General features: G+C 34.6%; 4 protein-coding genes, 1 long non-coding RNA gene and 1 pseudogene across 6 annotated transcripts in view; 4 read left to right on the plus strand and 2 right to left on the minus strand.

Annotated features, from left to right (window-relative positions):
• Positions 1–10,847: 10,847 nt before the first annotated feature.
• Positions 10,848–11,571, minus strand: LOC125580935. The gene is made up of 3 exons (XR_007318653.1): positions 11,445–11,571; positions 11,252–11,346; positions 10,848–11,159 (listed from the first exon to the last, which is right to left on the minus strand). It is a non-coding gene; the product is annotated as an uncharacterized LOC125580935 (long non-coding RNA).
• A 21,745-nt stretch (positions 11,572–33,316) lies between these two features.
• On the plus strand, positions 33,317–37,210 carry LOC106394242 (annotated as a pseudogene).
• A 1,919-nt stretch (positions 37,211–39,129) lies between these two features.
• On the plus strand, positions 39,130–41,122 carry LOC106395742. The gene is made up of 7 exons (XM_013836114.2): positions 39,130–39,300; positions 39,368–39,454; positions 39,561–39,807; positions 39,867–40,024; positions 40,116–40,175; positions 40,254–40,397; positions 40,475–41,122. Exons 1-7 carry the CDS (start codon positions 39,151–39,153, stop codon positions 40,850–40,852), a joined length of 1,224 nt encoding a protein of 407 aa, XP_013691568.2. The 5' UTR covers positions 39,130–39,150; the 3' UTR covers positions 40,853–41,122.
• A 4,504-nt stretch (positions 41,123–45,626) lies between these two features.
• Positions 45,627–46,964, plus strand: LOC106394538 (CASP-like protein 2B1). The gene is made up of 3 exons (XM_013835108.3): positions 45,627–46,014; positions 46,102–46,234; positions 46,520–46,964. Exons 1-3 carry the CDS (start codon positions 45,791–45,793, stop codon positions 46,778–46,780), a joined length of 618 nt encoding a protein of 205 aa, XP_013690562.1. The 5' UTR covers positions 45,627–45,790; the 3' UTR covers positions 46,781–46,964.
• Positions 46,965–55,747: 8,783 nt separating this feature from the next.
• Positions 55,748–58,364, plus strand: LOC106391982 (protein NAR1-like). Of its 2 annotated transcripts, none has more exons than XM_022694865.2 (10): positions 55,748–56,089; positions 56,205–56,272; positions 56,350–56,690; positions 56,765–56,891; positions 56,971–57,112; positions 57,207–57,256; positions 57,346–57,517; positions 57,665–57,743; positions 57,839–57,933; positions 58,012–58,364. In XM_022694865.2, exons 1-10 carry the CDS (start codon positions 55,961–55,963, stop codon positions 58,162–58,164), a joined length of 1,356 nt encoding a protein of 451 aa, XP_022550586.1. In that variant the 5' UTR covers positions 55,748–55,960; the 3' UTR covers positions 58,165–58,364. The 2 variants fall into 2 exon arrangements, with proteins under 2 accessions (XP_022550586.1, XP_022550585.1); XM_022694864.2 differs by having other exon boundaries at positions 55,750–56,089; positions 57,617–57,743.
• Positions 58,308–58,581, minus strand: part of LOC106391981 (transcription factor bHLH3-like) — a 1,861-nt gene continuing 1,587 nt past the window's right edge. The window contains exon 2 of the mRNA XM_013832741.2: positions 58,308–58,581. This exon is cut by the window's right edge and continues 1,385 nt beyond it. Within this exon, the coding sequence (XP_013688195.2) occupies positions 58,444–58,581 (138 nt within the window). The 3' untranslated portion in view covers positions 58,308–58,443.

Consider the following 58,581-nt stretch of genomic DNA (forward strand, 5'->3'; position numbering starts at 1 on the left):
CCTAGTTTTCTAATTTAAATGTAAATTGACAGTGCGAATTTTGGTTCCCACAGTTTGGCGCTAGAAGGAGGGGGGGTACGGATTACTCTAACTTATAGCCGCAAAACGCTTGATCAAAACAATGTCTGGAAATACGAAAGAGAAAATCGTTGTTCGTAACAACGCTGGTAAGAAAAATCCAGCCGCCACTGCACCTATGGCCAACGCCTATGCAAACGCCACAGTTCTTGAGAAAATCGAAAACCTTGCTGCAACTTTTCGCCAGAGGAAGTGCAATGAAACGAGCTCGCGATTTCTCTTTTTAAACATGAAGGGAAACGATAAATCTTATCAAACCCGTAAGTTTGGCTCATTACCGAACAAAATAAATCTCAATGCGTAAGGGTAAAACTTTTTCTCCCTAAAACTGCAGAAACTTCAGAATGAAAGTCGATGATTTGCTGAAGTCATAAAGATCTTTTCCGATTTGATAAAACGAGTTTCGTATAAGAATCATTATACGAGAAATCTTCAGGTATCAAAGCATCACTCTCATTTTCCGTTGAACCAACCGACTCACGGAAAAACATCAAAAACATTTGCTACAAAGTAAAATCAAGAACAAAAGTAACAGAAAATACGACAAAGAGAACACGTCCTCCCCGCTCGTCGACTAAGTCTATCGCTGTTTAACTGATTCATTCAAGAAACCTGCAAAAACGTTTCGCGACTAGATCTCGGTGAAATAACCTTTGGTAAAACTCCATGAGTGACTCAGAGAAACTTTCACCGAAGAATAAAAACAAAAGCTAAAACGTTTCTCAAAAATCTGCGGAAACATCGTTATTTTGACATCTCCATATGTCGCGTTAATTTAATAAATTCGTAAAAACCGGTCGCCCGTTACTTACGCAAAAAATCCTTCGTATAATCAGATCATGTCATACGAAGTAACTTTCGAAAGTAAACGTAACAGGTTTTACGAAAAAGTACTTTCCTTATAGTAAAAAACCAAGCTGTATGATACGACATTGGACGACCAATATAAACTTTACTTCCTCGCACCAAGATCTGAAAGGTCTCATTCTTTAGCCCCGCGACTCACTGGCATCCGCTCTCATTCCGCTTGGGCACGTCCGAGCAGGAAATCACCCCGCAACTGACTCCGCACGGGCTCTGTATCGAGCTTCTTAGGCTTTATCTCCCTCGGAAACAAAGGAAACAACTTCCATACGAATAAAGGAAACATTATACGAAACTTTCATCGTATAAATTCACCCTAAAGTGGAAAAACGTTTTTTACCACCATGGGCATACTCGGACTATCAATCTCGATAAACGCCATTCGTCACTCGCCCAATTACGCCTTTCCTTTGAAGCCAAACTAGGTTACAGCATCCCCTTTAAGGACGATTCTAACCGACTTGACCTTATTGACAGCACGAAAGTGTCATGGTCTAATCCTTTGGCAACAACGTCCTTGGCTATAAAGCTGAGCACAGCCTTCATACAAAGCCAAAACAATTGAGCAACCACCGCTCCAATAACTTGACGGCTAAACGGTAATCCGGAATTTGTCTTGAAACGCCAAGTAACGATTACACAAACAATTATCGTACCACCCAAAAACGGGAATCATACGGTAAATTCGTCATAACATCCTCAAATAGACACGAAAGAAATCTCGGAAGGCCAACACCACACAAAGCACGGTATAGGAGGATGCCTCTTTCCGGGGACAAATTTACGCGACCCCTTGGTCCTAACTCCTCGATCGTAAATCAAATCCAAACAGGAACAACAATTCTGGCTGCGAACATCCGTAGTCAAACCAGAATGTTTCCCAAACGCAGGGCTAAGACTAATACCTTGCAACATCGAGAAACATCTTCAAGCCTGCGAACATTTCAAGCACGAAACACTGCATACGAAAGAATAACAAATCTTCAGCATCGCGAGACGTCGCAGACGCCTGAAGATTCGTTCTTCGACGAAATTTCCTTCCTCGATAAAAATAATTTCTTGGAAGACCAGACAGTCATACGAACTAACATCTTCTCAAAACATATCCTTCACGAAGACTCGAAACGGTAATTTTAACCATTAAGTTTGTTGCTGCTCACAACAAACTCTTAACGTCCTAAACAGACTTAGCCATCTCGTAGAGATGACTCTCGTACATCCGACACAAGGATAATAGCGCTTAAAAAGAAACCCAAAATTTTTGGTCAGCACTTCCAGGAGGCTTAAAAATTGTCCTTGAAGAGATGCTCGGTTCCAACCATACAAGTCGTATAAGCCGAGAACCTATCGCGGACTTTAAATTGGTATGGAATCAGGATGAAATTGAAACGGGATACGTAAGTCGAATTAGTCATCGCACCCTCTAAAACCAGGAGTAAACCTAGGTCTTGCCCTAAACCCAGCGCACTGGTCTCTAACATTTCTATGCATAGTATCAAAAACCTTGATACGGGATCCCAAAATTTGTCTCTTTGCCAATATTCGAGCGTCTTCGGAAATACCGCAAGTTTACACACTGCGGAAAACTCTTGAAACAGATCACGGATATAGCAGTTCACACAGAGTTAGATTACGAGATGACAACTCATAGTCTTCCTTCTACACCTATATAAAATGCCATCGGCAGCAACACGCCTGATAACCTCTACATAAAAACTAGACCGTAAAGGTCTCGCTGGAAAACTAGTCATACGAACCTTAACTTCAAGACGAACTACGAAAGGCTTGATCCCTTCAACAAGGGTACGTAGGCAGCTGTCATAAGGCGCAGCCCCAATCTTATCGCGTTCTACTTTTAGAAGAGCGAGAAGACCACTTACCACGGACCTTTTCAACCATTAATTCCTCCTAACTCACCTAACTTGCCAAGCCACTCGCTAAAACATCACGCTAGAAGCTCATGGTTCTACCGAGCTGGGGGGCTAACTATTAGGGTCAAAATCGGTCACGACGGAATCAATGTTTGAAAGTCCGAAAAAACCGGCATGAACATTTTTACGAAAATAAATCTTAGAAAAAGATTTATTTTTACGAAAAATCTTGCGGAGAAAACACATTCACGAAAAATTGGAGAAAGACGCGAACAAGGTTGCCGCGTAGCAATCAGCGCAAAAACTGGTCGCTGCGTAGCAACCAGCGCAAAAGCTGGTCGCTACGTAGCGACCGAGCACGTACACGGCTCGGTCGCTACGTAGCGATCGAGCTCTCACCGAAGCTCGGTCGCTATGTAGCGACCGAGCACGTACATGGCTCGGTCGCTACGAAGCGACTGAGCACGTACACGGTTCGGTCGCTACGAAGCGGCCGAGCTCTCCCTGAAGCTCGGTCGCTACGTAGCGACCGAGCACATACACGGCTTGATCGCTAAGTAGCAACCGAGCTCTCCTCGAAGGTTGGTTGCTACGTAGCGACCGAGCACGTACATGGCTCGGTCGCTACGTAGCGACTGAGCACGCACACGACTCGGTCGCTACGTCGCGACCGTGCTTTCTTAAAAATCGATACGACACGAATCCATGCATTCTCGTCTACTCTTTAATGCTATCTCCTGAAGACCATAGCCAACCCATTTCATGTTTCTCGTCATTTGAAGTCATCAATCGAACTTTACGATAAAAACCGCGGAAAGTTCGTTTTTATCGAAAGAAGCCGTAATAAACGTTTCGAATCAAACAACGGCCCAAAGAGACCTAAAACGTGACTCGAAACCCACTTACGATTTCTTAACCAAAAGCCCATAAACCGTAGGACGGTTTATGCTTGGTTCGCAAGGAAAGATAAATGTCAAGTTTGCGCGGAAAAATACGAAGTAAGATAATTAGAAAGATCGGGAAAACGGAATATCTTCATTTTTAAGTTATGACGGCTTAAGGGCAGAAGAGGAAAAATCGTAAACCGACCTAGGAGCGAGTATATAAGGGGTCTTAGGCGAGAGGCACGGGGGACAACTTTTTAGACTCAGAACTCTCGGCACTTAGAAACTCTGAGGCATTATTCTCGACATGCTCTGCTTCCATGACTGGCACCCGATTATCAGACGAACGTGCACAAGCAGTTCGATCTCTTGGTTCACTCTTGAACTACGTTCGGCTTGATCCTCGAAAGGGGTACGTAGGCAGCCTTTCAAAAGGTTCAGTCCGAAATCAATCAAAAACCTTTTATGTATTTTCTTCGTCTTTTGTTATCGAGCTGCTAGTCAACTAGGTTTGAGCTTTTAGGCCGCTAGAACTAGGTAACTCACTGACAGCCTTTGCGGCCAAAGCTTTTATGATCTCTTGTAATGATCGCAACGCTCTCACGCAGACTCGAAATAAGATCTACTGTTTTCTCTAAACTCGTTTGTTATCTTTTCATGATTTCCGCATATATTTGGTCACTTGCCGTTGGCTCTCGCAGAGATCCGGGACCTCTGGGAAATTATGGTTTTCCTAGTTTCCTAATTTAAACGTAAATTGACAGTGCGAATTTTGGTTCCCACAACAGGGTGTGTCTCTATCTGCAAATTGAGTTGACAAAGAGTCCCAAAAGGCTGATCGCAATGTTATATCTGGTTCACCATAGATAAATGAGGCCAAAAACGTTGTCCTTTAAAGGAGATGACAGTGTCGATAACATTTTGTGAAGCAGAAACAATTGAAACATCCATATTACTCTTCCAAAACAAAGGTAGACCTCCTCCACCAGGAGAGTGAGGGGGAACAAGGAAATGAGAATCATAATCCATAAACTGGAGTTCACTGAGAACAAAATCATCCGGATTCTTAGTCTCCATGAGGAACAGAAGGTCGGCGAAGATACGTCGCCGAATATTCTTCAGCCTCGGAATTGTTGTGTGGTTTCCGAGCCCACAACAATTCCAACTCAGTATTGCTAAGGAAGAGGATGATGGCGGTGGTGAAAATCCACCTGTGCCTCATCCTGTTGAGAAGATTGGGATAGACTAGAAGAGCGAGCTTGTCTATCAGATTGATGCGGCGTCGTCTGACGTCCCGATGAGCCCGCCCTATGAGTTGAGTTACCTCCTGGAGACGCATGAGCCTTCGCTAGGTTGTGTTTGCGTGAACTTGTGCCAGCAAGCAATCTCGGGCTTGGATTCTGTTTCCTTGCCTTAGGAGGACGGCCTCTACGTTTTGTAGTAGGTGCTGCCGATGAAGCAGGAAGGAGGATGACATTAGGATCTGGCATAACAGATTGACAGTTCGCTGCATTAACAACTCGATCCGTTGCTGCGGGGGAGATTTGTGGGATTGAAACGTTTTGGTTGTGTTGCTGAGCCTCAACCGCCGCAGCAATTATTCTTGCTGCTGTTTCCTCCATCAAACCGTGCACTTCTCCATCCAGTACTTGTTGTCTCCTTGATGCGCTTTCTACTGGATCCGGGCAGTTCGTGTACTGGTATGTTACTTCTCTGAGTTCTTCCATTACTGCTTCCATGGAAGGGGCATTCGGGAGAGACTGAGAATCGGGCGCCGTCGGCATGAGGGGTGTTCTAGGCGGGCCACGCTCCCTATTATGGCTGTTGTTTGTGCCTTCCATGCGAGTACTGTCACCTTCGTGTACCTGGCGTTGGTTTTCCGATGAGTTAGGCGGGAAGATTTGTCGACGTCGTTTTTCGTGAGAGGCAGAGTTTCTGGTTCGCACCGTTGAGTATGGAGGAGAGTGTTGAACAGGGAGAGGACATCCCTCGAGTCTAGGTTCAATCCGATCATTTGTTCTATTGATTGGCGATGTCTGGCGCTGTGCGGGGAAGCGTATGTTGTCCTCTGTCTCCACTTCAGTATCAATAGGACGCTTCCGATATTGTTCAGTCTTCCCAAGCGAAGGAGTCAGTTTGTTTTTTGGCCCTCTAGTACTAACTAGCGACGCCGAGATTCGTTCACCAGAAGGCTTGCCGTGTCTATCAAGTCTCTGGTGGAATTCTGGCTCACGGTTAGGGCGTTTTGATGACGCAGTTTTCGTTGAGTAGTCTCGAGTAGCATGGAGATCATTTGACTGTGAGTTACCATGGGGAGGGGCCATCGGGGCTGTAGGCAAGTCCATAGGCCTGTCGGGACATTGGAAGCGGAGGTGAGACAACCGGTTACAAATGGAGCAATGGTTCCCGAGTTTTTCATATTCCATAGTTATAATGCTTTCTTCTCCCGAATCAAAATCTAACACCGATGACTTGATTAGAGGTTTCAGACCATCTATTGTAACATGGACACGGGCCGCTGATCTGGTGACTTCATAAGTATCCAGTTGGCCAAGTTCCATGCCAATGTTCTTGACAACTTTTTCATGCCAATAGTGGAGAGGGATACCCTTCAAGGTGATCCAGAATGGTATCTGCGATGGGAAGGAGGCTGAGATGATTGGTTCCCAGCGCTGGAAAAGAATCATCCAACGGCCGAATTGGTAGGGACGGTTCTGCAAAACCGTGCGCAAGTCTGCTTCGTTTTCTAAACAAAACTGGAAGCAGCCATTACCCAGATCCGAACCTGAGGTGCGACCCACCAGGTCCCATCGTTTTGGAAGGTACGGCAAGACCGCAGCCATCTGTTGCTCTCGGGGGTTCGTTAGTCGACCAACTAGGGTTAGGGCGTTATCCTTGATGAGCTCTGAAGGGTCGAAATCAGGGGCTCTGATACGGATACGCGGTTGTTCAGAATACTGGCGGGAGATAGATTTACCCTTCTCTTCTGCTGTGAAGCGAGGCATCGTTGTTGAAGAGTAGAAACAGAGGGAGGATGAGGTCGTAAGGCAGCAGAGGTGTAACTTGACGAAAGGACCAGCGGGGTAAAGAAAACGAAGCGAGTCTCTGTATCGAGTTGAAGAAGCGAAAACGGAAGACGTAACAGTAGCGTGGGTGGTGATAACAGAGGAGAAGATTCACAGATAACCACTAAGAGGAGTTTTAGTCGACTCTATCCTTGGTTTTCAGAAGGTAGCAAGAGACATTGCCGCCCCGAGCCGAACGACCACGTGTTGCAGACCGAGGTTACTGTGTTCCATAGCCGGAGAAGACATCGTCGCCGGCGGGAGACCGCCGAAAAGACACTACGAAGTCTCTTTTCAGATTTTGAAAACTAAAAGAAGAAAGAAAAACAAGGTTGGTGCGATTGCAGAGCTGGGATCAGAAGTCAACTTTCCTAAACAGGCAAATAACCGGCGGACAAAGGGGAGTTAGACTGCAATATCCAGCGTGCAAAGATTGCATTGGGTTCCTGGGCAGCGAGCGTTTTTTCTAAATCTCATATATATATATATATATATTTGTTTATATTTCAGCAATATTTTATACAAGAATGATTATCTTAAACATTATTTTTACAATTTTATTATATATAAAAATTTATAAATTTACATAAAAAGAATGCTTTATTGTTATTGTTTAAAGAAATCTAAAATATTTCTTTAAGTTACATTTTATACTTTAATATTATTAATTTACATAGTATATTGTTGGTATTTTATATTAATATAAATGAATAATCACTTTATACGTATTATTTACGTATCTTATATAGTATATAAGACGCCTAAACCCTAAACCGTAAACCATGATCCTAAAAAAAACTCGAAGCCCTTACCCCTAACTCATATATTCAAGACCCTAAACTCAAAACCTAATGTAATTCAAAGTAAATCCTAAATCTTAAACCCTAAACTCAAAACCGTAAACCCTAAATCAAAAGAATAATTAAAAAATATGAGAAAAAAATTAAAGAAGAATAGCTACGACCCTTTACATAATGTATAGGACTCTTACCGATTTATATGCTGGTCTTAATATATTATGTCTACAATCATTATATACCTTGTGATACGATATTTTTCAGGGTTAGTATTAATTTATTGTACTGCTACACTCTTCTTGCTCGCTGCGAACCGGACGACTCCGGAGCTTCAAGACGCTCTATCTATGAGATTGCTACGAGGATTGGAGCTTGATGAGACAGTGATTTCGTGGAGAAAGGAAGGTCACAACGAGGAGATGGAGACCTGAGGCCACGGAAGAAGCTTGGTCGTGGTGTATACATATTGTACAATTGACTTAAATAAGCTTAATTACGTAAAAATATGTATACATATTGTACAATTGACTTAAACATAATTACGTAAGTAGGGTTTAGTGTTTCATTTAAGCTTAAATAAAATTAGATTTAAATTAATTGAGATAAATTCTTCGGTGTACGTTATTTATATTAATTGAGATAAGCTTATCGATTTATAGGCTGGTCTTAATTAGATTTAAATTAATTGAGATAAGCTTATCGATTTATAGGCTGGTCTTAATATATTACGTCTACGATCAATATACACCTTGTGATACGATATTTTTCAAGGTTAGTATTAATTTATTGTACTGCCACACTCTTATTGTTATTCAGTACACAATATTATTGTTATTCAGTCACCTTTATTGTCTTATTACTCTCCAAAGTCCTAAATTAAATATTTTATATTCTGACCCCTATACAATAAACTCTATATCTTAAAATCAAAGTGACACTTTGAGACTATCGTAACTCCAAAAATGTAAACCCAAAATTCAAAAACTAAACCAAACACTAAAACCTAAACCCTACACCTTGAAAACTATATACTAACTCTAAACCAGACATTAGACCACAAACCCTAAAATTCAAACCATTTAGTAAATAAATATAATCAGACAACTAAACAAATGCTTGAAAACGTATTTAAATTCCTTATACTGAAAATGCATTGAACAATAAAAATTATTAATAAAGTTACAAAAATAAAATAATAATAATAGAATTTATTTACAACTATAAATGTACATAGGAGTGCGACAACGTGCTTCCTCCTCGGCGTCCTCAGCTCTCGTGGCCGTGCCTCATATCGAAGTGTACACCTAGAAGTGTACACCTACAAGTGTACACCGGAAGTGTACATGCGAGTGATGCATATCGGAGCGTGCATTGGTGTAGACACTCAGCTCTCGTCGTCGTGCCTCATATCAAGGGCAACAACAACAATGGCCAAGTTTCTCATAATTGCATATTTGGTGATTATTTGTTTTGCTTCTTTTCATTTTGGCCCTAGAATCTTATAACATACATATTTCTTTAGATTTGTGATCCAAGCTCTTAAAATGTGTCATCTAACCCATATTAATGAACATACATATACAATAAAAATATTTAAGTGCATCCAAAGAGATTAAAATGAAATAAAATGCAATATTAAATATCAATCATATATTCAACCTTATAATATATAATTTATAGACCCTAAACACTATATACTATATCATAATTCCTAAGCTAAACATTAAATTGTGTAAACATAAATATAACTTTTATTTCAATTGCAATAGAAAATTCTTATAAAAATCATAAGCTGTTAAATAAAATATATAATATTGGTTATTTTGTTTTATGGGAACATCTGAACTTGTTTGTCGTGAGGAGTCATCTTGAAAATCTCTTGCGCATCCCTTCTCATGTCTGATAAAGAAGTGTTAGATATGTTAAAACAGGCAAGTGAGATATTTTTACACACGAGGATGTTAGAGATTAGCATACCGAGTGATTCTAGCAATTTATCACACTCGTCAAGAATAAAAATGCCTCACATTCAAAAAATAAATGCCTCAATTTGAAAATAATATGGGATATAATGCACAATTAGAAATTTGGGACAGAGAAATGTACACCGAGAAGTGTACACCGAGAAATGTACACTGGGAAGTGTACATACCGAGAAATGTACACTGGGAAGTGTACACCGGAAGTGTACACCGAGAAGTGTACACCGAGAAGTGTACACCGAGAAGTGTACACCGAAAAATGTACATCGGGAAGTATCCACCGGGAAATGTACACCGAGAAGTGTACACCGGAAACGTACACTGGAGGTGTACATACGAGTGTGTACATTGGGATGTGTACACGGTACCGTACACTCTACTGTACACTGTAACTTTAATTTTGTTTGATTTATCTCAGTTAAATTCTAAAGCTTAAACAATATATTTTTTTGATCAAACAATATATATGTTTTGTAAATTTTGGGAAAAAAATAACATAAAACTTGACAATATATTAGAAAATGTTCATAACACACAAAGTAAAGTGACATCTAAGAGTCCCCATATTCTCAAAACCCCAATATACTACCTAAGGGATTATTGGACTGAGACACTGCGTCCTAGGATCAAATGTCCGGTTTGCCAGGCAAGAAGTTCCTCAAAATAAACTACAGTCCCCCAAAGATAGCTACAAATAATTGAAAATTACAGGACTTGTAAACCCAGATAGTATTGGACGTGGGACATTACACCTTGCATAAACTTCTTGCAGACTGAGCGTATCTCTTTGCTGAGAGTTTCTGGGAAAATCATAACTTGTTTGTCGTTAGGAGTCATCTTGAAAATCTCTTGCATATCTCTTTTCATGTCTGATAAAGAAGTGTTAAATATGTTAAAACATGCAAATGAGATATTTTTATACACGAGGATGTTAGAGATCAGCATACCGAGTGATTCTAGCATTTTATCGCACTCGTCAAGAGTAAAAATGCCTCACATTAAAAAAAAAATGCCTCAATTTGAAAATAATATGCGCTATAATGCACACAAAGAAGTGTACACCGAAAAGTGTACCGGAAAGTATACACCGAAAAGTGTACCGGGAAGTGTACACCGAGAAATGTACACCGGAAGCGTACACCAGAGGTATACATATGAATGCGTACATGAGGACGTGTACACCGTACCGTACACTCCACTGTACATTGTAACTTTAGTTTTGTTTGATTTATCTCGGTTAAATTAATTAATTTTAAATTTTAAATTTTAAATTAATTAACAATATTCTTCTATATCTTAAATTTAGTTTTGAATATAAATTTCCTTTCAATTGCAAAAGGAAAATTCTTATACAAATCCTAAGCTTTATAATTAAATATATAATGTGCCTAAAAATAGATAATATTCATTATTTTGTTTTATGTTATTTAGAACTAAACCGGTGGAATGTACGCTACAATGTGCCTAAATAGATAATATCCATAATAATCAAACAAAATTAAAGTTATCAGGTGTAAGGCTCAGACAACAACGAAGAGGAGGGTCAAAAGATATCAGATTCTTGTGACATGCGAACAATGTCACCCAGATACATTCCTGCTATCATCTTCTCAAATCCCTATATAAGAAAAATCACAAAATATCTTAATGCTTATTCATGATGCAATACCAAATGGAGAAAGGTAAGTTAAGCAAAGAGCCAAAGATTACCATATCATTTCGATTTGAACTCTCTGCATCCAAGTCAATGTCATATGAAGTCCTTGGCAGGTGTGAGGACCAAAAATTTCCCCACTCCATATTGACTACCAGAAACAGAATGAATGAACTAATCTTTTACATTCTGGGATCTAAAGTATGATAACTTGTTTCTGAGAATAGACCATGAGTTGATTTTTAGTACCATGCTTCTAGAAGTTGTAAGCAGACCCTGAGACTTGATTATAGCATCAGTTCGTTCCAAGTAACATGAATCACTACCTGTTCCAAACACAACTGTATCTGGATCATGATAATATCCAAGTGACAAGGCTCCGACAGTATCATTCACCTGCTCAAAAAATAAGAAAACTCCATAAAGAACTAAGAATCGTCTCATGATATTTTTCTATAGTTCAGCTAAGGCGTCAAAATGTTGTGACAGAGCACTTACAAGAGCCGCAACATGCATATGTAGGCCTGTTCTGTTCAGCGCTTCTTGTAGGCATTCAGCTATGTCTTTCCCAACCTATAAAAATAATGATTTCCAGGTTAGTTTATAAAATAAATTTGAGTGTACAAAATGTTAAAACTCCCACAAAATACCAAGAGATTAATTACATTGTCACAAAATTATAACCCAACTAATAAGGTCAAGTTCATGCACTCCTGTTAAGGCAAGAGTTATTTCAGGAAATCATATAACGTGTTAATAACATGTTCATCAAGTTAGTGCTGACGACTAAGAAACAATATTTATATTCAATTTTTTAAAGATATTTTGTTTTTAATGAATTAAATTTTAATTTACATATATTAAATAAATTTATTTGTTAATTTTTTTTTAAATGCAAAATTTGAAAACCATAATTCTATAGCTAAGATATTTTTTTACGATACCAACATTTTCAAATTTTGCGAATCTATTATAATATTTAATGAAATGAATGTACTTTACCAAAATCAAATGTTCAAAAATATTATTTTTTCGTTAGAAAGTAACGATGTTTACCATGTTAAATGGAAACGGAAGCGGGTACGTAGAAGCGGAAGCGCATAAGCGAGATTTTTTTAAAAAATTAGGAAGCGAGTACGTGTTGGAAGCGTATATATATATATATATACACATATATAAGATTTTTTAAACTAATTTAACTAAAAATTATATGATTTAAATTTAAAATAAAGCATTTATTCATTTATAATAATTTTGTAATGATTTCATATTAAAACTGTGAAAATACATATAAATTAAATTTAAAATATATTATCATATTAATTATTTTTAATACTTTATAATTAATTGACATAATATATTTGAATATATGATTTAGCTTTAATAAAAACCTCAATGCATAAAGATAATTTATAGTATTAATTTTAATATTTGTATATTTCTATTCTCTCTATTCAATATTATTAAAATTTGGATTTTATATAAATTTAAAACTATAATTTTATATTTTTATTAATATAAGACATTGTGTTTTTTTTTTAAAGAACAGAAGCGTGATTCCAGAATCGTAAGCTTCCAACGTGTTTTTAAAGAGAATATTTTAGAAAAATTTTGGAAGCGAGATTCTGTAAGCTTCCAGAAGGTTCCGATTCCGGTTCCGAAGCGGGAAACGAACGTCCGATGAAGCTTCCGTGCAACGTAGTAATTACCATACATGTAAGGGCCTGTTCGTTTCTCCATCCAGATGAGCCATCTGGATGGAGATGAGAGTTTTGTTCGTTTAGGCACTAAAAGTGCAACTTATCCGGATGACTTTCGGAAATTTAGGCTTCATTTTAAAGTCCATTCAACTGATCCAATTTAGACCATTTGGATGGAGATGGTTCATTCAATATGGTATAATATCTATTATGCCCCTGATGTAATTCAAAAATTACAAACATAAACATAATATCATTTTGTTACACACGAAAACCGACAAAACCACAAAAACGAATTTTCCTGCAAAAACCTAAAATCAAATTTTTCACGCCAAAACCCTAAAAATGCATTTCCGCACAAAATTGCAAAAACTTGTTTTCCCACCAAAATTGCAAAAACGTATTTTCATGCCAAAATCACAAAAACACGTTTTCACGCTAAAACCCCAAAACGCATTTTTCCGCCAAAACACAAAAACACGTTTTCCCGCCAAAACCACAAAATGTGTTTTCCCGCCAAAACCGAAAAATGTGTTTTCTCATCAAAATGCATTTCCCGCCAAAACTAATTCTCGTGAAAACCGCAAAAAACATATTTTTCCGCCAAAACACATTTTCCGCGAAACCCGAAAAAACATATTTTCCCGCCAAAACGCATTTTCCGCGAAACCCGAAAAACGTGTTTTCATGCCAAAACTACAAAAACGCGTTTTCACGCCAAAAACGCAAAAACGTGTTTTCCCGCCAAAATCGGAAAACGTGTTTTCTCACCAAAACCAAAAATTGTCGTTTTCCTGCCAAAACCGAAATATCTTGTTTTCCCGCAAAAACCTAAAAACGTGTTTTCCTGCCAAAACCAAAAATCTCGTTTTCCCTTCAAAACCGCAAAAACGCGTTTTTCCACCAAAACCACAAAACGTGTTTTCTCGCAAAAACCAAAAATTGTATTTTCCCGCCAAAACCAAAAAAAAATCTCGTTTTCCCGCAAAAACCGAAAAATGCTTTTTCCCGCTTAAACCGACAAATCTCGTTTTCCCGCCAAAACCGCAAAATACATTTTCTCGCCAAAACCAAAATTGTATTTTCCCGCCAAAATCGAAAAATCTCGTTTTCCCGTCAAAATAAAAAAATCTTGTTTTTCGTCAAAACCGAAAAAATTCGTTTTCCGCCAAAACCGAAGTTACATTTGGTTTATTATTAATACTCTTTTAGTTTGAAACTCTAAAGTTTTTTTTCAAATACATGATTATCAATTTTTTTTGTTTATTAGAAGTTATTATTGTAGTAAATTTTAACATATGATTAAATCAAGACAAGAGTATTTTGGTAATTTGTTTACTAAACTCATTTGGATGGAAATGAAAATAAAGAAACAAACATAAAATTTATTTAGATGATTCATCTAGATGGACAAACAAACACTCTCAAAAATCTGAATGGATCATCTGAATAGATCATACAAATGGATCATCTGAATAGATCATACAAATGGATCATCTGGATGGAGATGACAGATGGTGAAACGAAAAGCCCCTAAGATGACTTGGTTTATTGATTTTAAAACAACACGATTTTGGACTATGTTCCTTCGTGGAGAGACTTCAGATATATGATACATATAAATTTACATAATGGTTGAACTTCTAGACCGTTGTCTGAGCTTCTTTCACTATACTCATTGTCACAAATCCAAACCCACGACTCTTGTCGGTTTCCCTATATATATTGTATATATCTCTTGAAGTAAATAAATGTAAGAAGTAAGAATAACATCAACTATCTAAACATATACCAAAAGTATGAAAGTTTCATCTAATGTCAACATATATAGATAGATTCAATCCACAAAATTGTGAACACTGCAATAACTATTTCAAACCAGAGATGCTCAAAACATAACAAAAGCTTAGAACTTGACTTTATCTCATCCATTTGACTCATACATCATACATGACTCAAATTGCAATGCAGAGAACATACATGACATTAAGCAAAGCACGATAAACTTAAACACAACAACTGAGGCTCATCTAAGCAGAAGAAGAAACTAACTGTGAGAATTTCTCAAAGAGTATAGCTAAAGCCTAGCTGTCAACGTCGTAAGCCATATTTTCAACGACCAGTTTTACTTCTTCCAGTGCTCCAGGAACTCGCCACCTTCACTCACATCTCCTTCCTCATTTGAAAACGTTGCTTCTGGGTCAATCATCTCCTCAACAACATGTAAATCTGTTAGCTCACAAAAAAACTGTGGCGAAGAAGTTACCATTCATTGTCATTTTTGTAGCCTGCAGAATTGAGGACCTTTCTTTCCTGCTGGACCATCACTTGAGATATTGAACACTGGAGAAGTTTTAAACTTTGAACGTACAGAACCATACCCAAATCAGAAGACATGATGATTGTTGAGAAGAAAATTATCATGCTCTTTCTCACGCCTCTCATCTCGAGGAAGAAAGAGAGTTTTTCATCTTTCTCAGCCATCATAGAAGACCTAAGTTGTTGCCTCTGCCTCTGCTGAATATCCAGCAATAGAGGCTCATATGCCCTAAAGGTTCAATTCATCTCTCAACTAAATTTACAGATCACAAAAAGTTTCATCTCTGTTTTGATATTCCTTTGTTTTAAAATCTTTATTGATTGAAGATTTCTTCTTTTTTTGCCTGATCAATCGATTTAACTTTGCTTTTCTTCAATGCATCTGCCTCCCATGGCAACATCTTCTTCTTCGGAAATATGAATCCCGTCAACTATTTTATTTTTTCATCTCGGGCATTAGTTATAGGTTAAACCAGTTAATATACGGGAAATTTTTATTGGGCTATCAATAGTTGGATTTAAACAATAGATGATTCATTGGATTTATAGATATAATTAAATAGATATAATTTAATGTTGTAAAACTATACCTCCATATGTTAAATATTTAAATATTTGTCGATGTTAACTTTTAAAATTATAAAGATTTTTTTAAATAACAAAAATCATATTATCTAACAATGATTAATCTTTCACTACCTTAGACCAATGAAAACAAATTTTAAACTATATAGTTTATTTTTAAAATTAAACAAAAACTAAATATTTAATTATTTACTCGATAATATAAATCTATGAAGCGAAAAGTTTAATTTTTATAAAAACTTTCTAAATTTGTGAAATGTTACAATATCTTTGAATATGACAATAAAACAATATTTTACTAATATTTATATACATATAGTTACGATTTTAATTATGAAATAATAATCCGAAAATATATATATAGAAGAAGATACAAATACATGTGAAAGTTTGAAACAATCTATTCAATGAAAAAATACAACTTAAACTTATTATGTTTTGAAAATTGATAGACACATATCCTTTATATACTAAATCACAAGTCACATGACCAACAAATTTTTGACACATGACACTTATTTTACAATTTAAAGAAAAATCCAAAATGCAAAATATTAAAATGAAAAACCGTCTCGTGTGTTAACTAATTTTTACATATTTTTTTAATATAAAAACTCCTAATATTTTCCCACTACGCCATCATCTCACTACATTTGTAACCGTTAATCTTTACTTGCACATAAATTCAGTTCTTTGTAAAGCGTTCATTGACTCTCTGTGAACGTGTGATGAAATTTCAATTTCTAACCAAATAGATCGAAACTTTCTAATGGTCGTATATATACTGCCAACAGCAATTCTGGATTCAGATCAACATGGTCTCTGGCCAGACAGAGGTAACTCAATGGTCTTCAAAGAAATTCTTGTGAACTGAAAAAAAGAAGAACAAACATTTGATGTGGATGACTGGTAAGCAAGCGCACTGCAAAATTAGGGATGTGTTATGAACCAGATTGTGAATGGCTCATAACCAAGGGATTATAATTTGTAATCTTTTCATTTATCTATGATGGTGTAATCTCTTATATAAGGAACCTCTATGTTATGAATAAAGATAGATTTTTCCATTACTTTTATAACACATTATAAGCACAAAACTCTAAATCCCTAAGCTAAGAAACCAAATCGATAAAAACCCTAAAACCCTAACCCTAGCCGGCGAACCGACGAACCCTAATCCCGATCGCGTCTCTTGTTCCCGCGTCTGTTCCAGCTCGCGTCCCCGTCTCAGCTTCAGACGATCTCAGTCCGATCTCAGCCTCAGCCCGCATCCCGGACAGCTCGCGTTCCCGATCAGACGTCCGCAAGCCGATAGCGATTGGCGCACAAGCATACCGTTCGCGTTCCCGACGATCACGGCGTTCCCGATCAGCTCGTGTCCAGCTCGCGGATAGCTCGCGTTCGTTCCCGTTTGTGTTGCAGCTCGCGGTTCATAATCTTTGGTGGTCCGGTTTCAACAATCATCTAAGTTAAAGGTAATTCGAAACCTAAGAACCTATGATCGAATTTGGATTTCCTGATAAAGAATGAAACCCTAAAATCATAATCTTTATGAATAAAAACCATAGGGTAATAGATCAAAACCTAATTGAGTAAATCGAAGCTCAAAAATTCGATACCCCAAACCCTAAATCGAGATTGATCTATTGATCAATTAAAATCAAAATCTTTAATGGTTTTGAATCTCAAATCAAACCCCTTTGATCTAAGATCAAACTCGAAACCCTAAACCCTAATTTGAAAACCGGTTTTGATTGTTTGAATTTGAATCTTCATTGATTGTTTTGATCACCTAGAATTGTTGCTAAGATTGTTTAAACTCGAATCTGAATGAATTGAAATCGTTTTGCTTGTTTTAAACTGAAACCACCTTTTAGGATAAGTGTTTCCTTATAACCTAGTCTTGATTGTTTTGATATAGAATCTGAAACTGTATAATCCGGTTGAATCTGAAACTGCATGCTAGGTTAATTGTTCTAGACTTGATCATACCTCAAGGCCGTGCGGCCTTATTGCATTCATACCTAGCTTGATCTCATTGATTGATTGCAATTACATCTAGAATCTTATGCTAGGTAATGAATTGATTGCATTAAGTATCTGTGTGGCTTGATCTTTGACTTGGCCGTGTGGCCAGTTTGCATCATATATCATCCTGACCAACATGTTTATGTTATGTGCATGATCTGATTATTATCACCTTTGCATGATCTGATTGTTTTAAATTGAGGTTCCATAATTTCACTCCTGTACATATAGAATCAGTATGCTAGGTTTGCATTTTAACCATATGGCCGCATGAAAACATATAGAAATTGCTTGTTTGGTCGATACCCTTGCTTGATAAATCTGTGTGACTTATTATGCATCATATATCACTTTGGCCGTGTGGCCTTATTGCATTATATCACCTTTGGCCGTGTGGCTTGTTTGCTTAGTAGAAATGTATTGACTTGATAGCATGTCTTGTTTATGGCCGTATGTTAAATATTTTATGAGATCTAAAATTGATTGATATATGATTTGAGATGTCGAAAATCAACCTGGATTTTGCTGCCCTAAATCTATCTCGAGATAATTATTTACGGTGGGCATTGGATACAAAGATTATCCTAAAGTCAAAAAGACTTGGTGAATGTATCATAGAAGGCAATAATGTCAATGAGAAAGATTGATACATGGCAATATTAATTATTAGCCATCATCTTATTAAGAGTCTCAAAGATCAGTATCTGACTATAGAGAATCCTCTAGACCTTTGGACAGAGTTAAAAATCGAGATATGATCACCAAAGAACGATGTTATTACCAAAGGCCCTATTTGATTGGAGGAATCCCAGAATCCAGGACTATAAGTCCGTGGATGAGTCTATTGCTAGCTGGGCAAAATAATGGATTACTGATGAGAAACAGTGAATTGAGACCTCCTGGATTAAACCCATTACCTGATACCAATAAGGCCGTAGAAAAAAAAAAAAAAAAAAAAAGGTAACCACGTTCAGAATGATAGACCACACGGTCATGGCCGTGGAGGGTGGAAAGTATTTGGCCATGGCCACTATAACACATTTGGCCGTGGGAATCACTATGGCAGAGGCCGTGGGTATCAACCCAATTTGAGCCATGGTCAAGGCCTCAAGGCAGTGGCTGTGGTATATCCTTTAAACCACAAAGCTCAACCAAATTAGTGTGCCATAGATGTGGAATGGGGAACCATTGGGCTAAGATATGAAGGACTCCCAAACATTTTTGTGACCTCTATCAAAAAGAGTCTGAAAGGGAAGAATCCTGAAACCCACGGTGAAAATAATTTGGAACATGATCAAGATGATCTTATGGAATATGAGACTTATGATTGCCTAAAAGAATCAAGTTGATAATCTGATTTCGACATCAAACTTGTGTGATTACTTTGCTTGTATGATTTCTCTGATTTTTATCTCCTTGAATTTATTTTTATTACATTGTCTGCTTAGATTAAATGAATGAATGATTTTTCTATATGAGTACACTGAAAAGCGCCAATATAAGTACTAAAGCAGGTATCGCCAGTCTGAAAGAAGACTATGCCTAGGCTAATATATTATTGCCTAAGGGTATGCATCTAGAAATCAGTGATGTCTTATATTCACCCAGCTCTAAGAGCAATAGCAGCCTATTGAGTTTTAAAGATATAAGAATGAATGGTTTTCATATTGAAACAATGGGCGAAGGAAACAAAGAGTTCCTTAAGATATATGTATAAAATCGCCCAAGGCCATAATAAGTCCTAAAGACTATATCTGCATTCTCTACTGACCTAGACTATGCATAGATCAGTATGATAGATGCTAAAAGCCTGCGAAAATATACACTTTATGACACAACCGGATTGGCCATCCTGGTCCAAACATGATGCAAAAATTGATATTCAAAAGGCACAAATTAAAAGATAAGATGAGTTATCCCAAAGAATCTCACGTGTGTAGCATATACACAAGGGAAACTCATTAGGCCATCACCAGTAAAACGGCTACGAGCCCCTTTTTCATAAATAAAGACTATATTTCTAGATAATACTGGTGAGTACATGTCTCAAACGTTTAAATGATTATGGTATGTCCATGGGGGTAAGTGTGGACAATTCTGTGATACATATCCATACCAAGAACGGCTTGGCCAAAATCTTTTAAAACGCAAATAGCTGATCGATAGACCATAACTTATGAGGTCAAAACTCCCATTCACAGCTTGGGCCACACGAAATTTACATGCACCTAAGTTAATATGCATAAGGCCATTTAGTGAGCATAGATATCCCCTATCACAATTATTAACGGGTCAAGAGCCAGACATACCCCATCATAAAACATTTGGATGTGATGTCTATGTACTAATTGCTCCACCACAGAGAACTAAGATGGGACCTCAAAAGGAGGATGGAGATATATGTTGGATATGATTCTCCCACAATAATAAAGTACTTTGAGCAAACTATGGGTGATTATATTTGAGGCCAGGTACACGGATTATTTTAAGACCAGGAGGAGAAAAATAATAAAGCTGGTAAAAAAATGGTAAAAGAAATAGAATGGAATCAACCATCAATGTCTTGGCAAGATCCTCGGACTAAAGAATGTGAAATAGACGTCCAAAGATTATACATTTACAAAGCTAGCTAATCAAATGCCAGACACATTTGCTGACCCGAAAAAGAATGACTAAGTCATATATAAACCAGCTTGTAAAGCACCAGCGAATTTTATGTCCAAGAAGAGACACAGTCAAGTTGCTACAGAGTCTAGACAACGTATTAAACGTGGTAGACCAAATAGGTTCCAAAAGATAAGAATCCTAGGAAACAAAAGAAAGGTGCAGAGAATGATAATCAAAATCCAAATCCGAGGATACTAAGGAAACCATCCCAGACATGGAGATAAGGCCGGCCGGCTCTAAGGTACAGGTACCAAACAATGTAGCTTGGGACGCCAAGCTGCAAAGTATTAAAGTCCTGATAATAATGAATCTCAATCGATTATATCATGTCTGGAACATAATGGAACCAATAAGGAATGTCAACATAAGATGATTTATTTGCATACAAGGTAGCACTTGAATTTATGAATATAAGCGAGGATCATGAACCCACATCAATATAAGAGTGCGCACTCGTAGAACATATTGGATTGAATGGAAACGTGGAGTTTAATAGTTTAAGGAAGAAAGACGTATTTGGCCATATGATTAAGACGCCATATGATGTTAAAACCATTGGATATAAATGGGTCTTGTGAGGAATCGAAATCGTGAGATATAAAGCTGATGTTGCACAAGGATTCTCACAAAGGCCAGTAATAGATTATGAGGAGACATACTCTCATGTGGTGGATGCAACTACTTTTAGATTTCTCATAAGTCTGGCTATATAAGAGATAAAATTAGACTTGCAGCAACTTGATGTAGTGACTGCATATTTATATGGTCCACTGAATAATGAAAGTACTAGAGGGTATTGAGCTGAAAGTACAACAAGTTCTCGAGAACAATATTGATAATCATCAAAGTATATGATTTGAATATCTTAGGAACCTCTGGATACAATTTTCCAAACAGTTGAATATCTCAAGAAAGAGTTTGAGATAAAAGATCTTGGAAAACAAAGTTTTGTTTGGGATTACAGCTTGAGTACATTAACAATGAAATCCTTGTGCATAAAATAGTATATACAGAAAAGGGTACTCAAGAGATTTAATATGGACAAGTACCACCCATTATCTAGTACATGGGCGTGAGATCACTTGTTTTGGACACTGATCCATTCAGTCCAAAGGTGGACGATAAAGAAGTCCATTTAGTCCTGAGATGGACGATGCAGAAGTCTTGTTTTAGACACTGATCTGATTGGTCCATAAGAAGGACAATGAAGAAGCCTTTGATTTTAGTTTATTTTATACTAACCAATCCAAAGAGGGGTTATTTGGTTTTGTTGATTTGTTTTCAGACAGGTTATGTTTTACACATGGTGGTACACGCATATCACAGCAACATCATCCAAGATTTCGTGTGTGTGTATTTGAGGTTGATGACTCAATATGTTCGATCAGATTGTGGCATGGCCGATGGTAAAGAAGAACCAATTATCATGTTCGAGGACGAAGCATATTCTGCCCAAGATCTTCATCACCCACAGATTGCAGAAAATTGGAGAGGTCCAAGGGACCTTCAGTAATGTCCAAATCAGGGGGAATAATGTGTGTTGTACTCTTTTTTCTTCACCATGGTTTTGTCCCAATTGGGTTTTCCTGGATATGTTTTAATGAGGCAACATTAAAGCACATTACAAGCTCTAAATGGTTATGGCATCCAAGGGGGAGTGTTATGACCAGATTGTGGATGGCTCATAACCAAGAGATTATGATTTGTAATCTTTTCATTTATCTATGACGGTGTAATCTTCTATATAAGGAACCTCTATGTTATGAATAAAGATAGACTTTTCCATTACTTTTATAACAGGACGAAGGTTAATCATAATTTTTTTATCTTGAATTTCTTTATCATAATTTTTTCATTCTAATTTTCTTATAACCTTTTTATTTTCTTTTGCTCTTTTAGATATCACTACAAGAAAACAACGGTATTCTGACGGACATTCCGAGGAAAATGAAATCCCCGGAATATCCCGAGGGATTTCCGAGGAAACACAAAATTTGGTTTCCTCGGAATTTCCCCGGAATATACCGACGGAATTCCGAGGAAATATCAATCCGTCGGAATATTCGGAGGAAATTCCGAGGAAAAATGTGTTCCTCGGAAAAAATCGATGAATTCCGAGGAAATATTATAGCTGTTGGAGAGCCGTTGGGGGATTTTACAAAATTCCGAGGAAATTCCGACGAACTAGCCGTTGGCGTCGGAATTTCGTCGGAATTTCCTCGGTCTGTCAGCAGGATTTAATCGAAGGGGATGAGAGTTCTGAGGTTTTGATCCAAAAAGTTCGGGTTTTGCCTTATAATTCTGTTTCCCGCACACGCATCGATCGATGCGTTTTTGTACAAATACGGATCGATCGATGCGTTTAAAAAAAGGCTCCCGAGATTGTGTTTGATCCATCGATGGGATAATCTAATCGATCGATCACATTGTTACGCTTTGGTCCATCTTAGTGATCGATCGATGCGTTTTCGGACATATATCCATCGATCGATCCGTTTATAAAAAACTTACAAGATTTTCTGAGGACATTCCGAGAAACGCTTAAGATTCTCGATCGATCGATGGGATAATCTAATCGATCGATCACATTGTTACGCTTTGGTCCATCTTAGTGATCGATCGATGCGTTTTTGGATATATATACATCGATCGATCCGTTTATAAAAAAACGTACGAGATTTTGTTCTCGATCGATCACATTGTTACCCCAAACCCTGTTTCCTCGGAAAACCCTCGGAATATTCCGAGGAAATTCCGAGGAACACCTGATATACTCTATCGATCGATGCGTTTTGGTACATATATCCATCGATCGATCCGTTTAAAAAAAAATTGACGTATTAAAATCCCAAACACTAGTTCCTCGGAATTTCCACGGAATATTCCGACGGAATTCCGAGGAAGAAAATGGTTTCCTCGGAATTCCCTCGGAATAATCCGAGGAAATTCCGAGGAAATAGGGTTTTTAAACCGAAAACAACGTTTTGCGGTTTGAATAATACATATATAACCCTTATTAAGTGTCTTACGTTCATTATGAAGTCAAAAATTTGTTCCTTACCGTACAATTAACACTTTTCCGATTGTATGAACAAAATCCCACAACATAAGAGAAACACTTATACCTTTTAATGAATGGTAAAGGGAATACTTTCAATTAGTTTTGAAATTTGTTATTTCATGGTTTATGCTCATCTATACAAAGAATCGTCAATGGTATGCATTACAATTGTATAAGAAATGAAATACGGCAAAAAAAATTGATGTTTTGAAACCCCAAACACTAATTCCTCGGTATTTCCTCGGAATATTCCGAGGAAATTCCGAGGAAATAGGGTTTTTAAACCGAAAACAACGTTTTGCTGTTTGAATAACACCTATATAACCCTTATTAAGTGTCTTACGTTCATTATGAAGTCAAAAATTTGTTCCTTACCGTATAATTAACACTTTTCCGATTGTATGAACGAAATCCCACAACATAATAGAAACACTTATACCTTATAATGAACGGTAAAGGGAATACTTTCAATTAGTTTTGAAATTTGTTATTTCATGGTTTATGCTCATCTATACAAAGAATCGTCAATGGTATGCATTACAATTGTATAAGAAATGAAATACGGCAAAAAAAATTGATGTTTTGAAACCCCAAACACTAGTTCCTCGGTATTTCCTCGGAATATTCCAAGGAAATTCCGACGGATATTTTACTATCCGTCGGAATTTCCTCGGAATATTTTCATTTTAACGGGCAAATATTTTGCGAAAATTGAAATTAGAATTCCGACGGAATTCCGACGGATAATGTCCGTCGGACCCTAGGTTTTATAACCACGAGCCCCTTCTTCTACCCCATTTCTCTCTTCTTCCTCTGCGCGACTCCTCTCTTCTCTCCGGCGATTTCCCCCTGAAATCCGACGATATCTCTGGCGATCTCCCCCTTCTCTTACACAAATCATGTAAGGACCCTATCCCACTCTCTTAGGTTCTATTTGTTAGGTTTTTGTTTAGTTTTGATAGATTTTTGTTAGGGTGATTGGTTAGGATTGTGATTTGGTTGTATAATAGGTTTAGAATTGTGATTTGGTTGAATAATTTGTTTTGTTGAATTGATTTAGAATTTTTTTTATAATTTTTTTATTTTTTGTATTATAAAATCGATTTTTGTATATAAAATTGATTTTTGTATTTTACAAAACGATTTTTCTATATAAATTCGATTTTTTGGATTTTACAAAATCTTTTTTGTATATAAATTCGATTTTTTGGATTTTACAAAACATTTTTAATATCTATAAAACTTTTTTTGTGATTAAAAACTATTATTAAACTATTTTTTATTTATTATTAAAACTATTTTTTGTAATTATTAAATTATTTTTTATTTATTAAAACTATTTTTTGTTTATTAGAACTATTTTTATATATTTATTAAATATTTTTTAATATCTATAAATCTTTTTTTGTGATTAAATTATTTGGGATTTTTTTTTTAAAAAAAAATAATTTATATATTTATGTATTTATTAAATATATTTTTTTAATTTACAGGTCTCATGATGATCAGACTCGGCCTCGACAGCATCCTTGAAGGACAAGGATGATCTCATATCTTTGTTGGAGACCCAGATGGCGGCTCAACAGGCGGGCTATGAGGCACAGAGGAGGCTGAACCAGCAAATGATGGAGATGATGCAGAGGATGTACCCGAACGAGGTGTTCCCGGACGTGCCAGACCCGTAGTTTTTTTTTTTTTGCAAAAACTCTTAATGTTTTATTTTTATTTGTGAAACTTTGAATATTAACTAATATGATTTCAATTTTAATTTTAATTTTATATTTTCGAATTTAAATTTCAAAAAATTTAATTTTTTAAAAAAATTAATATTTTTTACATTCCGAGGAAATTAATTATATTTTTTACTCGATCGATCGATGCATTTTTGGACATATATCCATCGATCGATCTGTTTATAAAAACGTTCGGAATATACCGAGGGACATCTTCCTCGGAATATACCGAGGGACACCTTTCCTCGGTATATTCCGAACGTTTTTTTATAAACGGATCGATCGATGGATATATGTCCAAAAACGCATCGATCGATAAACTTCCGAGGAAATATCCCGACGACGTTCTCCCTCGGTATATTCCGAGGAGATTTCCGACAAACTAGTGATCCTCGGAATTTCCTCGGAAATTTGTTTCCTCGGAAATTTGTTTCCTCGGAATTCCGTCGGAAAATTCCGAGGGATTTCCGAGGAAAGAAGAAATTCCGAGGAATTATTTCCGAGGACTTGTTTCGTCGGTATGTCGTCGGAATAACGTTATTCCGACGAAATTCCGACGATTTTTTCCCTATGTATCCTTGCTATTTTGTTGTAGTGTATTGGCAAAACTACATACTGCATGATGAAAAATGCAACGTTAACAAAATAGGTTACTGATACATTTCCAAGTGGACTAAATCAATTACCATTGCTGGAATATGTTTTATTTCTTGTGATGGTGATCATTTAGGGAACAAGAGTTACGGAACACACCTACAAGGCCCGAAGAAATTTTAGAAGCACCACAAGAAAAAATAGAGGAAAATGTGGTGATAACTACTACTAGAAGGCAAAAATGGGTTTAAGAAACTCGGATGGTAGGGAAACAAACTCATGTCTACTGTCTACTGACGTAATCATCAGGTTGGTATTTCTTTTCTATTCTTGTGTTTATTTTTATAGAAATGTGATGATGTTATTTTTCTAACTCTAGGTTCAACATGTATACATTTTTGTGTGTTTTATATAACGTTACTTAATTCGTACATCTTCATAAAAAACTAAAACGACTCTTATTTTTTTTTTGTGCAAGATATATCCTTTAGCTTGATTTGTTTCATTTGTATAGATTTATTTTGTTTCGAGAAAGAGTTCAATAATTTTTTTTTTTCAATTTGAGCTCAGATTGGATTGTTTTAAAATATAAACACCAAAATTTATTATATATTTTTTTTTTGATCAAATATTTTAATATATATTATACAATATATACATATACATTGTTTGCCCGTGCGCAGCACAGTAGGTTATACTAGTATATATTATAATATATACCAATATAGAATTGAAAAAAATATATTTATATAAAAATAAATTAAAACAAAAATCCGCGCGGTTGTGCGGGTCGAGATCTAGTATTCATTAAAAAGTAATGGCATGCCCACTAAAAAAAGAAGAAAAGGTTTGTTAAATAGGGAAAATAGTAATAAGGCTTGGGCTTTCTGGATTTTAGGGTTTGCTTAACCTCCTCTACCACTGTATATATACATTAATTAGGGTTTGTGTCGATAGCTCTCAATAGTTCCATCGCCTCGTTTTCATCACGTCGATTGGTGTCAAAGCCATGCTAATTAGTTCTCGTCAGTCAAAGAGGAATTTTGCACGGCTCTGATACCAATTGATGCAATGGAAGCATCCATTTCACTTGATTCTGTAATTTTGTTATCGGTTTCTATGTTTAAAATATGAGATTTCCAAAGAGGAAGTTAAAGTTTCTCCCTTTTAACTGCTTTAGTTTCCTAATTAACATGGGTGATCATGGTCTATAACTTTGTGGCTTTAATTCTAAAAGCCGGTGAAAGTTAGTCTTTCTACAAATATGATAGTCATGTTCATAAATTTTGGTTGTGTTTATGCGACCAGACTTGCTTTCTTTTTCGGATCAAATCAAAGTTTATTGCTTTTGCATTCGGCAGACTTAACATGATGATATATTGGACTGCGTAGACATTAATAACTAGCTAGCCTTTGATCATCCTTTGCTCAAGAACCACTTTATTCAGGTTTCAGTCTTTAGAAATTCTTAAAAAACTAATTACTGAAGTAGAAGTAGATGTGCAGTTGTGGCTTTGACCAGAAAAAAAGAAAAAGATGTGCAGTTGTGGCTTACAACAATACCTATGAATTGTCCACTTTAATGTATTCAAGATATGTTTCTTAGTAACAAGATTTTTTCAAAAAAAAAGAAGATATGTTTCTTAGGGCAAGGAACATTGTCGTTTATGTTATAAAAGTAACGGAAAAATCTATCTTTATTCATAGCATAGAGGTTCCTTATATAGGAGATTACACCGTCATAGATAAATGGAAAGATTACAAATCATAATCTCTTGGTTATGAGCCATCCACAATCTGGTTCATAACACTCCCCCTTGGATGACATAACCATTTAGAGCTTGTAATGTACTTTAATATTACCTCATTAAAACCTTACTAGGAAAACCCAATTGGGACAAAACTATGGTGAAGAAAAAAGAGTACAACACACATTACTCCCCCTGATTTGGACATTACTGAAGGTCCCTCGGACCTCTCCAATTTTCTGCAATCTGTGGGTGATGAAGATCTTGGGCATAATATGCTTCGTCCTCGAACATGATAGTTGGTTCTTCTTTACCATCGGTCAAGCCACAATCTGATCGAACATATTGAGTCATCGACCTCAAATACACACACAAGAAATCTTGGATGATGTTGTTGTGATATGTGTGTACCACCATGTGTAAAACATAACATGTCTGAAAACAAATCAACAAAACCAAATAACCCCTCTTTGGGCTGGTTAGTATAAAATACACCAAAATCAAAGGCTTCTTCATCGTCCTTCTTATGGACCAATCATATCATTGTCTAAAACAAGATTTCTGCATCATCCATCTCATGACTAAATGGACTTCTTTATCGTCCACCTTTGGACTGAATGGATCAGTGTCCAGAACAAGTGATCTCACGCCCATGTACTAGATAATGGATGAGATTGGTCCGTATTAAATCTCTTGAGTACCCTTTTCTGTATATACTATTTGATGCACAAGGATTTCTTTGTTAATGTACTGAAGCTGTAATCCCAAACAAAACTGTTTTTTCCAAGATCTTTCATCTCAAACTCTTTCTTGAGATATTCAACTGTTTGGAAAATTGTATCCAGAGGTTCCTAGGATATTCAGATCATATACTTTGATGGTTATCAATATTGTTCTTGAGAACTTGATGTACTTTCAGCTCAATACCCTCTAGTACTTTTATTATCCAGTGGACCATATAAATATGCAGTCACTACATCAACTTGCTGCAAGTCTAATTTTCTCTCTTATATAGCCAGACTTATGAGAAATATAAAAGTAGTTGCATCCACCACATGGGAGTATGTCTCCTCATAATCTATTACTGGTGTTTGTGAGAATCCTTGTGCAACATCAGCTTTATATCTCACGATTTCTATTCCTCACAAGACCCATTTATATCCACTGGTTTTAACATCATATGGCGTCTTAATCATATGGCCAAATACGCATTTCTTCCTTAAACTATTTAACCCCATGTTTCCATTCAATCCAATCTGTTCTACGAGTGCGCACTCTTATATTGACGTGGGTTCATGATCCTCGCTTATATTCATAAATTCAAGTGCTACCTTGTATGCAAATAAATCATCTTATGTCGACATTCCTTATTAGTTTCATATGTTCCAGTCATGATATAATCGATTGAGATTCATTATTATCAGGACCTTTAATACTTTGCAGCTTGGCATCCCAAGCTACATTGTTTGGTACCTGTACCTTAGAGCCAGCCGGCCTTATCTCCATGTCTGGGATGGTTTCCTTAGTAACCTCGGATTTGGATTTTGAATATCATTCTCTGCACCTTTCTTTTGTTTCCGAGGATTCTTATCTTTTGGAACCTATTTGGTCTACCACGTTTCATACGTTGTCTAGACTCTGTAGCAACTTGACTGTGTCTCTTCTTGGACATCAAATTCGTTGGTGCTTTACAAGCTGGTTTATATATGACTTAGTCATTCTTTTTCGGGTCAGCAAATGTGTCTGGCATTTGATTAGCTAGCTTTGTAAATGTATAATCTTTGGACGTCTATTTCACATTCTTTTGTCCGAGGATCTTGCCAAGATATTGATGTGCCAAGATATTAATGGTTGATTTCATTATATTTCTTTTACCAACTTTATTATTTTTTTCTCCTCCTGGTCTTAAAATAATCCGTGTACCTGGCCTAAAATATAATCACCCATAGTTGACTCAAAGTACTTTATTATTGTGGGATAATCATATCCAACATATATCCCCATCCTCCTTTTGAGGTCCCATCTTAGCTCTCTGTGGTGGAGCAATTAGTACATAGACAGCACATCCAAATGTCTTATGATGGGGTATGTCTGGCTCTTGACCCGTTAATAATTGTGATAGGGGTATTCTATGCTCACTAAATGGCCTGATGTGTATTAACTTAGGTGCATGTAAATTTCGTGTGGCCCAAGCTGTGAATGAGAGTTTTGACCTCATAAGTTATGGTCCTATCAATCAGCTATTTGCGTTTTAAAATATTTCGGCCAAGCCGTTCTTGGTATGGACATGTATCACAGAATTGTCCACACTTACCCCCATGGACATACCATAATCATTTAAACGCTTGGGACATGTATTCACCAGTATTATCTAGACATATAGTCTTTATTTATGAAAAAGGGTTTCGTAGCCGTTTTACTAGTGATGGCCTAATGAGTTTCCCTTGTGTACATGCTACACACGTGAGATTCTTTGGGATAACTCTTCTTATCTTTTAATGTGTGCTTTTTGAATATCAATTTTCGCATCATGTTTGGACCAGGATGGCCAATCCGGTCGTGCCATAAAGTGTATATTTTCGCAGGCTTTTAGCCTCTATCATACTGATCTATGCATAGTCTAGGTCAGTAGAGAATGCAGGTATAGTCTTTAGGACTTATTATGGCCTTGGACGATTTTATACATATATCTGAAGGAACTCTTTGTTTCCTTCGCCCATTGTTTCAATATGGAAACCATTCATTCTTATATCTTTAAAACTCAATAGGCTGCTCTTGCTCTTAGAGCTGGGTGAATATAAGGCATCACTGATTTCTAGATGCATACCCTTAGGCAATAATATATTAGCCTAGCCATAGTCTTCTTTCAGACTGGCGATACCTGCTTTAGTACTTATATTGGCGTTTTTCAGTGTACTCATATAGAAAAATCATTCATTCATTTAATCTAACCAGACAATGTAATAGAAATAAATTCAAGGAGATAAAAATCAGAGAAAGCATACAAGCAAAGCAATTACACAAGTTTGATGTCGAAATCAGATTATCAACTTGATTCTTTTAGGCAATCATAAGTCTCATATTCCATAAGATCATCTTGATCATGTTCGAAATTATTTTCACCATCTTTATAGACCAAGTGGGTTTCAGGATTCTTCCATTTCAGACTCTCTTTGATAGAGGTCACAAAAATGTTTGAGTGTCCTTCATATCTTATCCCAATGGTTCCCCATTCCACATCTATGGCACACTGATTTGGTCAAGCTTTGTGGTTTAAAGGATATACCACGGCCACTGCCTTGAGGCCTTGACCATGGCTCAAATTGGGTTGATACCCAAGGCTTCTGCCATAGTGATTCCCACAGCCAAATGTGTTATAGTGGCCATGGCCACGTCCTTTCCACCCTCCACGGCCATGACCGTGTGGTCTATCATTCTGGACGTGGTTACCTTTTTTTTTTTTCTGCCGCCTTATTGGTATCATGTAATGGGGTTAATCCAGGAGGTCTCAATTCACTGTTTCTCATCAGTAATCCATTATTTTGCCCAGCTAGCAATAGACTCATCCACGGACTTATAGTCCTGGATTCTGGGATTCCTCCAATCAAATAGGGCCTTTGGTAATAACACCGTTCTTTGGTGATCATATCTCGATTTTTTTAACTTTGTCCAAAGGTCTAGAGGATTCTTTATAGTCAGATACTGATCTTTGAGACTCTTAATAAGATGATGGCTAATAATTATTATTGCCATGTATCAATCTTTCCCATTGGCATTATTTTCTTCTATGATACATTCACCAAGTCTTTTTGACTTTAGGATAATCTTTGTATCCAATGCCCACCGTAAATAATTATCTCCAGAGAGATTTAGGGCAGCAAAATCCAGGTTGATTTTCGACATCTCAAACAATATATCACTCAATATTTAGGTATAATTTTCATGCGGCCTTACTCTTAAAAACAATCAATTCGGATTTCAATCTTGTGAGGACAATGAGACTATCAATCTTAAAGGCATTTAATCAATCAGTCAATTTCTAGCAAGTCTCAGCAATACTATTTCTATGTGCTCATAATATTATGGTTTATCAAGCTAGCAAAAACGGATTCAATTAATCATGCAATTAGGGTTTAACAATCAATGGATTTTAGCAAGACTAGTAAAAAGATTTATTAATCACTCAATCAATTTCAAGGCTGATTTTAACAATATTAGAATATAGATTTCAAGCATGAATTTCAATGAATCAGTTTCAAGGCTGATTTTAGCAATACTATAATATAGATTTCAAGCATGAATTTCAATGAATCAGTTTCAAAGCCGATTTGTATTTAGCATAAACCATGTGCAAATAATTTTATCTAGTATCCGAATTTATCAAACCTCAAAAACATATAATCAGATCAATCAATTTAATCGAACTTAGCATACAATCTTAAACCTCAAGACATTAGATTTTATCATGAATCTATCAACCTAGCATACTGATTCTCAATTCTCAAAGACATCCAAATCAGATCAATATAACCTATCATACGGATTATTTAGGGTTTCTATTTAAAACAGATCAGATTACAAAACTATCAATCCTAACAGATGATATTAAACCTCAAGAATCATGCAATCAGATCATTCGGATTTTAAACAAGTAAACCTTAATCAATCTATCAACCTATCGGATTATATAAGCAAAGCAAGCTAGCAACCTATCGGATTCAATCAATGTTTTAACAGGCTGGTCGGTTTAAACAATTTTAAATCAGATGAACAATTAACCAAGCAGAATGAGAAAATAAATCTATCAATTTAACGGTCAAACAATTCTAGCAACATAGCATCAGATTCAATCAGATTTAAAACCTCAATGATCAAAACCGAAAACAGTTTTGATTTCAAAATATTTGATTAGGGTTTTAATATGTGATTTGATAATTATAGTATAATTAATTCTGATACTTATATTATTTAGGGTTTATAGATATAGGGTTAGGGTTTATCGGATTTTAACTTGTAAAAACCGATTTGGGGTTTTAATCATGTAGGAACATGATTTAGGATTTGGGGTATCGAACTTTTAGAGCTTCGATTTACTCAATTAGGATTTTTGATCAATTACCCTATGGTTTTGATTCATAAAGATTAGGGTTTTAGGATTTCATTCTTTATCAATCAATCCATGTTCGATTATGGGTTCTTAGGTTTTGAATTACCTTTTAACCTTAGATGATTGTTGAATCGGACCACCAAAGGAGTTGAGCCGCGAGCTGGACAGGAACGGGAGACGAGCTGGAATGGATCGAGTCGCTTCTATCGGGTCGCGTACGTCCTTTGTTGCTTGATCGGGAACGCCCTGCTCGTCGGACCCGAGCTGTCTAATGCTGTCGCGAACGAGGAAGAGGTCGCGTGCTAGAGCTGCTCTCGGGTCGCGAACGTTTGAGCTAGGATCAGGAACGCTTTGGGCTGAAGCTGATCGGGGACGCGAGCTGGAACAGATGCGGGAACAAGAGACGCGATCAGGGTTTAGGGTTCGTCGGATCGCCGGTTAGGGTTAGGGTTAGGGTTTTTGGGTTTTTTGATTTGGGTATTAGCTTAGGGATTTAGAGTTTCGTGCTGATAACGTGTTATAAAAGTAGTGGAAAAGTCTATCTTTATTCATAACATAGAGGTTCCTTATATAGGAGATTACACCGTCATAGATAAATGAAAAGATTACAAATCATTTATGAACATCCACAATCTAGTTCTCAACAGTTTAACTGTTTTTTTTTATTTATCACGTTTAAGTTACTTGTTCTCCTTATTTTTTAGTTTGCCCGTGGGTAGAGCTGGAAATTTTAATCATTGTCCGCGGGCTCCGCCCCGTTTGACCCGCCGCGGGGCGGGTGCGGGTCGAACCATTTGAAATTTTTAAATCGCGGGTGCGGGTGCGGGTCGAGATTATTTTGAGCGGGGCGGGTGCGGGTCAGCCGAATTTGAATCGCGGGTACCCGCCAACCCGCAAATTAAAAAAAAAAATTTTGAAAAAAAAACATTTTTCGTAAAATATATAAAAAACAATAAATATTTGTATAATTTTAATTATAAATATATTTTTTTAATAGTATTTTTTAAAAATAACTATTATATAAATAAAAAATAATTATTTTTAATTAAAATAATTATTATATAATTAGAAAATAATCATTTTTAATTAAAATAACTATTTTTAATATAATTAATATTACCCGCGGGTTTGGCGGGTTACCCGCGGGTTTTGGCGGGGCGGGTGCGGATATAAAAGTTTTTGTTTGCGGGTTATGCGGGTCGAGTTTTTGAATCGAAAAAATGATTCGACCCGCGGCGGGGCGGGGCGGATCGGGGCGGGTTGACCTGCGAACCCAGCACTACCCGTGGGTGAGCACTGAGTAAAGGGAAACCTTAACATAGTGTGGTTCTCGCCAAAGGCTTTAAGGAACAGTTTCAACTTTCAATGAATTAGAGCTGATTGAATTGTAAGTCAATGATTTGTTGCATTTCCATTTGCTTCCGTTGTATCACATTCAACAAACTACAGTAATAATTGTGAAAAATAAAAATTATACAAGATTTCGAACCCACGTTTCAATATACATACCATCGCTTATAGCCTTATACACCTACTAGTCCGTATGTTCTCAAAACCTATAAGAGCTTTAATAGGAACATCTTGACTTTTCTTCCAATCTCATGTTGGGTCTTGTATTCTTTGATACAAGATATGCAGATGGATAGCAATGAACTTCATAAATGAACCCATATTTCATTCTAATAATATTAATAGCAATACAATTCATATATGAAGTCAGATTTCCATTCTTAGAGTCATATACTTCACATATTCTTAAATTCTGAAGTATGATCAGTCTTAACATATTCCAATGGCTAAGAATACAATGACCATTATTGAAAAAGTATGATCAGTCTTAAATATATATTTTTGGTCAAAAGCATAGCGTATTTATTTTTATCATGTACAGTGAAAATTCTTTAAATTAATAATGTTGGGACTATGATATTTTATTAATTTATAGAGTTATTAATTTATAAAAAAATCATTTTTTAATTTTTTTTCTATTTTTCTATTTCTGTTTTTAAAATACAAAAGTTACTCTATACTATATATACATTATATAAATTTTAGACATTAGACTTTAATATTGTTCACTATATTGTTCGGTATAAATTTTTATGTTTCATAGAATCCAAATGTGATTTTCGATATAATTTTGCTAAATATTGTCAAAATATATAGAAATTTAAAGAAAAATAGAGATAATTTCATTGTGAATATAAAATCAACAAAATAATGTTTAGTTTATACTTATATAAAATGTATAGATGGATATATTATTAATTTATGATTTGATGGGACCATATACCTACATAAAACTTTCTAAAAATTTATTATCTTATTATATTATCGATATCTGTCATATTTTGATTCGGTCCAACTTGGGACCGAATAAATTTATTAATATATAGTGTTTATTAATTTATCGATTATTAAATTATAGAGATTCTGCTATGCTTAACTTGTGTATAAATTATAAGTTACAGTACTAGATATGAATTAATGAGCATTGTAAATAGTCTTTAGTGGAAAAAACTTGTTTGTTTTCTCTAAGTGAACATCTTAGAAGAGGGAGAAGAAAGATAAGAATCAATGGCTTCCTTCAAAAACTTTGTGTTACTGATTCTGTTAACAACCACTCTAGGGTTGGTCATCGAAGCAGCTGAGAAACACCAAGCAATACCATCTGAAAAGAAGAGAAGAAAGAACTGGAGAGGCAATTCAAATCTATCAACAAACCTGCAATCAAGAGTTTCAAGGTTGGCCTGCATTGTTCTTTGATGCTTACACTATAAATCTTATCTGACCACTTTGGCTTTTGAACAGACAGAACAGTGTGACATATTTGACTGTATCCATATTCACAAACAACTGGCCTTTGATCTTCCTCTGCTCAAAAACCACCATATTCAGGTTTTATTACTTTCTGTAAATTTTATCTTCCTATTCTGTCATTTGTATCAAAGAAGAAGCTTTTTAGAGAATGATTGACAATGTGAACACATTGGATTACACGCAGCTTAAGCCAACAATTGTACCTGAATGGATCAGAAGCAACAACATTTCAAGTAAAGTTAATACCTTGTTGCTTCTGCCAGAGGGGATAAATTGTCCAGATGGAACAGTAATTGCTAAAAGGACTACATGAATGCAAGATCTTATCCATGCACAGCGTTTGAAATCAATGGGATTCAATGGCCCAAGACATTTTATTGCAGAGAGAAAAACACTGATGGAACTGGACAATATTATGTTAGTAGAACCATTAGTTTGAGAGTACCAACTCTACTCTTATTTTCTTAGTTTCTTACTTTCTTTGTTCTTTATGGATATTTGGTTGGAAGGGTTGACTACGGGCCTAAAAGTTGTACTAGAGTGGGAACCACAAGTCTCACAAGATCAAATCAGTCTTGCATTCATAGCAGTTGCTGGAGGGCCTAAAGAACGTTTTGCCAGCAATTTTGTTGGGTGGATGGTAAGTTTATTCCTTGTCCTTCTGCTATTAGTAAGTTTAACAATTTATTTTTAAAATTTTCATATTAAAAAATATTTCTGATGATAAAAATTTTGATTTTAGAATAAAAACTGTAGATGAATTTAAAATATTTTTTCTCTTTAATTAGAATTTTGGAAGAAAAAAATTGATAGTGTTATCCAAGGAAAAAACAATTTGATTGATTTTGAACAGGTTTCACACCTCTAAAAAGACTGGAACGGCCGAAATAAAAGTTCGTTAAAAGCCCAACGCATCATAGCATTAACATTACTGTTATGAGGACTATGGTTTATTGAACCGGCCTTTATGGCCCACTAATAAAAAAATGAGAGAAAAGGTTTGTTAAACAAATGTGAAAACTGCCAATAAAACCCGGAATTTTCGAATTAAAGCCAAAATAACTTTCAACTTGTGTTTGAACTAAAAAATACCTCAAATTTTAAATGTTAGCCATTTTAACTATCATTTTTTTATGACTCGGCCGTTTTAGAAACTCGGAAGTCAACTATTAGACTGGAAACCTTTGTTAACTTATTAAACGACGTCATTTTAAATATTACTTAAAAAATTTTCTTCGACACTAATACCATTATTCTAACCTCATTATCATTCTCATTAGTCTCACTATCATCTTCATAATCACCTTATTCACCGACTTGATTTTGTTGTTCAATCGTATCTTCCCTAACACTTTCTACTTAAAATTTTTCATTACGACGAACAACGAAGTAGCCCCATCGTCTTATCCATCTTTTACATTATCAATGGCTATGGGTTTTCGATATTAGATGATTGAGAGATTAAAGAGGAGATAATTTAAATGCTTACAAATGTAAAACGACATCATTGCATTTATGTTTAATCATTTTTAAAACATCGTTTATCGAGTTACAAACGTTTAAGGATTTAACAGTTGATTTTTCAAGTTTATAAAATGGCCTAGTCAACAAAAATGAGAGTTAAAATGACCAATATTTAAAAATTGAAGTATTTTTTTTGGTTTAAACATGAGTTCAAAGTTTTTTTAGCTTTAATTTAAAAGTTAGTTTTTATGGCTATTTTCTCTTAAACAAACAGGAAAAATTGTGGCTTTGGACTTTCTGGATTTTAGGGTTTTGCTCAATCCTCTCTACCACTAGATAAGAGTTTCAATCAATAGCTCTTTCATCGCTCCGTTTCCATCACTTCGATTGGTATCAGAGAGCTAGCTATTTTCTTCAAGAATAATTTTGCGTTGCGATGGAAACATCGCATAATTTTCCTTCTCTCTTTAGCTGGTATCGTTTCATTCTTAGAGCATTGACAGACTGAACATGGTTATTATATAGTGGACTGCGTTGACTAGGGCTGAGCAAAAAACCCGGATCCGAAAAACCGAACCGAACCCGATCCGAAAAAGTAATACCGAACCCGAACCGAAATTGATTAAATATCCGAATGGGTCTAAAATTTTTGTATTTAAAGAACCGAACCCGATCCGAACCGAAATATTTCGGGTACCCGAAATAGATTTATAAATCTATATATTAATTATTTTTTAGATTTAATGTATATTAAAAAATATCCAAAATATATTTGATACTTTAACTTATCCAAAATACTTGAAAATATATACAAATAATCAAAAGTAAATGTCTTAAATTGTTAAAGTATACTCAAAATACCAAAAATACTTAAAATATTTATTTATTCTCTATCCAAATATTCAAATCAAACCAATTTATATGTTAAGTTTACGTATTTTTACATGTGTTATTCAAATTTATATATAATATATTATTTTGTTTATAGATTTTGAGTATTTTAAAATATATAATGAATTTTAAAATTTTAAAAATAATTTAAATGGGTTATCCGAACCCGAACCGAACCCGCAAAGGTCCGAACCGAACCCGCAAAGATCTGAACCGAACCTGAACCGGAATTTAGAAATATCCGAATGGGACTGAAATCTTTGATCCCGAAAACCCAAAACCCGAATAGACCCAAACCGAACCCAAATGGGTACCCGAACGCCCACCCCTAGCGTTGACATTGACAAGTAGCTAGCCTATGATCCACTTCATTCAGGTTTTAGTCTTTATAAAAATTCTCGAGTAGAAGAACTAATTTTGCAGATGGACTGAAGTATGATATGCAGTTGTGGCTGTACATGTATTTATCTTTGCTTATACATTTCTCTTCTTCTTCACGTATAGCAATTTCTCATCTACAGTGAGCATTAATCAGGTGAATATTAAGTACTGATATTACACTATGGAACAAGGAACAAAGTTAGACTTGCAAGCTCACGAAGCAACAAGATGAATGTCAAATCAGTATACTTGTAGCCATAGGCTCTGAAGAACAAATTCAGAGCTGGATGAATAATAAGTTAGGATCAGTATACTTGCATTTCCCTTTGCTTTCTCTGTACAAGGTTTTGAACCTATATTCCAATATATCCCTTAGGTGTACCATTGGCTGGATGGGAATCACAGTCCTTTGTACACCTGTGGACTGTTTGTTCTCAAAAGTCAAAATCTTTTATGAAGACCTTTTCTTCCAGTCTCACGTTGTCTTGTATTCTTTGATACAAAACATGCAGATGGATAGCAATAAACTTCATAATGAACCATATTAATAGCAATAAGTTTAATAAATGAACTCAGATTTCCATTCTAAAATTTATATGTAGAGACCTTCTCAGATTTTAAAAATGATCAATCTTAGATATATATAAATGGTCAAAAGCCTAGTGTATTTACTACCTTTTATTAACTGTACTTAACTTTTTCTTTAAATTAATGAACATTATATATAGACTTTATCTTGACAAAAAAATTTATATATACAGTATATAACTTTAGTATACAAACTTGTTTGTTATCTCTAGATTAACATCTTAGAAGAGGGAGGGGAGAAGAAAGACAAGAATAAGTTATAAGAATCAATGGCTTCCTTCAAGAACTTTGTGTTACCGGTTCTGTTAACAATCACTCTTGTGTTGCTCACTGAAGCAGCAATACCATCCGAAGAAGAGAAGAAAGAACTGGAGAGGCAACTCAAAGCTATCAACAAACCTGCAATCAAGAGTTTCAAGGTTGTCCTGCATTGTTCTTAGATGCTTACACTATGAATCATATCTAATCATTTTGGCTTGTGAACAGACAGAACATGGTGTTATATTTGACTGTATCGACATTCACAAACAGCTAGCCTTTGATCACCCTCTGCTCAAAAACCACTCTGTTCAGGTTCTTTTCTTTCTATAGAGGTTCCTCTTCCTCTTCTGTCTGTTGTATCAAAGATGAAGCTCTTTAGAGAATGATTGACTTTGGGAACACATTGGCTTATATGCAGCTGAAGCCAGCAACTGTACCTGAAGGGATCACAAGCAACAACATTTCAAGTAAAGTCAATTCCTTGTTGCTTCTGCCAGACGGCATAAACTGTCCAGATGAAACAGTAATAGTTAAAAGGACTACAATGCAAGATCTTATCCATGCACAGCGTTTGAAATCAGTGGGATTCAATGGCCCAAGACATTTTCTTACAGAGAGAAACAACACTGATGGAACTGGACAATATTATGTAAGAACAATATTATGTAACCACTATTTCTCTACTTTATTTTTCTTAGTATCTTTATTCTTTATGGATTTTAAGTTGCAACGGTTAACTATGGACCTAAAAGTTTTACTGGAGTAAAAGGGCATCTTAACCTGTGGGAACCACAAGTCTCACAAGACCAAATCAGTCTTGCATTCATAGCAGTTGCTGGAGGGCCTAAAGAACGTTTCGCCAGCATTTTTGTTGGGTGGATGGTAAGTGTGATTTCTTGTCCTTCTGCTATTAGTAAGTGATCACATGAATATGAAAGCTAACAAATGGTTTTGGCATATGTATATACAAAAGGTGAATCCATCCCTGTACCATTTCTCGCAAGATCATGTTCGCCTATACACCTACTGGAATGTAAGTCGTGAGTTACCTGTATGTGCCTGAACTAATGTATTTCAGCTTCTTAGGGTCTTAAGTTTATTGCGCTAACAGATAGAAGGAAGCAATCCTGGCTGCTACGATATAACATGTCCTGGATTTGTGCAAGTCAGCAAGAATATACCACTTGGTTCCTTTCTTCAACCACTTTCTGTCTATAATGGTTTACAATACGACATAGACTTAACCTTGTATCAGGTAACGTAATCTCTACTTATCTTTGATCATGTCTCATAAAGTCATTTGGATATTCATATTTTTGAATCTGAGAATAGGATCGTGTCAAGGGAGATTGGTGGTTTGCATATAATCATGAGAACGTTGGATACTGGCCAGCGTCATTGTTCAAGGCCGCGAGATTTGAGAACAGAGCAAATTATGCAGCTTGGGGAGGTCAAGTGTACAGTCCAGTGATGGAGAAAACTCCGGAAATGGGGAGTGGGCATTGGCCTAGGGAGGGCTTAGGTAAGTCAGCCTATGTGAACGATATCAGAATCATCGATGGTATGGGGAATTTTTTGTATCCAGAACCCTACAGTCTGAAGGAACACGAGACCAGTTCAAAGTGTTATAGAGCAATGTATGTTCATGAGGATAGAGATCCTTGGGTAAGAGCTCTTTACTACGGAGGTCCTTCAGGATGCATAGGCTAATATGACGTATGATCTGAAAAGTTATATTATAACTCTTAATATAATATTCTATCTATTCAGTTTAAAAAAATAATATATATAATATTCTATTGCGAATTATAAATTTTCATGAAGCTTTACCCGTTTACATACACTCAGAACATTTGATCTTCACAACTTTCAGCAATAATGTTACTTCTGAGGCTGCAAATAATGAAACCATAACCAAAGTGTAAAATTTCACTGGCAATTTGTTTTAAACTATAGTTTTAAAAAAAAAAATTGTTTTAAACTATAACCAAACGATTAGGTAACCAGAAATGTGGATTCTACAGATAAAGCTTTCTTCTGATAGATAATGTATATCTAAAAAGCTTGTTTTTGTTTAGATAAATACCAGATAAATATACTCTGTGTACAGTATAGGAACCCCTACTCTTTACCCCTAAACTCTTAAGTAAATATATAATATTATGCCTGAATTCAAAGCTCTTTGCAGCTTCCTAACACCAATTCAATTCTCTGTTCTGTCTCCTCTCTCTCAGGTTTGTAGTGAATGGGGATTTTTCTATGTCACCAATCATGGAATCTCTATATAGATAGATGTTCAAATAAATCAAAGAGATTGTCTTTCTAATACTAGTGGCAAAATCTTTCTTTTTCTCATCTACCTAAACAGTTTTGTACATTTATATGAATCATATTTGTGCATCTGTATTAGACAGTTATGACCACAGTTTCACCAAATATATTAATATTTAATTAGAGAGTCTTTAATTTTTTTGAAAGAGTTCTCCATTAAATATTAATATAATAGGTGAAAAAATATGGTGAGTGACCATCCAATGAGGATGGCGCCGGTTTGTGCTGGATTTTACCAACAACAAGTGGTTCGGTTTCAAAGCTGTGCATTGGCCAGAATGTCACTACAGCACATCGTCTCCACAACTCCCCTACGTGTTGTCAACTTTTATCCTTGAATAACTGAATTTGGATAGCCAATATACGCGTGGTAGTACTTACTATGATACAATGCATGTGGTCCATTAAGATGTGCTAATACAAGACCGGAACCTATACAAAGAACAAATGTTAAAAGATGGGGAGTAGGCATGGGCATTCGGGTCCCAATCGGGTTTCGGTTTTTCGGGTTTATCAAAATCAGTCTCATTCGGGTTATATGAAAATTCGGTTCGGGACCGGTTCGGGTTCTATCGGGTTCGGGTCGGGGTTAGTAAATCTTCAAAAAACCGGTACAACCCGATGTACTTTTGGGTCCGGGTCCCAATTAGTTCTTCGGTTTAAATGCACCTGATTTATATCTACTTTGTAACCAAAAAATAAGTAAAATCGGTTCTTTTGTTTTAAAATAGTTGATTTATACCTATTTTGTAACCAAAACATAAATAAAATCGGTTCAAAAAAAGAAAGGAACATCAAATGTGATCAAATCAAGTGAAAGGTAAACATAGTTATTTATTGAAAGAAAACCAAATAAATGAAAGCATAAAACGAAAACCAAGTTATCATGAAATGAAAAACATTATTCAATGAAAACAAAACCAAAATCTAAAAACTTCAACCTTCAACCGCCACCTTCAACCATCAATCTTCATATAATAGATAATTATTTTAGATGTTCAATATATTTTGAATACATATTAGGAATAGAGATCATGCTTGGTACAAGTTAGGCATGGGCATTCGGGGTCCCAATCGGGTTTCGGTTTTATCCATTCGGGTTTTGGTTTTTCGGGTTTATCAAAATCAACCCCATTCGGGTTATATAAAAATTCGGTCTGGAACCGGTTCGGGTTCTATCGGGTTCGGGTCGGGGTTGGTAAATCTTCAAAGAACCGGTATAACCCATTGTACTTTTGGGTTCGGGTCCCAATCGGTTCTTCGGTTTAAAAATACCTGATTTGTACCTATTTTGTAACTAAAACATAAATGAAATCGGTTCTTCGGATTTAAAATACATGATTTGTACATATTTTAATAGCCAAAACATAAGTAAAATCGATTCAAAATAAGAAAAAACATCAAACGTGATCATTCAAAATCAAGCGAAAGATAAACATAGTTAGTGATAGAAATAAAACCAGATAAATGAAATCATAAAACAAAAACTAAGTTTTCATGAAATGAGAAACATTATTCAATGAAAACAAAACCAAAATCTAAGAACTCCAGGCTTCAATCGCCACATTCCACCATCAACCTTCATGTAACAGATAATTATTTTAGAAGTTCAATAATATCTTAAAGTATTTTGAATACATATTAAGAATTAAAATCATATTTGGTAGAAGTTCTTTTGTCATTTTAAATATTTCGGGTTCTATCGGATATCCATTTAGGTTCGGGTTCGGTTCGGATAATACCCATAACCCAAAATACCAAAAAACAAGATCCATTCGGTATTTATGTCGGGTTCGGATCGGCTCGGATTCATTTTTATCGGATCGGGTTCGGTTCGGATTTTCGGGTTCGGTTTATTTGCCCAGCCCTAGTACAAGTTCTTTTTGGAAATTTTGAATGTTTCGGGTTCTATCGGGTATCCATTTAGGTTCGGATTCGATTCGGATAATACCCATAATCCAAAATACCATAAAACAAGATCCATTCGCTATTTATGCCCGGTTCGGATCGGTTCGGATTCATTTTTATCGGGTTCGGTTTATTTACCCAGCCCTAATGGGGAGCGAGATTGGTGACCAATCTTAACAATCAATTTGAAGGCATTACATAATCTCCATTTCCACCTACTTCATTAGCAGTTTATCTTTGATTAACTACGAAAATAACTAAAATCACTAAGACATAAGCGTGCAGTTGTGTCACATCTCTTTAAATCTTTTATTACAAAAACATGGGCATTGAAGCAAATCCAAGGACCAAACATGGGCTTGGTTAGAGAAGAGGCTAATGGGGGAGATCCGGAGATGTGAAGTGTAATAAATTAGAAGACGAGGAGATAATGGTTGGTGTTCATTTAATAGTGTTGTGTATGTGTGTTTGGCCATGCAAAGTCCCATCTTTATAATTCACAAAATCCTTCTTTACTTTCTTTTCCACTTTCCTAGAACATTAAACGATAAACATGGGGCATCATAATCCTTTTTATTAAATCCTAAACGTCATTGTGATACCATTGTGATACTTCACTTTAGTCTTAATACAAAGGACTCTTAAATGCTCAAAACCTACATCTATATTATTAAAATAGAAGTACTCATTTGAAAATGTTCTTACTTCATTAATTAAACTTTCTATTTTTTTTGTTTGTCTTTTTCAGTTACATTTATGAAATATACTAAAACGAATAAAATTACCTAATTTATTACTTATTTTTTCAGTTAAATTAATGAAATATGCTTAAATGAATTTAAACTTCCTATTTTATTGTTTGTCTTTTTCAGTTACCTTAATGAAATATCCTTAAATAAATTTGGACATAATGTCATTTACTCAACCAAGAAAACTCATGAGTTATCCTTACGTGCATAATTTTAATAATAGAGATTTTGAAAAACGTGCATCATTAAAATGTTATCTAAAACATGCAACATTAATATATAATATGCATCAATAAAAGTAGAATTTGACTCATACAATTGTACGAATATTATTTTCAGTTGATTAAATTTAAAAATAATTATTTACTCAAAAAATATTTAAGAATGAATATGCTTTTAAAAATTATAAGGTATTATTTTCTCATAACTCATTTGTCATTTGCTAAATTGTTAGAAAGAAAATTTTAGCATAATATAACTCAATTGTCATTTGCTAAATTTATGGTTTTTAATGCTTGTCTTTCCCGGTTAAACAACAAAATTTTAGCATAATATAACTCAGTTGTCATTTGATCTATTACTTCGGTAATTGATTTGCTTGCAGAAGAGGAAACAATAAATTTAAAATTTATAAGAATATAAAGATATAGAGATTCCAACCAATTGCCTATATTTGCGTATGATTTTCGCATAATAAGCTTCAAATTGAACATTGAAAAAGATAGAGAGATTTTTTTTAATCTTTTACCGACACAGAACTTAAACAAAACGAAGAGTTAAAGGTATTTTTTTTTGTTACACTTCCCGGAAATAAACGGTTACAACATGAGCTTTCATAATATGGTCTTTTAACATATTAATGTTATGGACATTTAATAATTATCTTGATGAAAAACAAAGAATATAAATAATTTATTATTAACAGAAGTATGAAATAATTTACAATTTGATGACTAATTCATCACCGTTTTTTATATGTTAAATTTTTCATAGAAGTTTAAAAATCATTTTATTTTCCTTAAACATGTATAACTAATTTATAATCTTTTATGTCATACTAAGTCATGACAAAATATTTTTTTCATATTTTACATTAATAACTATTGCTTTTATATATCGTCTACAATTCTCTAATTACGTCTATTTGTTCAATTTTATAAATGATATCGAATATTCATCATAAATAGATGGTTTAAGATGCCAAAAAAATTATTTACTTGGTGAATATAATACATCAATATTACAAATACATCATTTAGTTAAATAAATAACCATAAACCGAAAATTTATATCATCTTGGTCTAGTCTTAATTATAAAAGGTTTGGATTTTGTGATCTATTAAATGCATTTCTAACTACGTAACAACAACGCATACAAGAGATTTTGTGTACCACTTGGCAGATTCTAAGACGATCTTTCTGTGTCTCAATCAATGTGAGGATTAAAAAGGTTTACCAAAACAAAACGTCTTAAACAAGGACTCAAAAGAGATGTGAAGTTTCAAACCATGAAGGTTTTTTCTCTCTTTTCAATAAATAACGTGGGACAGTGAGCATTTCTATTTAAGGCCTTTAACTCTTAAGCCAACTGGTCGTACTCTCTCTCTCAAACACTAGTCTCTTGTCTTGTCCAAACACTTGGATTCTTTTAAGTGTACAAATGAGTTACTTGGGGGTTGGAATCAGTCCCGGAAACGTCGCCGTCTACCACGGAGGAAAGATGAAGGTGGTTGATAGGAGACTGAGGCTAACGGAGCTGCTCTTACGCTGCTCTGTCACTGCTCTGGCTTTCCTCGGTCTTATTCTGATTGTTACAGACACTCAGGTCAAGAAAATCTTCACTATCGAGAAGAGGGCTAAGTACACCAACATGAAGTCGCTTGTGTTAGTTATAGCTCATCAAGAAGTACACACTTTGAGAGAGAGATTTGTGAAGTTTGCAACTTTATGTTTTGTTCTTGTGGGATGCAGGTTCTTGGTGGTCGCCAATGGTATAGCTGCGGTGTATTCATTGTTGCAGTCAGTTCGTTGCGTGATGGGTTCAATGAAAGGAAGCGTTTTGTTTAGCAAGTCTCTAGCTTGGGCCATTTTCTCTGGCGATCAGGTGAGTGTCTGTGTTTCTTTCTCCATACATTATTGTTGCCATAACTAGTGAAGTAGCTGTGAGGTTTGGATTTGTCGTTTTTGATCTCTCATGGTCGGCTCAGCGTTTTATCAGGGAGGAGTAGGATTTTCTATGTTGAAAAGTCTTACAAGCATTTAATGGGTTTGGTTGGTTACCAGATGGAAGAAAAAAATTGAATGTACCTGTACACTTAGGTAGGAGTGTTACTTATTTGTATTCAAAAATTGGATTAAACTTGCAATTTAATGAGGTGTGAATGAGCAGGCGATGGCTTACATGAGTGTGGCGGCTATAGCAGCAGCATCAGAGTCTGGTGTGATTGGAATAAGAGGCGAAGAAGAGCTGCAATGGATGAAGGTGTGCAATATGTTTGGCAAGTTTTGTAACCGAGGAGCTGGAGGAGTAGCCAGCGCCATGCTTGCTTCCCTTGCAATGGTTTTAGTCTCTTGCATTTCCGCTTTTAGTCTCTTTCGTTTGTACGGTGCCACCACCCAAAGACCACCAAACCTAGCCGTGGTGAAGTAAAAGAACACATCCTCTTTTTTTAATTAGTGCTGAAATGTTGTCGTTCAGAAACAAAAAAAAAGTGTGAAAGTGAAGGCCAAATCTTCTTGCTTATGTTAAAATGATGATGTTCTTGGTGACATAGTATATGTAAAACTCGATCTAGTGTTCTTTGTATCAATTATGCCATCTGCTGTGATCAAAAGCAACACTCTCTATCTTAATCCTCTCGAGGAATTGGCTATTGCTACCCAAAACAAAACTTTAGTCAACTATAATATTTTATAGGAGTATTTGTCAAATATGACTCAAAACTTGATTTTAAATGCAAAATTATACTCAAATTTGAATCAAATGCAAAACTAACCTAAAAGCTTTGTGAAATTACAGTCAGCCCCTTGTGACCAAACAAAACAACATAATTCATTTTTACGAATATAGCCTCGAAAAGTCGCCTAGACGACTTCCAGGGAAGTCTTCTGGTGTAGTTGATTTTAAAAATAATTTTAAAAATTTTTAAAAATATTTTGACAAGTGAAAAATTAAAATCATGTAAGTATAAACAGTTTTAAGTAATATAAATTAAGATATAATAAAATTGAATAGTTTTCAATATAGATGAGTGAAATTAGGTAATCGTGATATTTTTTGGCTTAAGGTTTGATAACATATGTTGTAGTATTGTATGTATTCTTAGGGTTAGATTTTGGAAAGCTAAAATGTTTTTTTGAAAAAATAAAATTTTACTTATATATGTTTATTTTTGTGTATAGCAAACACTTTTTAAATTTAATTTGATTTTATGAAGTGTTTAGTTAGTTAATTTAGTTTAGGAGTTATGTTTAGGGTCTTGACGACTAACATGTAAGTCGTCTGGAGATTAGAAGACTTCTCTGAAAGTCTTCTAACTCCCGCTAAAAATATTTTAGTTTCCCGCTAAAAATATTTTAGTTTCTGGGCGACCTACAAGTAAGTCGTCTAGTAAGTTTTCTGAATCGAAAATATTTAACTTTATTAGAATTTTTATCTTCATATATAAAGAAAAATTTACACATTCTCTCTCCTCCTCTCAAAAGTCTGTAACAAAAATGGTATGTTCATCATTCTAAAACTCTCCAACCTCTCTCTGATCTCTTTGAACTTATAAACATCAAAATTTATATCAATTTATTGTTTTTGTCTCATGTCTTTCTCACTAGTTTATCTTGTTTTGCAGGTTTTTCATCACATGGTTCTCATCTTCCATTCATTTAAATGTATATCTATTAATTTTAGATAAGTATTTTTGTGTGTTCTATAAAGGTAGATCTATCTAATCTTTCACTCATTTTCTCTGTTTTTAAGTCATTTGAACGTTTTTGGATATGCAAGTTTTTTCAGATCTGGATTTAGATATGCAGGTTTTTCAGATCTGGAAGACTTATGAGACAACTTACATGTTAGTTGTCTAAAATATAATACGCTAGAAGACTTACCTGGAAGTCTTCTGACGGAGTCTTCTCACATTCTCCTTTTCATAATAGATCTGAGCGTTTTGGTAAGTTTTTATGTCTGATTTTTCTTCATTTGGTAACTTCATGTTGCATATAGTTCTTACCTTTTTCCCAAACTAAAACTCTCCAAACCCATTCTAATCTCTTTGACTTGAAAACACCAAACTTTTTATGAATTTTTCATTTTTGTTTCATGTCTTTATCACTAATCTATATTTTTTGTTGCAGGTTTTTAACCAGATGGTTCTCATCTTCCACTTGGATATGTACTTTGTGTGTTCTATAAAGGTATATCTATATAATATTCCACTCATTTTCTCTGTTTTTAAGTCATTTGAACAATTTTTTAATTTCCAGGTTTTTCATATCTGGAGCAGACTTTGGAAGATTTATGGGAAGTCTTCCCGAAAGTCTTCTAAAATATAATGCGCTAGAAGAATTCTTGAAAATCTTGGGTTTTTTGGATGAATATAGAGAGAAACTGAAAGATATGATGTTTTTAGTTCATAAGAATTGATAAACAAAGAGTGTAAATCGATTTTTAGGTGCATTAAGAGCTTCAAATTGGTTGTTCATGGTGGTTTGTGTATTGATGGCAATGACAATATTGTGAATACTTGAGGAAGATGAGGATGATAGAGTAAATTATGCCTTTTCGAAAAGAAAAAAAAAAGAAAAAAAAGTGATGGCATTTTCGTGAATAATCTGAACTTTGGGGGTGAAAGAGGCAAGTCAAAGTTCCAAAAAAACATGGGTTAGTTTTGTGTATGGCTTCAAGTTTTGAGTCATATTTGCAAAAACCCATATTTTATACTTGTAAAATAATTTTGTAGGAAAGATTTTATTTGAGAAATTTATTGAAATACACTAAGTTGGATGCCATTTTTAAAAATAAACTCAATAAAAGATATCATAACAGTTGAGCTTACGGTTAAAACGATTATTATTTAGGATTTAATATTGAGGTGGTGAAGTTGAGTTTATAAATTTTTATAAATAATTCTTATACATTTATAAATGTTTTGGGAGGGTTAATTTTGTCATTTAATAATAAACTTAAGGTATTTATGAAAATGATAATAATTTAAAGGTAAATTTGTATCAAATATGAAGTAAAATTAAAATTTGTTGGAATTATGTTATATTTTGTAACATTAAACGAGTCTGATTAATGTGTGTTCTCTTCGTATAGTATAGTATTGGAATATTAATCTTTTGACATATATAGGTCATTCATGCTATAACATTAGTATGCAATATGCATATAGATGATAAAAGTGTATTCATGTTTATTGTATTCGTTCATATATATATTCATTCCCTATATACATTATTCGTCCATTTATGGTTGGAGTAGGACATGTAAAACTTTATATATAGTGATTAATAAATCAATTTGGTATAATAATTTACAAACGCTAATAATAGTTGACTAAAGTTTTATATATACGATATGTAAAGAGGTTAAATTTTTCATCTACGAAGGGGGTGTAAATTAAAATTTAACCATTAATAAAAAAATTAGAATTGTGTAAAAAAATATTGACATAAATTTTAATGTTACATGATAGAAGCATTTAAAACTGCAACATCTAAGAGATAGTTTAAATTAAAAAAATCACACAAATAATAAATAGAAATGACTTATTGATTTCCAGGAAAAAAAATTTTAAATCTTTTAAAAGGTATTTTTGAAAAGTAATCATTTTAAGTTGTTATTATCATTAAAATATTTTATATAATTTTTAATTTTCGTTTATAAATCAAAATTTAACTTTAATTAAATTTCTGATTATATTTATGATAACTAAAATTTAAATTAATCATTTTCTTGTAATAAATTTTAAAATGATTCTGAAAAGATTTTTAAAAGATTTTGTTAGAATTTTTTTAAATAAATAATTATTTTTATTTTACATAAAAAAATCTATAATAATAAAATAAATCTTTTGAGGTTCCGCAGAACGTCAATATCAACGAAAAATACAGCTTCTTTTGGAAGACACGTGGCATATTTTGTTACATTTCATTGTTAACAATTAATAAACAAACCTTATAATGAAAGCCCAGAATAAAATAAAATCTTACGCGAGCCCGAAACATGTTAAATAATAGGAATCAATGGTCTTAAATAATATGAATCAACGGTGGTGATTGTGTGAGCGAGCTCACAAAGACATTGTGGTGACTTTTCTTCTTCTTCTTCGACATTTCAAAACCCTCTGAGAGAGTTTGAGATAAGAATGTCCATCAAGGAAAACGCCACCGTTAGGGAGCCACTGGATCTGATTTGATTGAGTATCGAAGAGAAATCGACGTGAAGCTCCGATCCGATCGTGAACTCCACGGCATAGGGATGGACGTTCGGGTACCCGTTTGGGTTCAGGTCGGGTATTTCGGATTTTCGAGTATTTCGGTATAGAGGTTTAGAGCCGGTTCGGGTATTTCTGTACTTCGGATCGGGTTCGGGTATTTTTAGTTCGAGTTCGGTTATTTCGGATCGGGTTCGGATATTTAGATTTTGAAAAAAAAATTAAAAATTTTCATTTCTCAAATTACTTGTATTTAAAAATATAACTTTCACTTAACTAATTTTTTATTTTTAATAGATTAAATGGTAAATAGATTTGGACATAACATTTTGAAACTAAAAAAAAAATTAATTTGGTTATTGTTTTTTTTAGTTTCAAAATGTTATGTCCAAATCTATTAAAAATAAAAAAAAATAGTTAAGTGAAAGTTATATTTTTAAATACAAGAAATTTGAGAAATTAAAAATTTAATTTTGTTTTTCAAAATCTAAATATCCGAACCCGATCCGAAATAACCGAACCCGAACTAAAAATACCCGAACACGACCCGAAGTACAGAAATACCCGAACGAGTTCTATACCTCTATACCGAAATACCCGAAAATCCAAAATATCCGACTCGAACCTGAACGGGTACCCGAACGCCCACCCCTACGTTGAGGTGTGTTGTTTCGTTTTTCTTTTAAATAAAACCTGATTGAACCTAAACCAAGTTCGTATGAAAATTATGAAAATCAGGAAGATTTGGAAAGATCATTAAAAAAATCCAAAGAATTCATTCTATTAAAATAGAAGTCACAATGTCGTTTCATGTGTGATATTTTAAGTTGGACCATTATTTAGGAATTTTATAAAATGTATATAACTTAATTGTAACTTCTATTTTAATAGAATATATATCTTTTAATATTTTACAAAAGCTTAATCCGCGCCACGCGCAGAGCTATTTTGATTTTCAAATTATAACTATATAACTATTCTTTTGAACGTTATACTCTGAATTGTATGTTTGTATGCATACATGAGTATTTTGTATGTATGGTTTGCTTAATAGAAAGTTTTCATTTTTTTTAGGTTAAAGTTATTGTATTATAATGTTGATGTGAGCATTTTTGCGATGTTTGAATTTTGTTGTTGTTCGCCTGTTTAACCTAATTGATATTGGTGCTTAACCATTTATTTTTTTCTTTCTGATAAATATTTACACATATTTTCTTAGAAAAAAAAACATATTTTTCAGATAAATGTTTATGTAGTTTTCCATTTCTTATATTGTATATTTATTTATTATTTACCTTTTCTATATTGTATATTTATTTATTCTACTTTTATATCAAATGGTAATATTACGATATATATTTAATGTAATATTTATATTTCTTATATTGAATATTTACTTATTATTTATTTTACTATACATTTTCAGATAGATGTTTAGTGTAGTTTTTCTATTTCTTATATTATATATATATATATATACATATTTACTGTTTATTTTTCTTATATTGTATATTTATTTATCTAATATTACGATAGATGTTTGATGTAATATTTCTATTTCTTATATTGTATATTTACTTATTTTTTATTTCAATATATATTTTTAAATAGATGTTTAATTTAGTTTTTCTATTTTTATATTGTATATAAACTTATTTTTTAATTTTTCTTATTTTTTATATTTACTTATTCTAATTTTTTTTGTTTTTATATCAAATCATAATATTATTATATTGGTTTAATGTAATATTTTTATTTTTATATAGTATATTTATTTACTATTTATTTTTTTATATTGTATATTTATTTACTTATTCTAATATTACGATAGATGTTTAATGTAATATTTCATCTTAACACATAGGAGTTCTCATAGTCACATGTAAATTCTAATTTTTTTTCTAATATGATCAATAAATTTCACATTTAATCAAAAACATATTTCTAATTTTTATATTGTATTTTACTTATTATTTATTATTTTCCTACATTTTGTGTTAGCTTATAAAAATATTTGGAAATAATTAAAATTTAAAATTATACATTTTCATATAGATGTTTAATTTAGTTTTTCCATTTCTTGTATTGTATATATACCTTTTTATTTATTTTTCTTATATTTTATATTTATTTATTCCATTTTTTGTTTTTATATCAAATGGTAGTATTATGATAGATGTTTAAAGTAATATTTCTATATTTCTTATATTATATATTTACTTATTATTTATTTTACTATACATTTTCCGATAGATGTTTAATGTAGTTTTTTCTATTTCTTATATTTTCTATTTATTTATTATTTATTTTTATTCTAATATTAAGATAGATGTTTAATGTAATATTTTTATTTCTTATATTCTATATTTACTTATTATTTATTTTACTATACACATTTTCAGATAGATGTTTAATTTAGTTTTTTCATTTATGATATTATATATTTACTTATTGTTTATTTTTTTATATTATATATTTACTTCATCTTTTTTTAACAAATATTGTATATCTACTTATTCTAATTTCTGTTGCTTTTGTATCAAATGATAATATTACGTTAGATGTTAGATGTTTGATGTAATATTTATATTTCTTATATCATATAAGTTTAGTTTTTCTTATATTTTATATTTACTTATTCTAATATTACAATTGATGTTCAATATAATATTTCTATTTCTTATATTTTATATTTACTTATCATTTATTTTACTATACATTTTTCAGAGAGATGTTTAATTTTTCTTTTTCATTTCTTAATTGTATATTTATTCTTATATTGTATACATTCTATATATACATAATGTATATTATGTATAACAAAGACTTATATTGTATATTTCCATTTATTATGTTGTATATTACTTTTTATCTTCTTTTTTTCATTTTAAGATAGATGTTTAATGTAGTATTTCTATTTTTTAAATTGTATATTTACTTATTATTTATTTTCTCTTATATTGTATATATACATTTCTTATATTGTATATTACTTATTATCATTTTTTATATAAAAGATAAATGTTTAATGTAGTATTTCTATTTTTTAAATTGTATATTTACTTATTATTTATTTTTACTTATATTGTATGGTATGCATTTCTTATATTGTATATTGCTTATTATCTATTTTTTACATTTTAAGATAAATGTTTGATGTTTATGTTTAAAATACATTATTTCAAACATTAGGTTTTTTTTTGCAGCAAACTGTCACAGACTCATGTAGCCTCTGTAAACCAAGGTGGCAACTCGGCATCCATGTGTACGACGAAAGACTGTTGGTTCTGAGCACTGCGTGCCAAGCGATCCGCCTTTATGTTTTCCGTCCTAGTTACATGTACGAACATCATCAAAGTTAGTTACAATATAATAAATATTTGGTTAGTAAGACTGACAAATAAGTTATGTTTAACTTTTGGATTTCATACCTCACTCATCTCGTTCATAAACATCTTGTTTTTTTTGAAACACAGACTTATATTAATGCAAATTAAAGTTAGGTGTCAGCCATAAAGGCTTCTTCCTCAACCAAACATTGTTTAGCAAACTTATCAGCTGCTTTGTTCATTCCTCTTGGGATCCAAGATAAAGAAATAAAATCGAAAGAGCTAGAGAAACTAAAGACATCCGATAAAATTCCATAGAGTTCCGGGTGTGATTCTCGTGAGTCAGATTCACATCGGATCCTCCTGAGCCCCAATTCTCTACATCGTGCTAGTGCTTCTCGCAGAGCCAACCCTTCTGCAATCAAAACAGTCAACAAAACGACATGGTTGGTAAATTCCGCTGTTTCTTCCTGTGTTTTAATCGTCCATCCAAGTCCCGCCGTAAGATTTGAAGCTTTCCAAGCCGCATCGGTATTCAGAACAGAGCAGTTTGGCGCTGGTTGGGTACAAGAAGGGGTCTTGCAAGAAGGTGGAGGTATCTTCTCCTGACAGCTCGTCCATTCTTTCGCCAAGGTAATGGCTTTTGTGAGAATTTCCTCTTCGGGTATTGATTTGCCTTCAAAGACCAACTGATTTCTAACATCTTGTTTATGTTTAACTTCTTTGTCGAAAATCACAAGAACTGATTTCAGCACATTAATTTTGCATCTTGGCTTGGCTGAAATCATTTAGGTTGCAAAATTTGGGATCATGCACAAAAGTAACTGAATGCTCAAATGAAAATTATGATCACCTACTTTTGCTCTTTTGCGGAACACATAAGCCACTTCAGAATTTGAAATCATATCCACATACCTAGTAAGATAGCACAGTAAGTAAAACCAAAATAAAACATATGAGCTTTCAAGAGTCAGAACCACAGATTCACATAGACAAAAGATAGAGCTTACCTTTGGCGGACAGTCATATCAGTTAGATCGGGTAAACGACTTATTTCCACACCATAAGTATTATATAGTAATATTTCCATACAATCTTTCAATCTCGTCCTAATTCCACACAATTGAAGTATTAAAACTTATTTCTTCCCAATCCGAAAGATCGAGACTCATATCTCCATAATGTATTAAGTATGAACTTTAATCCACATAGTCCGATTTAGTTCAGTTGACTACTCAAAATTTTGAAACATAACCAATGACTAACCAAATTGAATTGATACAATCTGATTTTTAAAATTTACTAAAGTTTGATTCGAATGTTAGGTCGGGTTTGTATTTGAGTAGCATGTTGGATCATGTTTTAAATTCGGTCTAAAACATGCTAATTTGGTATCAATTTACATTCAAACTATTAAAACCAAGCCAAACTATCATTTATGTGGATATGAGTTTCGATCTTTCTGATTGTGTGGAAATAGGTTTTAATAATTATAATATGTGGAATTAGGACGAAGTTGAAAGATTGTGTGAAACTATTAATATATGATATTTATGGTATAGAAATAGGTCGTTTACCCCAGTTAGACCATGATACTTGCCTTGTCCGGTAGTGGAAGGGCAGACTGTGAGAATTGCAAAAGGAAATCACACATTATAGACATAAAGGGATATCACTCCCTGCATAGGTAATCCGCACTGTTAATGTAAACTCCTCGTGTGTTCTGATCTGCTGTACACCGACTTATCTTGTAACTCTAATTATATTTAGGGCCCCTCCTAGGCAATATAAATATTAAAAAGGACCGGTATGTAATTTACGTTTTTGACAATTCAATCCCTTTTAGGTTACGAGTCTTTTTCTTACTTCGTTCGTCGATTTGATCGAACCCAGGTCGGAACTTGAAAGTTAGGGAAGACGAACACTCCTTCGACGAGCCGTTCTTGATTCTCTAATACCCTCCCTCAGCTTCCCCTACACCAAGCCTCAATTGTTATCCCCTTTTGGTTTGTGATTCTGCTATATTCATCATCGTCTCCAAAGATTGAAATAGAAAGCTGAGTAGCTATGTCGGACAAGTTCTCACCGACCTTAAGACTCGGAGATCTCAACGATTTCATTGCTCCGTCTCAAGCCTGTGTCGTATCTCTCAAAGGCTCAAAAAAGCCCCTCGACAAGAAGCCTGATCGTCCCCAGGTCCTACAATTTCAATGCTTTCTTTTGTTTATTGGGTTTATTTCAATTAGTCAGTTCTCGAGTCTCTTCACCAGCTAAAAGTGTGTTTCTTTGTGCTGTGATTTTACTCTTGAAGGTTGTGCTTACTCCAAAACAACAGCTCGAACCTGTCAAAATCTCTCTCAAGGATTGCTTGGCTTGCAGGTATGTTATCTCTCTCTGCTCTTGAGTTAGTCTTAGACTTTGAGGTGTAATGGTGTTTTGATTTTTTTTTGATGCAGCGGATGCATCACATCGGCTGAGACAGTCATGCTTGAGAAGCAAAGCTTAGACGAGTTCCTCTCTGCTCTTACCAAAGGCAAAGACGTGATCGTCTCCCTTTCTCCGCAGTCCAGAGCCTCCATTGCTGTTCACTACGATATCTCTCCTCTTCAGGTCTTCAAGAAGCTAACTACGTTCTTAAAGTCTCTGGGAGTTAAAGCTGTGTTTGATACGAGCTGTAGCAGAGACTTGGTGCTTATCGAAGCTTGTAATGAGTTTGTGAACCGTTTCAAGCAAGCTAGTTCTGATGATGGTGAAAATGCTCAGTCCCCTCTCCCTATACTTTCCTCCGCATGTCCTGGTAAGACAGCTTCACTAGTTTGACTTACTCGAATGTGAGAGTAAATGTTGTAATGGGTTCTTTGTTCAATGAAGGTTGGATATGTTATGCTGAAAAGACGCTTGGTTCATTTGTTCTGCCGTATGTCTCTTCTGTTAAGAGTCCTCAGCAAGCTATTGGAACTGCCATCAAACACCATCTATGTCAAGCGTTAGGACTCAGGTACTCTTGAGACTCTGGTTATCATTTGTTCTCTTTCCTTTCATTTTTGGATTCATCAGTGAGCATGTATTGGAACTAGGCTGGAGGAGATTTACCATGTGACCGTGATGCCCTGCTACGATAAGAAGCTGGAGGCAGCGAGAGACGACTTTGTCTTTGGAGATAACCTGACTGAAGTTGATTCCGTGCTAACAACCGGTGAAATTTTGGATTTATTAAAGGTGATAAAGATTACACTAAACCCTGTCCTTCTTCTTATCTTTGCTTCTTCCATCCAGCAGAAAATGTGAATATGGTTTCTGGTTTACCTTGCAGTTAAAAGGAGTCGACTTTAAAGATCTGGAGGAGTCTCCACTCGACAGATTGTAAGAAGGATCATTATCATTACAATCCTCTTCTTTCCTTCAAGGTGATGCATTCATGTTTAACGTTTTTCATTTCGAAAACAAAACAGGCTGACGAATGTTACAGAGGAAGGACATCTCTATGGTGTAGCTGGGAGTTCTGGTGGTTACGCAGAAACAATATTCAGGCATGCGGCAACAGCACTGTTCGGACACACTATTGCAGGTCCTCTTGAGTTTAAAACTCTCAGAAACTCTGATTTTCGTGAATTGACTCTTGAAGTAAGTTCCTAGAGACGGACAATAACGACGATTTATCTCATTAGTCCTGTTTTTTTTTTTTTTGGTCTCACGTTCTTCGTCTTTTAACTCTTCTTGAAGTTGGAAGGTAAAACAGTGCTGAAATTCGCAACGTGTTATGGTTTCCAGAACCTTCAGAACATTGTCCGGAAACTGAAAACACGGAAGTGCGATTATCAGTATGTAGAGATTATGGCGTGCCCTGCAGGTTCATCTTCTCTTCTTTGCAAAACCGTACTTGGGAAGAAATCACTTTGTTTGTGTTGTGTTATTAACAATGCCCAAAATGCTTTATATAAACAGGTTGCCTGAATGGTGGTGGACAGATTAAGCCAAAGACAGGACAGACTCCGAAAGAACTGATCAACTCACTAGAAGCTACGTATATGAATGATACTGTAAGCTTCCCTGCAGTCTCATCATTCCTTTTATTGTTTAAGCAAGCTTAGATATAAACCTTCACTTTTTGGATCCAGGCTTTGAGTACAGATCCATTCCAGAATCCAATTGCCAAGAGACTGTACGATGAGTGGCTTCACGAGCCTGGTTCCGGCGAGGCAAAGAAGTACTTGCACACTCAGTACCATGCGGTCGTTAAAAGCGTTACAGCGCAGCTCAACAACTGGTAGACAAACCGTAGGTGTTTGAAATTTTGACCGATAAGAGAACAAAGACGGTCTGGTAGATTGTCTTGTCTGTACCAGTGAACTCTGGTTTCTGTGTTTTTTCTATGTATTATATAGGAGAAGCTCCCTCCTCACGCAGTCTTATATGTAAAAGACAAATCTCAACATGACATAGAAAGTAACAATTACACATTCCTAAGCCATATCTTGTTTTGGTTGGCTAGTAATAGTACATTGATACAACCCAATAACAACACTATTACACTTTTAAAAAAGCAGCTACTAGTGTGCTAGAGAGGTGAGGAGCTTGTCCTTCAACTGCTCAGCGGTGCACCCACCTTGAGGCCGGAGAGTGAACGTATGAACCACACCCTCCTCTGTTACAGCCACGTTCGCATCATGAGGCATAACTTCATTCTC

This window comes from Brassica napus, chromosome C1 (assembly GCF_020379485.1).
Source record: "Brassica napus cultivar Da-Ae chromosome C1, Da-Ae, whole genome shotgun sequence".
NCBI lineage: Eukaryota > Viridiplantae > Streptophyta > Magnoliopsida > Brassicales > Brassicaceae > Brassica > Brassica napus.

Coding starts and splice junctions, on each gene's coding strand:
- LOC106395742 (XM_013836114.2), top strand. CDS start 39,151: ATGGCTTCCTTCAAGAACTTTGTGTTACCGGTTCTGTTAACAATCACT. Junction 39,808..39,866: donor TTATGTAAGAACAATATTAT/GTAACCACTATT, acceptor ATGGATTTTAAG/TTGCAACGGTTAACTATGGA. Junction 40,176..40,253: donor GCCTATACACCTACTGGAAT/GTAAGTCGTGAG, acceptor TTGCGCTAACAG/ATAGAAGGAAGCAATCCTGG.
- LOC106394538 (XM_013835108.3), top strand. CDS start 45,791: ATGAGTTACTTGGGGGTTGGAATCAGTCCCGGAAACGTCGCCGTCTAC. Junction 46,015..46,101: donor ACCAACATGAAGTCGCTTGT/GTTAGTTATAGC, acceptor TGTGGGATGCAG/GTTCTTGGTGGTCGCCAATG. Junction 46,235..46,519: donor CCATTTTCTCTGGCGATCAG/GTGAGTGTCTGT, acceptor GTGAATGAGCAG/GCGATGGCTTACATGAGTGT.
- LOC106391982 (XM_022694864.2), top strand. CDS start 55,961: ATGTCGGACAAGTTCTCACCGACCTTAAGACTCGGAGATCTCAACGAT. Junction 56,090..56,204: donor AGAAGCCTGATCGTCCCCAG/GTCCTACAATTT, acceptor TTACTCTTGAAG/GTTGTGCTTACTCCAAAACA. Junction 57,934..58,011: donor CTACGTATATGAATGATACT/GTAAGCTTCCCT, acceptor TTTTGGATCCAG/GCTTTGAGTACAGATCCATT.